The following is a 72,089-nucleotide window of genomic DNA, read 5'->3' on the forward strand; positions in this document are numbered from 1 at the left end:
TTTAACATGGCTTTGCTCAGAAGTATTTGGAAGAAATTAGAAAGACAAATACAGTTCTAAATAGTTTATGTACTATACCTGGCAGATCCAAAGACATTTTTAGTGCAGGACAGGAAACTTGATAAAGGGTTAAGCAATCCTCAAGAGTAGTTCTTACTGAAAGCATATGCATTTGAAAAGAGGGAACTCAAAAATTGCATAAACTGGCATATAATCTGAATATTATGGAATGGTACAATAAAGAAAGGGCAACATTCTCCCCTCAGATATGCAACTTTGATTAAACTCAACAGGCATTGCAGAGTCATGAAAGAACAAAATTTTAGCATTATGTAAAATGCAAAACCTGGAAAACATAACAAAGAGGAAAGATTAATGATTCTAAGGAAATTCTACCCTTCTGCTGAATTTTTTATTTAATTATTTTGTGACAGGCTTTTTTTAACCAACTGTACTTGGTACTTTTGCATTGTTTCAAACTGAAAACTTATTTTTTATTGTGTAGCCTGCAGAGTATCTCTATTTCTTCCCCATTTTAATTAAAAACATTTATAATGAAAAGGTTGAACCAGTTAATATTTCTATTGTATTCTTTGTCACAAGAATGTTGTATTAATATCTGATTTCTAAATGCCCTTAAGAATTCTAGCAGCATGATATATTATTTATACATTACCCATATTTTTCCCTTTGCACCTAGCTTTTAGCTTTGACAGTGTAGGTAATCTGCTTAGGAGTGTAAGATATTTATCCAGATAAAATAAAGAATACTGAAATGGGGCTTCATCCTAAAAACCCTTGCTCAAATGGTCAGACATTAGTCAAAGAATAGTACCACTGAACTCAACAGTAATACTTGCATAAATAAAGTCTGCAGAATTGAGGCTATGGGATATATTAAGAAACACCATCCTTCCAGTTCTCCTAGGGAAATGTGCATCATCTGTGTTATACTGCACTGTTGAAAAAAAGGATTAGCCAAAACCAGATTATTATGAACCATCCCTTTAGGGTCAGATCAAATCAGTGTATCTCCATTCAGAAAAGCTATGCTGATTTGCCACAGTTGAGGATCTGATTTTATGATAAGAACTTCATTTTATTTCTGAGTAAAACTGTATTAAATATCAATTATGGAAACACAAGGAAGCATTAAACAAACAGTTTTGTACATTATTGCAGAGATCCAAAAAGCTCAACGATAGGTTGCATATAATACCAAAGCATGATATTATAGATTGTGAACACCTACAAAGTGAGAACAATTAGGACTTGCACAAGCTAGTCTAGAGTAAAGTTTTCTTTAAGATGAAATTATTTGTATTGTATTACAAAATATAAATATAGACAGAAAGAAAAATGAGACAAGATACTTAATATATTAAACAAAAGAGCTGCAAAATATAATGTAAATAAAAAAAACTTCTGGTTTTTTCTTTGCAGAAGAACAAAAATATTTTCTTTCATGTTCGTTTTGTTTTGCTTTATTTTATGAAACTTCTAAAAACAACCCTATTACAAATGGCTTTCAGTAATACGTGAATACATTTGTGATAACAAATGACAAAGTCATGGATCTCCCAGAGTGGAATAGCCTTTTTGGAGGGAAATTGGGGAAGCAGTGAGAACAAAAATAAAAAAAGAGATTCTAATGGCTGAGATCTAATCTCTGCAAGGAGGAGGAGGAGGAGATAAAACCAGGACAAAAAGAGCATAGGTTAGTTGGGGTTCTTGGAACTGACACATCAGATCAAAAAAGCAAACTAAATACTGAACCTTTGTGTTCAAAATCATTTTAGGCAGCAGACTTTGTGCGCATTTTACCTTTCTAATTCAGAAAGAAAAACTAAAAAAAAAAAACCCAACACCCTTTTAATGGAAAGTAAATGGCATACTTTAGAGCCTCACTAAATCAAAATTCTTTTGTTGTTTGATTAGGAATGCATTTGAAAGTCTGAACACTTTCTTTCAAATATGTTTGCTTTTTGTCCCTCCTCTCCACATTGTCTGTCTCTGGTGCCCAGATTTTGGAGCACTCTTTTTACTCCTTAAACTGCTGCTGTCAAGGACTACAATAAAAGGCAGAACTATAATAGGCAGAGTATTCTACCGAGTCTCTTTCCCTATATACATAACCATTATAGCTCCTGACAGCTCCTTATGATTAATATTGTCATTTTAAGTCAATGAAATTGATCCTGTCATCACCACTGAAAAAGGAAGACAACCAGAAAAAAAAATAGTTCAATTCTAGGGTTTACAAAGGAGATGTAGACATTTAACAATGGGTCAAACGTGGATGTCAGGCAAAAAGTAAATTCATTCTTGGTATGTGTTTACTACAGACCTCTGCCAACTATGCCTAATTACATAACAAAACACCTTGCACTTTATCACAGTCTAAATCTAGAGCTCCTAACACACATTGGTCAGTAACATTCTTCAGCAATAGGGAGAGTATTTGCACACAGTTTGCAATGAACCATATGTTGTTAGTAATTTGTCTTCCTAGTTTAAAGCCTCCAATTCTTCTGCTCCTATGCAGACATAGTGGAACTGTCAAGCTAAGTAAAACCTGTCAGGGAACAACACAAATCAGTCTTGCAAACTGGTAATGGAACAATTTCATTAAACAAGAATATATTTGCAATTAAAAGTAATAAGAAACCACACACTGCACCTTTCCTAAATTATTCTTTCCTTCCTCTGTCAGCATATTTTTCTCCTTCTCACAGTCCATAAATGTCCAGGGGAACTATATCTTCTTTGGGTTGGGTGTTCCTTTCAGTAACAGCATACCGCTTCTTTCCTTTTTCTTTTGCTGCCTGAGTGAAAAATTCCTTTGCAAAATTGCATTTTTGACTGAATTGATAGCCCAAGCATTTAATTCTAATGTTTCAATACATGGGCTCCCAGAGATTATATATGTGTATTGTGTTTCATAGACTTTTGGTTGTGATAATTTAGGTTTAGATTGCTGATAATGTTAAAGCATTAGACAATATATAGTCTGACAGCAGTCATAAAACAGGCATTTGTTATAGCATTGTTTCATGTTGGTTAATGGTGTGTCCACAAATGTTTGCAAAACATAAAAAATGCCAATATTTTAATGATGCAATAAGATTGAATCAAATAAAAAGCCCATATCACTGTGACAAGAAAATTTACTCCAGAACAATGGCTGCAGAATTTAAATGAAAAGTTTTATGGAAAAGAATAGTGTTCTTCTCTCCTCTCTCTATATATACATTATATATTTATATAGATATATAGACAAGCACACGATTTTTTCCTATATATACAAACAAACCTCCGACTATATATATATATATATATATATATAGGTGTTCTACATTGATTGTATATAGTACATGGCATCATTATTATTACATAGTATTTTGATCATTTCCAGATGGCTTATGCTTTTATTTTGAGTTTGCAATTATAAATGTTATTTGAGTAGGTCTTATTCGGGAGGAGAGGTAGCGGGGGGAATGATTTCCCAAGTAATAGAAATATACACTAAAGTAGTGGAGATTTGGCACCATATAGATGAGATACAAAACCAAAGTCCTGACCACTTAACAGTTATTAAAAATTCTATGATATCACAAAAGTAGGGGTGGTAATTTGAATCTAATCAGGTGCTTATATGAGTACCTGCTCACAATTGTTAATGTATCTTATCCCTTACAACATCTTTTTTGTGTTATCCCCAGTTTTTACAGATGGAAAACTGAGGCATAGGATAGATTAAGTTTCATAATTGCATATAATTGAAGGCTAGAAGGGACCATTAGATCATCTCATCTGACCTCCTGTATAGCACTGGCCATTACTTTTCACCCAGATGTCCTTATATTGAGCCCAATGACTTTAGTTAGACTAAAGTTTTTCAGTCCTCAGGAGACTAAACAGTGTGTCACAGGGAGAGAAGAGGAGGGACTGGGGTACCACCAATGCCTGAGATCCCTGTAATGGCAGGGAACTGATTAGCTGAGATATGCCCAGGTGATTATAGCAGGCAATCCACACCCCATGCTACCGAGGAGGGCAAAAACTTCAAGGTCCCTGCCAATCTGACCTGGGGGGAAATTCCTTCCTGACCCCAGATCTGACTATCAGTTTGACCCTGAGCATGGTCCATCAATAGGCATCTAGAAAGGGGATTCTCTATACCTCCTGAGAGCAATGGTCCACCTTATCTCATCTCCAGTTGTGGCCAATCTCTCATGGTTCAGATGAAAGCAAAACAACAATAAAACAAAACAACAACAACAAAAATATGTCTAACCAATTGTGTACTGGGGTGGTGGTGGTGGGGAGATTTCCTTCCTGACCTCTCCAGGTGACCAACTAAGGCCCTTGTCATAAATATAAAGGGAAGGGTAAACCCCTTTGAAATCCCTCCTGGCCAGGGGAAAGCTCCTCTCACCTGTAAAGGGTTAAGAAGCTAAAGGTAACCTTGCTGGCACCTGACCAAAATGACCAATGAGGAGACATGATACTTTCAAAAGCTGGGAGGAGGGAGAGAAACAAAGGGTCTGTGTCTGTCTGTAGTCGTCTTGGCTGGGGACAGAACAGGAATGGAGTCTTAGAACTTTTAGTAAGTAATCTAGCTAGGTATGTGTTAGATTATGATTTCTTTAAATGGCTGAGAAAAGAATTGTGCTGAATAGAATAACTATTTCTGTCTGTGTATCTTTTTTGTAACTTAAGGTTTTGCCTAGAGGGGTTCTCTATGTTTTTGAATCTAATTACCCTGTAAGATATCTACCATCCTGATTTTACAGGGGGGATTTCTTTATTTCTATTTACTTCTATTTTTTATTAAAAGTCTTCTTGTAAAACACTGAATGCTTTTTCATTGTTTTCAGATCCAAGGGTTTGGGTCTGTGGTCACCTATGCAAATTGGTGAGGCTTTTTACCAAACCTTGTCCAGGAAGTGGGGTGCAAGGTTTTGGGAAGTATTTTGGGGGGAAGGACGCGTCCAAACAGCTCTTCCCCAGTAACCAGTATTAGTTTGGTGGTGGTAGCGGCCAGTCCAAGGATAACGGGGGTAATATTTTGTACCTTGGGGAAGTTTTGACCTAAGCTGGTAAAGATAAGCTTAGGAGGTTTTTCATGCAGGTCCCCACATCTGTACCCTAGAGTTCAGAGTGGGGGAGGAACCGTGACATGGTGGCACAGTGGTGGGATTAACCTGAAATCATTTTGAGATCCAGTTGAGATTTTTTGAACTAGAAATACAGATTTTAAAAAGGAATTTTTAGGAAGTCAAGTAAGCAGCTTTGAAACTGAAAGCAGCTTGGTTTCTCTCTGCTTTGTGGCCAAGCAGAGACAAAAGGGGATTATCTTGTGAATTGCAGGTTTTCTTTGCCTGGAGGCAGGGTACTTAACTCCTGCAGGGAAATTCACAGTCTTCCAACCCAGAGGTTTTTTTTTTTCTTTTCTTCCTAAAAGTAAATAGGGGGTGTGTGCTCTACCCATTTGCCTGGGGACAAAAGTGGCAGGGTTTTTTTTTGGATTTTGATTTTTTTTTGTTTTACAAGGAGCACAGGTTTGAAAAGAAATTTTTTTTTCTTTGGGCTGGGTAAGCAGGTTTCCAAGTAGTTGGAGGTTTTTTGCTTTAATTTGGGCCCAGAGCAGAGACAAGGGAATTGTCTTTTTCTGTAGGCTGACAATCACTATCAGAGAATAGGTATTCTATTCCAGCACAGCAAAATTTTACAGCCAAGTTTTGTTTGTTTATTTCTAAACCTCGGGTGTAAAGTTAGTTAAAAACAGAGAGGTTAGAATGGCCAAATCCTCGGCTCGACTACAGCTGGAATTAGCCAAATTTCAGGCTGAGGAAAAACAAAGGGAACATGAAAGACAGATAGAACTCATGCGGCTGGAGAAGGAGGTACAGGAGGCTGCCCACAAGAGGGAAATGGAGGCAAGGAAGCATGTGGAGGAGATGGAGAGGATAAAGGCCCAGCAGAATATACCAACAAACCCTAGCAATCCTTCTCCAGGTACCACTTCCCATCCCAGAAAGTTCCCCACCTACAAGGCAGGTGATGATACTGAGGCCTTCTTAGAAAACTTCGAAAGGGCCTGCCTTGGGTACAACATCTCTACTGACCAATAATTGGTAGAGCTGAGGCCGCAGCTCAGTGGACCCTTAGCTGAGGTGGCAGCTGAAATGCCTAAAGAACATATGAACAAGTATGAACTGTTTAAATCCAAGGCGAGAGTCCGAATGGGGATAACACCCGAGCAGTCTCGTCGGAGGTTCCGAGCCCTAAGGTGGAAACCAGACATGTCATTTACCCGACATGCCTACCACATTGTGAAACATTGGGATGCCTGGATATCAGGAGCAAGTGTTGAATCTCCAGTAAATTTGCCCTTCCTAATGCAAATGGAACAATTCTTAGAGGGTGTTCCTGAGGAAATAGAAAGATACATCCTAGATGGGAAACCCAAAACTGTAATCGAGGCAGGAGAGATTGGAGCCAGATGGGTGGAGGTGGCAGAGAAGAAGAAAACTGGTCGCAGTTGGAGCGGAGACCAGAAGGGACCACCCCAGACCACACCCTATTACCGGGGGCCGCCCAAAGCCCCACCTACCTCCCAAAGAACCCTCCAGACCCCTTATCGTCCCACCACCCCGTTCTCCAGCAACCCACCTCACTCCGGTGACCCGTCAGCTGGACGATGTTTTAAATGTAACGAGCTGGGGCATGTAAAGGCCAACTGCCCCAAGAACCCCAACAGATTACAGTTCATTGCACCGGAATCACACCAGAGGTCCACAGGCCCAGATACCTCCCAGATACCCTTGGAGCGGAGGGAAACTGTGAGTGTGGGCGGGAAGAAGGTCACCGCGTGGAGGGACACCGGAGCACAAGTGTCAGCTATCCATGCTTCCTTAGTGGACCCCAATTTAATCAACCCAGAGATCCAAGTGATGATTCAACCCTTCAAGTCCAACTCTTTCAATTTGCCTACAGCCAAGTTGCCTGTCCAGTACAAGGGCTGGTCAGGAATGTGGACTTTTGCAGTCTATGATGATTATCCCATCCCCATGCTGTTGGGGGAAGACTTGGCCAATCACGTGAAGCAGGCCAAGAGGGTGGGAACGGTCACCCGCAGCCAGGCTAAACAAGCCGTGAGGCCTAGCTCTGTTCCGGAAACTTCTATCAGGGCCCGGTCAGAGGTGATGGACCCGGACCCCAGGCCAATGTCTGCAACAGCAGTAGTGGATCCAGTCCCAGAGACCCAGACGGAACCAGTCCCAGAACCGGAACCAGCCAAACAACCAACACCAGACCCCGTGCCAGCACTGAATCCAGTACTTGCAACCTCAACACCAGAGGGCCCCACCGAACCTGAACTGGCAGCAGCCGATAACCCTACACAAGAGGCTCAGCCGGAGCCTGAATCCCAACATAGTGCACCAGCGGAGAGCGGTTCACAGTCAACAGAAACAGCTCCATCCCCTATATCGCTTCCAGAGGGACCAAGCCTAGGTCCACAATCCCATGAGGAACTGATGTCTCCAGCATCAAGGGAACAGTTCCAGACCGAACAGGAAGCAGATGAAAGCCTCCAGAGAGCGTGGACGGCGGCACGGAGCAACCCACCGCCTCTCAGCTCTTCTAATCGATCCAGGTTTGTTGTAGAAAGAGGACTTTTATACAAGGAAACTCTTTCTGGTGGACACCAGGAAGACTGGCATCCTCAGAGACAGTTGGTAGTTCCAACTAAATACCGGGCCAAGCTCTTGAGCTTAGCCCATGATCACCCTAGTGGCCATGCTGGGGTGAACAGGACCAAAGACCGTTTGGGGGGGTCATTCCACTGGGAGGGAATGGGCAAGGATGTTTCTACCTATGTCCAGTCTTGTGAGGTGTGCCAAAGAGTGGGAAAACCCCAAGACCAGGTCAAAGCCCCTCTCCAGCCACTCCCCATCATTGAAGTTCCATTTCAGCGAGTAGCTGTGGATATTCTGGGTCCTTTTCCGAAAAAGACACCCAGAGGAAAGCAGTACATACTGACTTTCATGGATTTTGCCCCCCGATGGCCGGAAGCAGTAGCTCTAAGCAACACCAGGGCTAAAAGTGTGTGCCAGGCACTAGCAGACATTTTTGCCAGGGTAGGTTGGCCCTCCAACATCCTCACAGATGCAGGGACTAATTTCCTGGCAGGAACTATGAAAAACCTTTGGGAAGCTCATGGGGTAAATCACTTGGTTGCCACTCCTTACCATCATCAAACAAATGGCATGGTGGAGAAGTTTAATGGAACTTTGGGGGCCATGATACGTAAATTCGTAAATGAGCACTCCAATGATTGGGACCTAGTATTGCAGCAGTTGCTCTTTGCCTACAGAGCTGTACCACATCCCAGTTTAGGGTTTTCCCCATTTGAACTTGTATATGGCCGTGAGGTTAAGGGGCCATTGCAGTTGGTGAAGCAGCAATGGGAGGGATTTACACCTTCTCCAGGAACTAACATTCTGGACTTTGTAACCAACCTACAAAACACCCTCCGAACCTCTTTAGCCCTTGCTAGAGAAAACTTACAGGATGCTCAAAAAGAGCAAAAAGCCTGGTATGATAAACATGCCAGAGAGCGTTCCTTCAAAGTAGGAGACCAGGTCATGGTCTTAAAGGCGCTCCAGGCCCATAAAATGGAAGCATCGTGGGAAGGGCCATTCGTGGTCCAGGAGTGCCTGGGAGCTGTTAATTATCTCATAGCATTCCCCACCTCCAACCGAAAGCCTAAGGTGTATCATATTAATTCTCTAAAGCCCTTTTATTCCAGAGAATTAAAGGTTTGTCAGTTTACAGCCCAGGGAGGAGACGACGCTGAGTGGCCTGAAGGTGTTTATTACGAAGGGAAATGTGCTGGTGGTGTGGAAGAGGTGAACCTCTCCATGACCCTTGGGCGTATGCAGCGACAGCAGATCCAGGAGCTGTGCACTAGCTACGCGCCAACGTTCTCAGCCACCCCAGGACTGACTGAACGGGCATACCACTCCATTGACACAGGTAATGCTCACCCAATTAGGGTCCAACCTTACCGGGTGTCTCCTCAAGCTAAAACTGCTATAGAACGGGAGATCCAGGATATGTTACAGATGGGTGTAATCCGCCCCTCTGAAAGTGCATGGGCATCTCCAGTGGTTCTAGTTCCCAAACCAGATGGGGAAATACGTTTTTGCGTGGACTACCGTAAGCTAAATGCTGTAACTCGCCCAGACAACTATCCCATGCCACGCACAGATGAACTATTAGAGAAACTGGGACGGGCCCAGTTCATCTCTACCTTGGACTTAACCAAGGGGTACTGGCAGGTACCGCTAGATGAATCTGCCAAGGAAAGGTCAGCCTTCATCACACATCTCGGGCTGTATGAATTTAATGTACTCCCTTTCGGGCTGCGAAATGCACCCGCCACTTTCCAAAGACTTGTAGATGGTCTCCTAGCGGGATTAGGAGAATATGCAGTCGCCTACCTTGACGATGTGGCCATATTTTTGGATTCCTGGGCAGACCACCTGGAACATCTACAAAAAGTCCTTGAGTGCATAAGGGAGGCAGGACTAACTGTTAAGGCTAAGAAGTGTCAAATAGGCCTAAACAGAGTGACTTACCTTGGACACCAGGTGGGTCAAGGAACTATCAGCCCCCTACAGGCCAAAGTGGATGCTATCCAAAAGTGGCCTGTCCCAAAGTCAAAGAAACAGGTTCAATCCTTCTTAGGCTTGGCCGGTTATTACAGACGATTTGTACCGCACTACAGCCAAATCGCTGCCCCACTGACAGACCTAACCAAAAAGAAACAGCCAAATGCTGTTCAGTGGACCGGAAAGTGTCAGAAGGCCTTTAACAAGCTTAAAGCGACACTCATGTCTGACCCTGTACTAAGGGCCCCAGACTTTGACAAACCGTTCCTAGTAACCACAGATGCATCCGAGCGTGGTGTGGGAGCAGTTTTAATGCAGAAAGGACCTGATCAAGAATTCCACCCTGTAGTGTTTCTCAGCAAAAAACTGTCTGAGAGGGAAAGCAACTGGTCAGTCACTGAAAAAGAATGTTATGCCATTGTCTACGCTCTGGAAAAGCTACGCCCATATGTTTGGGGACGGCGGTTCCACCTGCAAACCGACCATGCTGCACTAAAGTGGCTTCACACCGTCAAAGAAACTAACAAAAAACTTCTTCGGTGGAGTTTAGCTCTCCAAGATTTTGATTTCGACATCCAACACATCTCAGGAGCTTCTAACAAAGTGGCTGATGCACTCTCCCGTGAAAGTTTCCTGAATCAACTGGTTAAAATCGTCCTTGAGATGTGGAAAATATTGTTAGTCTTTATGTACTTGGTAGTATATTTAGAGATGCATGTGTCTTATTAACTCTGTTTTCCTAGAGCTCCAGGAAGAAATCCCAGCCAGTGTTTCACCCTAGCTGAGATTTGGGGGGCGTGTCATAAATATAAAGGGAAGGGTAAACCCCTTTGAAATCCCTCCTGGCCGGGGGAAAGCTCCTCTCACCTGTAAAGGGTTAAGAAGCTAAAGGTAACCTCGCTGGCACCTGACCAAAATGACCAATGAGGAGACAAGATACTTTCAAAAGCTGGGAGGAGGGAGAGAAACAAAGGGTCTGTGTCTGTCTGTAGTCGTCTTGGCCGGGGACAGAACAGGAATGGAGTCTTAGAACTTTTAGTAAGTAATCTAGCTAGGTATGTGTTAGATTATGATTTCTTTAAATGGCTGAGAAAAGAATTGTGCTAAATAGAATAACTATTTCTGTCTGTGTATCTTTTTTGTGACTTAAGGTTTTGCCTAGAGGGGTTCTCTATGTTTTTGAATCTAATTACCCTGTAAGATATCTACCATCCTGATTTTACAGGGGGGATTTCTTTATTTCTATTTACTTCTATTTTTTATTAAAAGTCTTCTTGTAAAACACTGAATGCTTTTTCATTGTTTTCAGATCCAAGGGTTTGGGTCTGTGGTCACCTATGCAAATTGGTGAGGCTTTTTACCAAACTTTGTCCAGGAAGTGGGGTGCAAGGTTTTGGGAAGTATTTTGGGGGGAAGGACGCGTCCAAACAGCTCTTCCCCAGTAACCAGTATTAGTTTGGTGGTGGTAGCGGCCAGTCCAAGGATAACGGGGGTAATATTTTGTACCTTGGGGAAGTTTTGACCTAAGCTGGTAAAGATAAGCTTAGGAGGTTTTTCATGCAGGTCCCCACATCTGTACCCTAGAGTTCAGAGTGGGGGAGGAACCGTGACAGCCCTGAAGCATGAGATTACATTATAATCATTGTCTTAATTCAGAGCTGTAAGTGTTATGAACATGTTGGGGGCAATGCAGGCAATCTTGTGTTCCCTATGGTCTACAAAAGAAGGGAATGAGCAGGGAGATTCATAAATTCATAGATCCCAAGACCAGAAGAAACCATTACAACCATCCAGCCCAACTGCCCATGTACACAGGCCATAGAACTTCTCCCAGAAGCTGGATTGAAGCATCTCTTTATATATCTAATCTCATTTTAAAGACTCCAAGCAATAGTGAATCCACCACCAGCCCTGGTAAAAATTGTTCCAATATTTAATTACCCTCTCTGCTAGGAAACTCCATCTTATTTCAAGGCTGAATTTATCTAACTTCAACTTTCAGCCATTGGATCTTGTTATCCCTGTGTCAGCACGACTGAAAAGCCCCTCACTTTTGGATATCTTTTACATGTGTAAATTCCTATACACCACAATCAAGTCACCTCACAATATTTGGTTAAATAAACTGAATAAGATGAGCTCCTTAATTCTCACATTTTATTAAGGTATGTTTTCCAGCCGATGGATCATTTTGTGCCCCTCTTTTGAACTCATTCTGGTATTCCCACAACCTTCTTGAAGTGTGGACAACAGAAATGGACATAGCATTCTAGTAGTAGTCTTAACCAATGCTACGTACAAAGGCAAGATCACTTCCCTACTTCTACACGATATGCCCTTCTTAGACATCCAAAGATGGCACTAGCCCTTTTTGCCACAACATTGCACTGAGAGCGCATGTTGACAATTATCTACAATGACCCCTAAGTCTTTCTCTGAGTTATTGCTTTCCAAGATAGCATCTCCCATCCTGTAGGTATAACTTGCATTCTTGGTTCCCAGAGGTATTACCTTGTATTTGATCGTATTAAAATGCATTTTGTTGGACTGTGACCATTTAACCAGGTGATTCAGATCACTCTATAACAGTAAATTATCCTCCTAATTATTTACTACCCCATCAATCTTTGTGTCTTCAGCCAACTTTATCAACCAAAATATTTTATCATCAACTAGAGGGTCGATAAAAATATTAAATAGACCAAGAACCAGTTTTTGATGGACACTGATAGAAACAGCCCCTTCACTGATATGTCCATATTAACAACTACATTTTGACATCTATCAGCAAGCCATCTAATGTATGCCCTGTTAATCCCATAGAATGCAAGTTTTTTAATCAAAATGTCATGTGGTACAAGCCAACTGCCTTGGAGAAACCCAAGTATGCTATATCAGCACAGTTGTCTGTATCAACTAGATCTGTAATCCGGTCCAACAGCCCCTCTCCCTCCCCCACCAGGTTTGTTTGACAAGTTTTACCTTTCATGACACCATGCTGAATGTCATTAATTATAATTTTAGCTTCTAATTCTTTTGTTGATAGAGTCCTGAATTAACCATTCCATTATTTTACCCAGAATCAGCATCAGGCTTACCTGCTAAAAGGTCTCTGGGTTATCCTTTTTATGCTTTTAAAATATTGGAACAACATTGGCGGCCCTCTAATCATTTGGAATTTTCCCAGATTTCCAACATTTGTTAAAAATTAATGTAAGTGGTTCAAAGAGTTCCCCTGCTAGTCCCTTTTTTACTTTTGGAGGTAAGATATCTGTACCTGTTGATATGAAAATATTTAATTTTAGCAGATTCTGCCTCATATCCTCCTTTGTTTCAGATGGTGAAGTTTCAACCGCATAATTATATGGGATATAATACAGTTCCCAATGCAGAACAGAAATGTCTATTGAACATCTCTGCCTTTTCTACATCAATATGTCCAACTTTACCATCTGTATTAAGCAATGAACCTATATCTGACCTAGGTTATTTGTTTTGTTGTTCCTAGTATATTTTTAAAATGCCTTCTTGTTCTCTTTAACCCTATTGGCCATTGATAGTTCATTGATTGCTTTATCTTCCCTTATCAGTGTCCTACATTTTTAACTTGTAACTTATTACCATTTATTTCCCATTTATTCCACCCTTTCTTTGTTTGCTTGTTTTATCATTGCCTTTTAACCAAGATGGTGTCTTGGCCAGAGTAGCTTTTTCTATTTGTGTGCAATCATGACTTTTTGGCATCCAGTAGGATTTCCTTGAACACTTCCCATTTTAAGTTCATGTTCATAGTCAGTTATGCTAGCAATTGCCCAAGCAACCTGCCCTAGGTCAGGAAATCTGGTAGTTATATTCTGCCTACATAAAATTTTCTTTACAATTGAAGTGGAATATGGTATGCTTTACTTCCTGTCCTCAACTGATGTACAAGATTTCAAGAAACAATTAAATAACTGATGAGTTTTCAGGGGTATTTGCAAATTCTGTGATGGGTAACGTTAATCCAATATCTATTTGAGTTTTTCTATGTAAGCCCTGAGACCTGAAGCCCTAGAAAGGAAGGAGCTTGATTTTGATACCGTTGGTGAACAGGGAGAAGAGCACCCAGAATTGTTTCAGAACTCCACATGGACAAAGGCTCCACAGGGGCGGGAGCTCTCTGCCAGCATCTGTTGATGAGCAAAGGGAGATGACTGAATGGCCCAATGCTCATTTGCATTTTTGTTTGGGAGTAATAGAATGTTGTTCTCTCTGTTGGATAACGAAAGGGCAAGAGAACTGTACCACATATATCTGGGGTGAAGGATTATCCTGCCCAAAGCCTCAGTTTCTACTGCTGGATTGTGGAGCTGGGGGGAAAGGGGCTGGGCTTCTGCTCGGAGTGCATCCCAGGTGGTAAGGACTCTGCTTAGGGTCCTGTACACCACAGATCCCTCTTGGAGGACTTCATAGAGTGTGGCAGCACGTAGGCAGAAGCATCACTGAGGAACTCCAGTAAGGGTCCCTCTAACAAACAATCAATAAAACTGTAGTGAGCTGTTACTACAGCTGGGTTAGATGGCACAGCTCCTAGGGCAGACCCAGCAGCACTTGCCCTTGTCTTAGGAGCTTAAGACAGACCTGCCCAACTCTGGAATCTGCCTACCCCAGACAAACAGTGAATGAGGGTGCTGCGGAGGTGGGAAGTGATTATTGCAGGAACACCTTATCTTAATGGACATTCAGACCACCAGTGGAGGACTAAGTTTAAGACCATTGCCAAGGGGCTGGGTGCCTTATTGCCATACTTCATTAATTAATTAAACTTGGCTTTCCCAAGTTTATTCTGTGTTCCCTTTTCTCCCCAATAAAGTTTTTTTGTTTGGCTTTATTTTGTACAACAGAATCACTTTTGAGAGGAGAAGTATTGCTTATCCAGGCCACCCAGAAAAGATATTTAGTTTTTCTCAGGTTTCTGACTAGGGGCTCAAGCTGATGTTATTTGTTCAGAAGGAACTCCTAGACATTTGAACCTGGCCCTCATTACTGTCAAAAAACCCTTGCAGAATCATAGAATTGTAGGACTGGAAGGGACTTTGAGAGGTCATCTAGTCCAGTCCCCTGAAATCAAGGCAGGACTAAGTATTATCTAGACCAGTGGTTCCGTCGCTTGTTCAGGGAAAGCCCCTGGCAGCCCGGGACAGTTTGTTTACCTGCCGCGTCCGCAGGTTCAGCCAATCGCGGCTCCCACTGGCCGCAGTTCACCGCTCCAGGCCAATGGGGGCTGCAGGAAGGGCGGCCAGCACATCCCTCGGCCTGTGCCGCTTCCCGCAGCCCCCACTGGCCTGGCACAGCGAACCGCGGCCAGTGGGAGTTGCGATCAGCTGAACCTGCAGATTTGTCAGGTAAACAAACTGGCCCAGCCCACCAGGGGCTTTCCTTGAACAAGTGGTGGCCCTAGTTTGAGAACCACTGATCTAGACCATCCTTGACATGTGACTGTCTAACCCGTTCTTAAAAACCTCCAATGATGGAGCTTCCACAACCTTCCTAAGCAATTTATTCCATGCTGTCAGTTATGAAGTTTTTCCTAATGTCCAGCCTAAACCGCCCTTGCTGCAATTTAAACCCATTGCTTCTTGTCCAATTCTCAGAGGTTATAGAGAACAAATTTTCTCTGTCTTCCTTTTAACAATCTTTTATGTACTTGAAGACTGTTGTCATGTCCCCTCTCAGTCTTCTCTTCTCCAGACTAGTGGGGTTCTGACACTGGTGCAAATTTGAAAAAAAGACAACTATTATTCAAGAAGCCATTTATATGGCCATTGGCTAAACATCATCCTTATTCCCTTTCTGGTTATTATTCTTTTTTTTTCTTTCTTTTTTAAAATTGAATAAGGGTTTTGACAACCCATCTACTCTTTTTGCTGGATCCTGCAATAAAGTTATACAGTTTGGACCGGTGAGCATTCAGATCACAGCTCTGCCAATGACTTTAAAAAGAGTGTCTTGTGTGGGGACTTCCAGGACCATGCCTGCTCTCTTCAGTCAGTGACAGGAGCCTGTTGTTGCAGAAATTGATGTGACATCACAAATAAAGCATCAGTGCTCTACTGAAGAATCAAGTAGGGGGCTGCAGAAGGAAAAGCAATTAACAAAACAGTGTACGATACAATGTCATGAGAGACAGGGCTACTTATGTTATACCATCTCACAGCCTTCTGCTGCTTTCCCTAATGCAGCCTTACCACTTTGCCGCTTTGCTGTAGCTACACCCATTTGTTCTCACCTACACATGTGTTACTTACAAGGGCATTCAAATCACCTGTAAATTTGGCCTCATAGTCCATAAATAATCCAGAGTATCACAGCAAGGACTCCCTCAGTGCTTGTCATGACTATCTTTTCAAATCAGTTTGTTTCATTATCCCCTAAGCTGCTCCTCAGAGATTCTTAATTGCACATGATATTTAAATAGTATCTTGGGAATTTTTGCTTCTGTGAGGAACAGCACATTTCTGACTTGCACATTAAAGAGAGTAACATATAAATGTGTGCACTACTTCCCAAGAGTGGGAATCTCTCTGTTGGACTTTTTTTTAAAGCTTTGCCAGATGGCCAGTTGCCATTTGCTAGTTTATCTTTTGTTCAGCTTGCAAAACTGACCTTTTAAAAATTACTTATTTTGCAGCACATTTCCCCCTGATAAAATTCTGCCAATTGCTATGTGTCATACTTCTCACAAAGGTAAGCAGGCGCGTGTAGAGATTTTTGGTTAATGTGTGAGTCATTTATGCTTCATTGCACACACCTAGATCGTTAGCACTTAACTCATCAATATTTTACTGACTCAGAAAAAATATGTTGCATGTGATTGCCAGACTGGTACCTCTGATGTATAGTACTCATCCCCGTAAAGATTCAAAATGACACTGCTTCATACAGGCAGCTAAGACTGACTGCACATTTGAGGTTATATTTCAAAAAAGGCAAATAGCATTTGCCTGTTCCTGGGTACAGAGGGTGTAGAGTAAGTCATAATAACATTTAGCATCTTCAAAATACTTTACAATGTTAATTATGCGCAAATGTTAAACTTAGCTTACAACACCTTGGTGGTGTAGGTAGGCATTATCACCCCTATTTTTACAGAGGGAGGAAAAGACAGAGAGAAAAAGTGACTTATCCAAGGCCAACAAATAAGGTAGTGTCAGAGCAGGAATAAAAGGGCACATTCTCATCTGGTACATCTGCCCCCAAGAACTCAAGTTCCTGTCTCCAAATCATGTGCTTGCATAACTCGATGACATCTCTGCCACTTAATACAAAGGACCAAATTCTGGACTGACTTATTCTAATTGGGCTCACAGAAGATGTAAGTCAGAGCAGAATTGACTTCAAATGCTACATTTTATACTATATTTATTAAGAGCCTGATATTGCCATATTAAAATCAGTGGGCAGGGGCCGCGAGTTGTATGGGCCCATGGTGCCCGGGCTCCAGCAATATTCAGGGCCCGGGGGCCCAGCACCATCAACGTTTGGGGCCAGGTCTCTCCCCCGGTCCTGCCTGCTACCCCCCGCACCTCCCCCGAGTGTCCCCCGGCTCCCACTTGCTGCCCCCGCACGCCTCCCTGGGTCCCGGTGTCCCTGCCTCTCCCCTGAAGCTCTGGGCTGCCACCACTCTGCTGGCTCCCAGAATCAACTGGTCGCAGGGTCCTACTGCCCCTCATCCACTAGTGCCAGGGCAGTTTGACCCTGCCCTTGCCCTTCCGCCTCAGACCCTTCCCTTTTCAAGCGGGACTCTCCACCAGCACAAGGCCCCCTCCTGTCCACAGTCACCACTCCTGCCCCACGCTGGGCAAGGCGCAGCCCCACCCCCCACCCCCAATGAGGCTACAGTGAGGGGCAGTAGCAGGGGAGGAGGCGCACATGTGATGGCAGCCCCTCGCCCCCGACACCCACTGCAGGGGAGGCAAGGGGGCTTCCTGGACCTGAGAGGGGCCCTAGGAGCATGTGCAGTGACAGTGGTGCAAGGTGAGTGTGCTGCCGGGGGGGAGAGGGGGACCCCTTCCTGGGAGCTCACTGCTGCTAGCAGGAAGAGGGCTGGGGGGAGTCCTCCTCTCTGGCCCCACCCCTGGGGCAGCCTGCCTGCACCCCAAACTCCTCATCCTCAGCCCCACCCCACCCAGAGCCCACACCCCCAGCCAGAGCCCTCACCTCCCTGAACCCCAACCCTCTGCCCAAGCCCTGAGCTCCTCCCACACCTCAATCCCTTCAGCCCCAGCCAGAGCCCTCATCCCCCTACACCCTAACCCTCTACCCCAGCCCTGAGCCCCCTCCTGCATTGTGAGCCCCTCATCCCAGGCCCCACCCCACATCCCTCACTCCACACTCCAACCCTCTGCCCTAGCCCTGAGCCCCCTCCTACACCCCAAACCCCTCATCCCCAGCCTTGAGATTCAAGTTTATATAGGAACAGTCTGCCCACAAATAGGACCCTTTGGGCTTAAACCCAACAGAAAGGATAAAGGTACAGACCTTAAAGTAAGTGACAACAGTAGTTTTACTAATATGATTATACAGAATCTGTCAGCTATACGTCTACTTCTATAAAACTGCATCCACACAAGTTGGCTCTCAAACCCAGAACACCACTTGAGCATTCCCCCAGAACAAAACAAAAGGTGTGTATGTGCTTCCAAAATTTACAATACGAGCAGCTTTATGTTCTTCTCCACTCACATAGCAACATTATTTCTCTCTCCAGTTTGAGGAGCCAGCTGGGTGTTAATCGGCATGTTGTGTAGAAATAAGCATTTTGATCAGTAGGAAATGTGTTTGAAGTCGGACTGCTCTTAGGCCAGCAGAATATACCAACTTTTGCATGCTTGGAAGGGGGGACCTGTGGCATGACTGACTAACAGGTACTATCTAGCGTGAAATTTGTTCTGAGTCTGATTGTGTTTGGCATCTCTAAGACAGAAAGAAAGCCTTAAGCATCAAAATCATATTATAAATGTTATTTTTGTTTTCAAAAGGCTCCCCAAAGACTGAAAATAGATAGCACAGGGAAATGGGTCAAGCTATAAAATATCCACAAATCTAACTGTGAGCCAGATTACCTGAACCTTTGATATTTTCAATTATTTAAGGTCAGTCATTCCCAAAATACCACTTTTCAAAGGTTTGTTTTTCCCCCTTTTATTTTAATTAAGCTTGCAGGTGAACTTTTGTGCCAGAACGTACCTTCTGTAGTCAAAAAAGAACAGGAGAAAGTGCCAGCGATCTGTGTTGAGAGAATAGATTTCTATGTGCTACATAAAACCTCCACTAAGGACCACATCCAATAGGCTACTCCCACATTTAAACAACCTCCTTAATTTAGGCTTGAATAAAGACTGGGAGTGGATGGGTCATTACACAAAGTAAAACAATTTTCCCATGTTTATTCCCCCTCCCTCCCCCCCCCCGCTGTTCCTCAGACGTTCTTGTCAACTGCTGGAAATGGCCCACCTTGATTTTCTCTACAGAAGGTTTCCCCCCGCCCCCCTGCTGGTAATAGCTCACCTTAAGTGATCACTCTCATTACAGTGTGTATGGTAACACCCATTGTTTCATGTTCTCTATGTATATAAATCTCCGCACTGTATTTTCCACTGCATGCATCCGATGAAGTGAGCTGTAGCTCACAAAAGCTTATGCTCAAATAAATTGGTTAGTCTCTAAGGTGCCACAAATCCTCCTGTTCTTTTTGCGTTTACAGACTAACATGGCTGCTACTCTGAAACCTCCTTAAAGTATCCCAAAGGTTACAATTTTGTTCAACCTTCAGTTGAAAGCCAGCTCTTCTAAGCAACCCATTTTTAATGGACCTTTGGGTGGTAGCCTAAGACAAGTTTCAATATATACATTAGAAAAACAAGCACAATTGCAGGGTTTTCCTACCTCTAATGAAAAATTAGAGGCTTGTAAATGCCTAAGCTTCATCTAGTGTCTTTTTCATACTGAGAAATTAAACCACATTTAAAGTGCTATAGTCTGATGGTTTGAACTTTGGCTAAGATTTAGGAAATAGACTGTTCCAATTATGGTCAACGGCAAAACTCCCTCTGACTTCACTGACAGCAAGATCAGACCCCATAGTGTTGTAATTGCAGATTCTTTTTGCATTTTGTAGCTTTAAATGTTTGTTTGAAATAGTCAACTGGGCAGCAAAAGCTCTTTTTTTCCAGCTTTTCTATTTTAATTCTGGAAGAGGACTGAGAACTATGTACACAATAGAACAACTTAATGGCACAAAGGTGACATACACAATATCAGTAGCACTCCAGCATGCTAGTTTTAAGAGCCATCAGTAGCCAAATACTGAAAATATTACAACTATTCTAAATGAAGACATCAAAACTTCTTTAAGAAAGGAAAATGCACCTGCAAAAAGGTAGCTGGGGAAGCTAAGATTGTTTCAAAAACACCAACAGTGCCACAATCACAGCTAGATAAATATCAGATGGCAAAGAGGGATAGCAAACACACTACCTTAGTCTCAGAAAGATCTGAGTTTACAAAGATTAATGGAAGAAAACACTGGGAAATGCAGCTAAAGAAAGAGCCTAAAAGATTATTCTACTTCACATCAGTTGTGGAAAAATCAATAGAAAGCTACAAATGAATGAGTTCTTTGTGAAGAAATCCTTAAAAAAATAACCTGGAGCAAATGCAAGCAAGTTTGAAAATCAGCCCCATGTTGTTGGTTGTCATTAAAATGCTACCAGCAGTGGATTTAAGTCCTGAGCTCAGCTGACTTTCAGAGGCATTCTCTAGACTGCGGGCTGGAATAGAACATGTCCGTTTCTATTAACTGGTGAGAAAATGCAAGGCACACATGAATTGCTCAGGTTAACCCAAGTGATCATATCTCACATGACAGAAAATGACATCACCTCCTGGACCTCATTTCAGTATAAATGGAAAAAATAAAAATACTGATGCTTTTGTTGAATCTTTCTGTTTTAGGTGTTTAGGAGTCTCACCAGGAGTCTCCCCTTGAGTTGGGATTAATACTATACCTTGGCTTCTACCCAAATCAGAAACAGTGCAAACCCATAAAGGACCATTATATTTTTCTATTAATTACCTCATCTGCTATGTTTTTAAATATTTTTATAATATTGCGCTCATACATATTGGGCAAATCTCACTGAAATATGCTCACTTGTGGCTGAATACGACTAGCACAGTTTTGTTAATAGTAATTCAAATGATTGTAAGATCTTTGAGCCAGGGACCACATTCACTACATATTTGTACAGTGCCTAGCACATTGGGGGCCCCTGAGCTAGTTGGCCTCCTAACACTACTGCAATATTAGTAATAAATAATATTACTGATAAATAAATTTGTAACCCTTCTGCCCGTCAGAGTTGGCAGCAACAAGGGCCGGGTTCAATATCTAGGGGATCCATTCGAATAACACAATGCAAACCGGCTCGAGCCCCCACCCAGTGACCTGGGACAAATATATACTACCCCCGCTGGGCGCCTCCAAGAGGCAATACTTCCCCTCTCGCAAGCACATAGTCTGAGTGTAACAAAAGCCTTTTAATAACAGAGAGAAACAATGTGGCATTATGTTGGGGAAACACCACCAACAGGATTCATAACACAACCCATGAGCAAAAAAAAAACCCACCCCAAGCAAATTGGGGCATGCCCTTTTCCCTTTGGTTCTTGAGTCCAGCAACCCCAAATCACCCAAAGTCCCAAAAGTCCAATGCCCCAAAAGTCTCTGTCCCTGGTCAGGGCAGCCCCAGAGTTCGAAAGTTTATCTGCGGAGCTTTACCTCCCAACCTGGGTGGAAATGGGACGGGGGTAAGAGGCACCTTACATGATCTGAAGCTGACCGCTCCATAGCAGCGCTCCACTCCGCCAGCCGCCCCACGAGCTCCTTCGCTCAGCTGTGCTCCGCTCTGCCAGCTGCCCCACGAACTCCTTCGCTCAGCTGCTCTCCGCTCTGCCAGCCGCCCCACGAACTCCTTCGCTCAGCTGCTCTCCGCTCTGCCAGCCGCCCCACGAACTCCTTCGCTCAGCTGCTCTCCGCTCTGCCAGCCGCCCCACGAACTCCTTCACTCAGCTCCACAGCCCACAAGCAGCTCCTGCCATCCACAAACTGCTCCGCGTCGAACTGCTTCACCAGCCAGTCCGCAAGGCACTCCAGCCGTCCCACAAACTGCTCCACAATATATCTTCAGGCTCCCCCACTACTTAACACAACACTCAGTGATTTCAGCTCTTAGGTGAATTCAGCTCATAGTAGGGGAGCCCCAGTGCTGGTGCACTGTCAGCCCAAAATGAGCTCAGCAGCCTATAACTAGACTTCTAATGAAATCAAAATTAGCTCTGATATTCCACAGTGGAGAGAGGAGGAAGTGCAATTAGCATGTAAGGCCCTCACCAAGGGGCCCATGCTACCAAGTATTAATACTTGTCCCCAGCCTCTCTCTATTCACACAGTTTTGGAACCCATGACCCTTGCCTAGCGAGTGCTACTTAGTTGATGGTGAATCCCTCCATCATAACAAAAGGCCACATACAGTTCCAAGCACAGTTCCCATAATCAGGGTAATAACAATTTATTCTTTCTGCCCCAATAACAGAGACACTGGGGATCCCACAGCAGCCAAAGTGACCATTTGGGCAGCTATGGTCTCATTCTAGGCGTGGTGGGTGGGCCTATGCAAATGAGATCGGCCCCTGAAGTTCTTTTCCACAACTTGCCACACCTCACCACCAGATGTCAGGGTGGAGCTCATCCTGACACTGCTTACAAATTCTTCAAACTTTATTCACTTTAAATCCTCATTCATGTCAAAGAAATTTTGCCTGAGTAAACACTTCAGGATTTGACTCATAGCCTATCCTTCTGAGTGTATTTTTTAAGAATAGTGTGACAGGGTCAGGCCAGATGGCTACAGGAGAGTGATCCTATTGGGATCCGGGAAGTGGGCGGGCAAACCCATTGCTAAAGGATACCCCCCCACCCCCACCCCCCCGGGGTCTAAGAGGGGGATCCACAGGACCTGGAAACCAAATGAGTACAGGGAACAACTAATGAAATAACAGGGACAGGAGTGTGGTCAAAGGGTCAAACGAAGGGAACCAGAGAGGGACACCGAGCAGAGAACCCCGGACAGCGCCCACTGCTCCTCAAAGGCGTCAAGGGAGTCAGTGGACGCCGCCCAGAGGAACTCTGCCCGGATACGTGAATGGACGGAGGATTGGAAATAGGCGGTCTCACAGGAGACTCCATCGGCCAACCTCCCCACCCTGGTTTTATAAATGGCCATTTTAGCCAGGGCCAGGAGGAGGTTGATCAGGAGGTCCCGCGACTTTGTGGGGCCACAGATAGGGAGTGCATGAATAAGAAGGTGAGGGGAAAAGTGCAACCAAAACGTTAACAAAATGTCTAAGAGGAGACGGAATAGGGGCTGCGGCCTGGCACACTCTAAGTAAATGTGTGCCAGGGTTTCCCTCACACCGCAAAAGGGGCAGGTGTCCAGGATAGGGTGAACCATGCCAAATACACACCTGTGCTCACTGCCCCCTGGAGGAGCCACCAACTGGTATCCCCAGCAGGCCTCGGGACCAGGGTAGAGTATAGGCTGGCCCACCAGGGCTCCTCACCCTCTAGAGGTGGCAGCCGGCTCACAGTGAAGGTGCGGGGGGGTCAGGTGGGTCCACGGGGCAGAGGCCTGATGAAAAGGTCCAGAGGGCCTGGGGTGGAGAGTGGGTGGGGCATGCCCTTGTGCAGGACCCGGTTGAGGTAAACCTGAGCAGCGGGCGGCAAAGCGCCCCTCACCTTCTGAAGTAAGTGCCGGGGAGTACGAGGCCTGGAGAGCCCCATGTGCTGAGTGAGTGTCAGGGGATCCAGCTAGTCTCCCTGGTCATAGTCCAGGAGGTCTCCAACTCTTGTGACTTCTGCCAGGACCAACCTCTGCCACACCAAGGGGGACTCCACCACCTGCACACAGAGCTGGGGGTTGTGTAGCAGGGGCTCTGCGAGGAGATCTGCCCCCACAGTGGCCGCCACAGACCTGGTCGCTGAGAACAGTTTCCAGGTCCGTAGGAGGTCCTGGTAGAAGACCGGCAGCCTGAGAGGTCTTGCGGAAGACCTCTTGGATGGAGATAAAGGAGCTTCCCGTCATATAGGAGCCCTCAGAAGCAGCGCAGGAAGGCGTTCATCAGTATGCTTCACGCCGGACTACCTGCACCATAAAGGAGCCTCTGCAGGGCCTGGAGGCGGAAGACATGGACCTGAGTGTGTAGACACTTCAAACCCTGCCCTCCATCCTCCAGGGGTAGATGGAGAACCCCCGCAGAGACCCAGTGCAGTCCTGATCAGAAGAACTCCAGAATCGATGTCCGGAGGTTGGCCAGGAAACCCAGGGCTGGGACCAGGGTGTTGAGCTGGTACCAGAGCATGGACAGGACTAGTTGATTAAGCACCAGCGCTCTCCCTTGAAGGGAGAGACACCGGAGTAGTCCTGTCCATTTCCGGAGCTGCTCTATCACCCTGCCCTCTAAATCGTGCCAGTTCTCTGGCGGAGATGGATGCATGGCAGAAAGGTAAATGCTGAGATAGAGCAGCGGACCCGCGCTCCACTGGATGGCCTGAAGCGCAGGTGGGAGGGAGCTCGTCTGCCACTCGTCCCCGACCACCAGGCCAGAACTCTTGACACAGTTGACCCGGGCAGAGGAGGCTGCCAAATAGATGGCCTGGCAAGCCTCCACCCATGCCAAGTCGCCCGGGTCCTGGACCACAAGGAGCATGTCGTTGGCGTACGCTGACAGGACCAGCTGCAGCTCCGGCTCCCGCAGCACCAACCCCGTCAACCTCCTATGGAGGAGACAGAGGAAAGGCTCGATCGCCAGAGCATACAGCTGGCCCGAGAGGGAGTACCCCCGCCGTACTCCTCACCCGAAGCTGACCGGTTCGGTCAGGGTCCAGTTGAGCCTGACCAGACACTCTGCAGAGTCATACAGTGCCCGGAGAAAACCCACAAACTGGGGTCCGAAGCCAAATGCTTGCAGAGTGTTCAGGAGATACCTATGGTCCACCCTGTCAAACACCTTCTCCTGATCCAAAGACAGGAGGGCGAGAGACAGACCATCGCTACACCAAAGTTCCAAGAGGTCCCGGACCAGATAAAAGGTTGTCAAGGATGCTGCAGCCTGGGATGGTGTAGGTCTGGTCTGGGTGGATCACGTCCACCAGCATGGACCCTAGCTGAAGCAAGATGGCTTTCGCTATGACTTTGTAGTCCGTGCTGAGGAGCGAGACGGGACACCAATTTCATAAATCGCGGAGGTCTCCCTTCTTCGGCAATAAGGCGAGCATAGCTCGCCTGCACAAAAGAGGGAGGACCCCACCCTGAAAAGACTCAGCCCAGATGGTGACTAGATCTGGGCCAAGGATGTCCCAGAACACGCGGTAGAACTCCACGGTCAGCCCATCCATGCCCAGAGATTTATTGGTGGGCATGCTGCGGAGGGCTTCTGAGAACTTGACCAGAGTGAGAGGCAGCTCTAGCTGGTCTCAGTCGCCTGTGCTGACCATTGGGAGTTCGTCCCAGAGCACTCAGCAGGTGTTAGGATCGGTCGGATCCAGGGAGAAAAGGTTTGCTTAGAAAGTCCTGGTCCTCCCGCATATCTCCACCGGATCCGTGAGGGGGATGCCGTCCTCTGCCAGAAGGCAGGTGATGTGCTTCTTGGCCCCCCTTCTTTTCTCCAGGGCATAGAAGAAGCGGGAGATACGATCCATCTCCCAAAGGAGACAGATGCGGGATCAAACAAAGGTGCCCTGGGCCCGATGGTCTTCAAGGGCCCGGAGCTCCTCCTGCTTCTCCCAGCACGCTCTGCAGAGGGGTGGATCCTCGGGGCTGGCGGCCAGATGCCTCTCCAGCTCTAAGACCTCCCATACCAACTGCTTTATCGCCACATCCCTCCAGCAGCTGGCGCCCCGGGTGTACTCACAGCAGAAGAACCGGGTGCGTGCCTTCCCCAGGTCCCACCAACGCTGTGCTGAGGGAAAGACAGGCCGCTGCCCTCGCCAGGCCAGCCAGTACTCCCAGAAGGATGCCACGAAGTTCACATCCTCCAACAAGCTGTTGTTGAAATGCCAATAGGCCGGCCCCAGCCTCTCCGCACAGAGAGAGGCCGTCACAGTGGCTAGATGATGATCAGAGAACGGGGCCAGCCGGATGCTGGAGGAGTGGGCCCGTGAAAGGTGGAAGCATGATAAATAGATGCGATCCAACCGGGAGTGGTGTGACCAATGGGCCTCCACCCGGACAAAGGTGAACGTCGAGATGTCGTCTGGGTGGTGGTCGCACCAGACGTCCACTAGGGAGTGATGTTCGACTATCTCTCAGAGGACGTCAGCGGCGGCCAGGCACTGCTCGGTCCCCGAGCGGTCCCACTCCTCGAGGGTGGTGTTAAAGTCCCTGCCCAGGACCAGGCACTCGTGAAGATCCAAGGTGCCAAGGAACGTGGATGCCTGTTGATAGAGATGCAGCTGCTCCGGCCCTGATGTTGGGGCATAGACATTAACAAGGTTGACCACAAGCCCCTCCATACGGATCCGGAGGTGCAGCAGGCGGCCCAGCACAGCCTCGGCGACCCTCAGCACCTCGGGCCGTAGGTTGGAGAACAGGTTCGCCACTCCAGCCGTACGAACTGTGAGATGACTAAAGTAGACCCTGTCCCCCCATTCCAGCTGCCAGGTGTCTTCGGCGGCCGGATCCGTATGGGTCTCCTGCAGGAAAAAAACAGAGTACCCCCCTCCTGAAGGAAGGAGAGCACCTGGGACCTGCGGAGACCCATCCTACAGCTCCGGGTGTTCAATGTTGTGATGAAGATAGGTGCCACGAGAAGGGCTGGGGGGGAGCCTCACTGGCAGGGTTGCTCACGGTCCCCTTCAGGCCATGCAACAAACCGTGACCTACCCCATAGGCGAGTAAGGAATCACGGAAGAGGCGGACCCGCTGGTAGGCTGTGGCGCCCTGCTTCCCGGTCCTTTTACCCTCCCCCATGAGGGTCCTCGTGGCCCAGAGGATTTGATGAAAATTCCCCCATCACTGGAGAGCGAGCTGCACCTTATGATGGGAGCCGCAGACATCTTCAAGGAATTCCCGCAGCTCTTCTCACAGTGTATGGGGAGCCATGGTTACTGGCCCCCGGCTATCCTCTGGAGGGGCCTCTGACACAGCCCCGTGGCCCACTGAGACGGGCAGACAAGGGGCGGACCCCCAACGTGGCCCCCGATGGGCCAGCGCCACGTGGCACGCCTCAAACCCCAGCTCAGTTGGGGGCAGTGGAGGGAAGATAGCAGTGGTGGGTCGGTACAGAGAAATACAGAGGCCGCTCCCTGGGGGTTATCCTCTGGGAACGAGGAGGTGACGGCCCTAAGGGGCGTCAATGGCATCACGGGAGGTGGACAGGATAAGGACGAAGTTGGCATCAGGGGCAGGGCAGGGATCAAGAGTAGAGGCAGGGCAGGGGTCAGGAGTAGGGGTAGGGAGAGGGACAAAGGCAGGATCCTGGGTCCCAGTAGCTGGGCCACTGGGAGGCTGCCCCTCTTGGTCACGCTCAGGGATCTTGGAAGAGGGGGAAGGAGACCCCCAATGTTGCCGGGCTCTGGCTCCATGGATGGTGTGGAGCCACAGCATCGGAAGGTGGACGGTCTGCAGTGGGGTCCCCGCCTGCGAAGAAGGTCGGTTGCCCCACACCTACGAGGGATACCCCATGGGACTCGGGTCCCAGCCACATGGCACCGGCCATCACCTCAATAGGCTCAGCAGCCTTCAGCAGTGTGCCACCTGTGGCCGGGCAGATGGAGGAGCCCAGGGGACCCTCGGAGGCGGGAGCAGAAGCAGCGGTCAAGGGGAGGGAGCATGAGGAAAGGGGGACCGGGATGAGGTCGCTTAGGTTGAGGCCTGCTGGCAGAGCATTGTCCTCCACCTGGGTGACCGGGGTCAGACCCAGGGCCTCGATCTCCTAGTAAATGGAGGGGAGATTGCCTTCTATCAGCCCGGGGTTCTCCCAACAGGCACCCAAAGCGACGGTCACCTCAGGGCTCACAGGGGCTTCACATGGTAACGGGGAAGGAGGGGCTCTATCAGGGGCCTCGAAGGGAAGGGACTCCCATGGAGGGGCAATACTACACTCAGGTGCTGCCATGTCTTCCCCAGCTGGTGCTGGTGGATGGAACGCACCTGTGAGCAAGGCAGAAGTGCCCCCCTTCTTGGTCTTCTGGGGGGCCTCTACATTGGATGGAAAGAGCAGAGCTTGAGCCTTCCCACTTCCCCTGTACTAGGGCCCAGCCCTCCATGGCATCATCTGGGGGCTCGTTAGCAGAGGTCAGGTCGGTGGGCAGGGGCAATGGCTCAGGGACACGGGGAGGTAATGGTGGGCCAATGCAAGGGAGGGAAGATTCCCCCTGGGGTGGGCCCTCTCCTATGCCCAACGGTATCCCTGCCGCACCCTCCTCCACAGGCTCCTCCAGATTGCATGCAGCGGAGGCAGGGCTCTCCCGCTTGTCTGGGCTTAGTGGGGGAGGTGCCCTTTGGGCCTGAGCAGGAGCAGCGGTGGGTTGGGAAGGAGGAGGGGGTGGCTTCAGGCGGCAGGCAGCCAGGGGCACCGGCGATGACAGGGTCGGTACCCTGCCAGGGCTTGGGGGTCCCGGATGCCCCTCCTTGCCAGGCCAAGAGGCAGACCCTCTGGATGTGCGCCATCGCACGGCAGAGGTAGCACCAGCCTCCCCCATAGAATAATGCACCTGGTAATGGGCCCCCTGGTAGGGGACCAGGAATGACCCCTTGAGCACCTCTCCATCGCGCGCTGCCGGCGGCAGTTGAAGCTGCACCTGTCGGGGGAATGAGAGGACGTGATGGAGGGCGGGGTCTTTGCTGCCCAGTGGGAGAGGGCTAACAACAGAAATGGGTTTCCCCAGGGTAGAGAGGATGGGTAACAGGGCAAAATTGGGAAGAAAGGGAGGGACAGAGGTCAGGACTAGTCGGACGCCCAGGTCGTCTAGCAGCTTTAGGATGAACACCCCCCACCACCACCAGGCCCTTCTCCACCGCCTCCTGGGTGGTGGCCTCCGATGCTAAAAAGAAGACAACCTTTCCATACATTTTGGAGGCTGCCACAATGGCCATGGTCCCCACCACCCTCGCCAATGCCTGCATGTAGGTCTCCACGTGGGGCGAGGTGGGCACCAAGATGCAACGGACACCGTGCTTCCTGGTCAAGGTGGGGAAGGGGTCCCGGCTGCTACAGATGGTAGCAGAGGTGGTGGGAGGGAGAGATGATGTAGTGGCAGGCGGGGGGGGCTGCCGCCACCTGGGCGTATGCCCTGGGGGTCAGGGGAGGGGCCCCCGCAGAGCTGGTGAAGGGAACAGCTGGTGGAGGGTCTGTTTCAATATACAGTTCTTCCTTTTGGACTGCATGGGGCACCTGCCACCTTCCAGCATCTTATGGACAAGCTCCTATGGCCCCATACCAGTTATGCAGTGGCATATCTGGATGATGTGATTATTCACACCCCCGACTGGGAAATCCACTTAGAAAAGGTGGAAGTGGTTCTAGACATGCTAAGTCGGGCTGGCCTCACAGCCAACCCAGCCAAGTGTGCTATAGGGCTAGCCGAGGCTAAATACCTTGGCTACATTGTAGGAAGGGGCATGGTCAAGCCCCAGCTAAACAAACTAGAGGCTATCCAAAATTGGCCCCGGCCAAATTGGAAAAAGCAAGTCCGGGCATTCCTGGGTGTGGTGGGGTACTACCGACGATCTATTCCCCATTTTGTTACCAGAGCGAGTCCCCTGACAGGCCTGATAAAAGCCTGGGGTCCAGATATGGTGAAGTGGACAGATGCCACAGAGAAAGCATTCATGGATCTATGGACAGCCCTCTGCAGTAACCCCAGGCTTATAGCCACAGACTTCAACAAAGAATTCATTTTACAAACAGATGCATCTGAAGTAGGATTGGGAGCTGTCCTATCGCAGATGGTTGGAGATGAAGAACACCCAATCCTCTACCTCAGCAGGAAACTCCTCCCAAGAGAGTAGAAGTATGCCATGATTGAAAGAGTGCCTAGCTGTGAAATGGGCCATGGAAACACTAAGTTATTACCTTCTGGGATGATGGTTTACCCTTGTGACAGACCATGCACCCCTCCAGTGGATGCAGCGAAATAAAGAGAAGAACACAAGGGTGACCAGATGGTTCCTGTCCCTACAACCTTTATAATTCACCATACAACACCGGGCTGGAAGCCACCATGGCAATGCAGATGGCTTGTCACGAGTACACTGCCTGACGTCCCAAGTTGCCCAACCCCATGGTGTTGAGCAGAGGGCGGGGGGATATATGACAGAGGGTCGGGCCAGATGGCTACAGGAGAGTGATAGAAGGCAGATATATTAGCCCCAGGTTGAGTAGGTCCCTTTTCCCTGGGTAAGGCTACAGGGAAGGTTCCAGAACAATCAGGAACTTTCTGGAAAGAATTAAGACAGACAGGCTGATTAGAACACCTGCTGCCAATCAAGAAGCTGCTAGAATCAATTAAGGCTGGCTAATCAGGGCACCTGAATTTAAAAAGGACCTCACTTCAGTTTGTGGCATGTGTGTGAGGAGCTGAGAGTGAGAATGCTTACTGTTGGAGGTCTGAGTAGTACAAGCATTATCAGACAACAGGAGGAAGGTCCTATGGTGAGGATAAAGAAGGTGTTGGGAGGAGGCCATGGGGAAGCAGCCCAGGGAGTTGTAGCTGTCGCACAGCTGTTCCAGGAGGCATTCTAGACAGCTGCATTCCACAGGGCCCTGGGCTGGAACCCGGAGTAGAGGGCAGGCCCGGGTTCCCTCCAAACCTCCCAACTCCTGGTCAGACACAGGAGGAGCTGATCTGGACTGTGGGTTCACGAAAACGGCCAGACTGAGGGCTGCCGTGAAGCTCCAAGGTGAGCAAATCCGCCAATAAGCGCAAGACCCACCAAAGTAGAGGAGGAACTTTGTCACAATATTTATAACCAAAATAATTCCAAATAAGTGATCACATCTTACAATACCATTACTGGATGAAGAAGATCCAGGGATAAGCCATTCTTCAGACCACAATACAACTTGACCTTATATTGTTTAGGATAGGGATGGGAAAACTCCACTTCGTAAGAAGATTTATTCATTGCAAGCCTTTTTCCATTGGCTAGCAACTATGATTTTGTATCACATGATCTCATGCTTCCTAGCAATAGTTCAAGCTAGTTCTTTGCATGGCTTGCAAAGAACATAAGTATGAACATGGATGGCAGTCTGATAGACCTGAAAGACTCTTCTCCAATTTCTTCAAGAGCAATGTGCTTTTCAGTCAACCTCAGGAGATTTTTGCTTTTCAACATGAACTCCATCAATATTAATGTTTCTTTGCAAATATTAATAATGTCAGAGTTCTGATTTTTCAAAAAGTGAGGACTGCAACTACATGCGCAAAAATGCCTGGGCATTTTGTGACTAATTTGTGCTCAATCACTACAACCATAAATTCTCGTTTATGGGCATGCGAATGGCCTTAAAAAAATTAGGCATGCATATGTGTATGCAAATACGGACCTTCTGAAAAAATTCAGACTTTAAACATGTGTGGTAATTTGAGGTCTTCCAAAAGTGCAATCACATACAAAACCTAGGGTGGAGTTATGTGTGAGAATTATTAGTCTTGCAGCAGGGTTGATGGGGCAGCAACAGGACAACAAAAATGTTGTTGCTTGGGGGGGAATTTAGACTAAAACATAGCCAACTATTGATGATGCCTTTCAGTCATGTTATGCTAATCTGATTGACCCAGCACAAATGAAAAACAACCTTTTTGCTAGCCAAGACAGGGTTGAAAACTTTTATATGCAAAAACAATCATAAATAGCCATGTTAGTATTCTGTTTACTCTGTAAGTTATTTGTTGATGTAAGCTACATTAAAAGTGACTCAGTCATCACTGAAATACTCTAGTTAGTAACACTGTCATAGTGAGAAAGATGTCAGAGGAGTGATCACTCAGCATTTGGGGGGTGGGGTATGTCATTCAACTTTTTTTATCCTGTTGATGCCCCTCATAACATGCCTCCAAGTCATATGCATTCACACATCTTATTCCCCTAATGTTTGATGTATGATTCCACCTTTGGAACAGTTTAAGATATTGTAGGATTGATGGGAGCTAGGTTCTACTCCTGGATCTGATGCAAACTTCCTGTGAAATCCTGGGCAAGACATTTAGTCCCCAGTCCTGCAAACACAAGCTTAACTTTATGCATGCAAGTTGCACCACTGAAGTGAATACTACTCCTATGCATAAAATTAAGTGCATTTCCAAGTGTTTGCAGGATCAGGGGCTCAGTATCTGTGCCCAGCTGTGCCTTTCTGTTAAAGCACTGCTGTAAGGATGCATTTATTAATGTTTGTGAGGCACAGAGACACTACAGTCAGGTGCACCATACACAATCTGATTCCTCCCCTCACCACCAGTGAAAACAGCCCAGAGACATTGGGCCTTATCATTAAACACCACACGCTGAAGAAAGAGCCATTGTTCTCTGTTGCCCTGGACCCAAGGATTGTTGTACGTCTTCTGGCCCTCTAGGGATTTCTCCAGGGTCTCTTTCACAGTTCTTTAGATGAGGACCAGGGGCGTCCACAGGCGGGGCTGGGTGGGCCGTGGCCCACTCACTTAGCATCCAGGTCCACCCAAATCTGAGGAGGGGTGCAGTGCTACCACAGCAGCCCAGAGTGTCACTTGGGCACCTAAAATCCAGGACAGAGCTATGCGCCCACCCTTCAGAAAGCTACGCTCCGGCTGCTCTGCCTTGCCATTTTCTGAGCCGCCCCAGGCACATGCCCAGCTCAGCAGGTGAAGCCCTGTGTCTGGAGGCACCAGGGCTGGAAAGCGGGCGTGGCGTCGGGGGGAGAAGCTCAGCTAGCACAGTCTGTCCACCCGAAAGTTGGGGCCCACTCGTAGCTATGCCACTGTTGAGGACTAACCTGCAACCTATCCTCATCCCCTTAAAAACACTGAAAAGAGGATAGGCGTGAAGGGGACAGCAGGAGAGAGAAATGAAGATGAAAGTCACTGACTATTTGGTGGAAAAAATTATAGAGAGTCATGTATGAGCTACTGGGCCACCAGCAGCCCCTTCATCCCACCAAGAATTAAAAATACGGTTGAGATGGGGAAAAGACAACAGCAAAGACATTTGGACTGCATTAAATGTTCAGTGGGAGGGAATTTTAAAACAAAATGTTTCTTGCCAAAGACTGCATGTTTGGCTGCTTTTAAAAAACCCATGGTTGTCATAAAGCTTAATGTTATGATGTTTTCAATTAGTTTAAAAGCTTTTTTTATTGTTCATTTTTATTATAATTTAGTTATTTTGTAACTTTTATTTGGAATAAGTCTAGTTTTATTTAAAGGGTTTTGAAAAAATACTCTACACACAGTTTTTTTTCAAGTAATATAAATAGTGTATGGAATTGGTTTGATGTATATAGTTTAAGTTTGGAAAATCTGTTTATAATTTGGTATTATAAAAATTCATCTACATTCATTATTCAGATAGGACCTGATCTTGCAAAATGTTGAGTAGTAATTGACTTCAGTGGGAATTGAGGGCATTCAGCACCTGCAGGATTTGATCAGTTGATTTCTGTCTGAGATTCAACAAATTCAACAAATTTCAGAGAAGCTTTATGCAGTGTATTTCAAACTTGGATGGTTGGGTTTTATAATGTGAATGGATTTCTGTACTTTTCATTATTAAATTAAAAAAAAATTTGATCCTGTAGAAAGAAAGAAAGAAAGAAAGAAAGAAAGAAAGAAAGAAAGAAAGAAAGAAAGAAAGAAACATGAGTTTCTGTATATATACACAAACATGAGTGTTGGAGAAGTGGGAAGGAAGATAGGAGTAGGGAAGTGGATAAAAGGAACAGAGTGGAAGAGGTGGCTGAGGATGCAGCTGAGGATGGAAGAAGTGGGGACAGAGTGTCCATATTTGGGGATAATTTACCTGGCAGGATGAATGAGGATTGTCACATTAATTTATAAGAATTATGCTCAGGGAACTGAAATATGCCACTTGTCCTAGGTGTCCAACCAAAACCAATCAGCCCATCTCAAATTCTAAATGCTGAATGGCAGATACTCACACTGAACATTTTGTAAATGATCTACCGCCCAAGGATTATTTATACCAATTATGCACCAGATAGTACATTCAAGAAAATTATAAGCTTCCTGTGGACAATTCCCAAGTGGAAAAAGAAGCAAAACTGAATGAAAACTACTTGCATAATTCTACAATTGTTCTGTTTCATGAAAAAATAAAGTGGGAGGATAAATTGGTTTTGTTTTAGATTCAAGGGCATAAGAAGATAGGGAATTTCACACTTCCACCGCTGCACAAACATATTCCTCTTTCCCTGTCCCACAAATAATATTTAGTCTGCTTTTAGTAATATAGGGAATTTAAAAAAACCCACGTCTTTAACTGACCAAGATTACATACATAAAAACACTCTGAAACCAGCACCTCACCATAGCAAAGCTACATTCCAGGGTTTACAGCAGAACAGCCTCAATGTTGGAAAAATACAGTAATAAATCCAGGGATGAGGAAACAAAAGATTCAGAGTTTGGTTTATCTAAAGCATCCAAAAATGTTGATGCCTATCAAGCTCATGGCCCTCCATCTCCAAACATTCCCCCCTCCACAAAAGCCATTGTGAAAGATTTTGCCCCCCCAACATCCCTCAGTTCTCCCCTACCTGGTGTTGTCTTCTTGATCCTATCCCTGTCCAGAATATGTGGCACTCTGTCATCTTTTGAGGGCATATTCCCCTTTCCACATAGGCTTGAAATAACAAGACTATAAATGGTTTTTGCTGGCCCTTCTGAACACATGGAGTGGGCTCAAGTAATCAGGAAACTGGAAGAAATATGACTTTGACCGTGAGATGAAACCCAACCATCCAAGTTTGAAACACACTGCACAAAGCTTCTCTGAAAATTTTGCTGACATCCAGAAATGGTGGTGGTGCAGTTTTCAGAAAGGAAGGGGAAAACGTTGCATCCATCTTTTGACATTTTAGGTAACATGAAAAATTTGGCATGAATCACAGCTTTTTGATGGAAGATCTGCAAACTCAACAGGGACATATTTGAAGTGTGTTTATATTTTTGAAATATATTTCCCACAACTCTACTAGCTTTGCATATAACCAAGAAAGAAGTGGGAATATTACTAAAAGTGAAGGGGTGGGATTAGTTTAAGAATTCAAGTTTGCTAAAACAGAAAGAAAGATTTCAGCAGCACTGTGAGTTTGAAGCAAGGAAACTAAGCTTTTAACTTCAGAGAGTCCTCATTTCTGATTGAATTCTTTAGCACTCCGATTTCCTTTCCCAGAATATGAAATCAGATCATAGAAGGAAAAAAAAAAAGATCCCAGAGAGAGGGAGAGAGAGAGAGACCATTACTGACGGAAGCCATGTGTCATTAATTCAGTTATAAATTATTAGCTGAAAGCAGCCTCTCAGCATTTGTATTTGATGAACAAAAATTGATTGCTTCAAGGGCATTTCAATCCTTTTGATGTTACCATCTTTTAGTCCACCACGAATCTGAATCCTTAACAGAATGATTATAGCATTATAGTAATCCTAAGAGCCAATACTAAAGGATTTGGAAGAGCACCAGAGATCAATAGTTTGAAAAAAGAATGTCTTTTCGAGTTGACAGAGCTGTCTAGTCTGATAGTGAACCTGAAAAAAATAAGTGGGAACTAAGTACACAAGCAATCATGCAGGCTGAGCTAAGCTGAGATGATGAGCCATTTTTCTGAACTGTTGAATACACCATGGAGCGCTGAATATTTCCAAAGGATTTAAACAAAACTAATGGCAACCAAAAGGATATTTTGCCAACAATAAAAAAAAAGTTTTAGAAATATGTTGGGAGTGTTTTCAAAGCGTTGTGGGTTATTCTGGAGGTTGGGATGTTCTGCCGGGTCGACATTTGTGTTTTGCATAGACTTTGAGATTATTTGAACTGGGATTTGAGGGAACATTGTCTTCCTTTTAGCTGCTTTGAAATCCAGAATCTGGGCCATATTCCAACATAGAGATGAAAGTTCAGTTCTCTCAACAATTGGATCGTGAGATCGTGGACAGAAGAACCATACATCCTTATTCTGTAATGTTTATCAAATTCAAAGAAGTGTTTAAACCATGCAAGCAATAGGTAATGTCTATACGATATCCAAGTTGTAAGTAACTAAGTTTTTTCTTAGTTGTTGTGCTAGCAAACCAATTGAAAGCTAATGCCCTCCTCAGCAGCTCAAGGATTAGCATAAAATTATACTTTGAAGGAGGAAAAGTACAGCAATGCAACAGTGGGGTATTGTTAAAGATCATCATTGAAATGGAGAGAAGAAAGAGCACCAAAAAAAGAAAAAGCTTCACAACAGATCACTGCAGACCCATATGATGTTTAGTAGATATTCAGCAATTCTTTTGGTGAGCTAAACAACAGATTAACTTGATAGCACTCAAGTGAAAAATTCAGAGAACTTCATACGCCACACATCTGGAGAGCATCCCATGGCAAATCGTGAATGGCTAAGTAATATATTTCAATAGAAAGACATGTAGTGATAATTTATTGTTTGTAACAAGGGCTGTGAACCAGCCATTAATTTAATGTGAAAACTTCTAAAAATATTATTTGAAGGATAAATACAGGATTCCCTGAAATCACACTTCTATGGTGAGACATATACCAAAGACACATACCCTATCAGTAAAATACACAGTTATAAACACTGTTTTAAAAAGGTTTTTAAAAATTCTACGTGATACTGCAAAAGAGGACTAAGGGGAAAAAATGCACAGTGTACCTTTTAAGCTACTGCAGATGATTCCCTTTATGGGCCATAGCTTTATAACTTGGCTCGTGTTTTCACATTTCTTACATCTGAAAGAGTGGCACAAATTAAATGCACATTAAAAACACAATTTCTAAACATTGGGTTGGAACAGACATAACCCATTTATCCTGAAGCTGTGCTTGATAACATGTGATCTTTATGCTTAACCCTTACCTCAAGCTGTTTAAAATGTTTTGTAGCTGTTCTTGTCTAAATGAATAAAAAGGAGGATAAGCAGGGACTGGCATAAATAATAGCTGCCTTAGAGCAGGCAGAGAAATTGATAGAACTACAAATGGTAACCACCTGTATCAGGAAACTAAAAGAAAAAGTATTCATTGGAGAAGAATGACAGGAAAGCTGACAGAAAGAACAGAAATGGCAATGGGAGGTATCTTCAAAAAAGCTTTTCTTTAATCATCAAGTGCCACCTTAGAACTACGAATGAAAGCTTTATAATACAAATAGTGGGCCACATGCTGCACCCAGCCCTGGTATACCTGACTTCAGTGGGTTTGCAAGGTGTAATTGAGGGCAGAATTTGGCCCAATGCATAAGTTATATCTGTCATACCTGATTTTTCAGTATGTGTTTCTTTGCACCACAAAGCTGTGGTCCACCTCAGACATGTAACTTACATTTGAATAAAAGGAGTACTTGTGGCACCTTAGAGACTAACCAATTTATTTGAGCATAAGCTTTCGTGAGCTACAGCTCGCTTCATTGGATGAAGTGAGCTGTAGCTCATGAAAGCTTATGCTCAAATAAATTGGTTAGTCTCTAAGGTGCCACAAGTCCTCCTTTTCTTTTTGCGAATACAGACTAACATGGCTGCTACTCTGAAACCTTACATTTGAATAGGAGTTATGAGCAGAGCCTGAGATCATTGCAACAGTTCTCGGGGCATCCAGGACTGAGAGTCACCTATTACCCATGCCTCCAGAAAGAGGGAATCTTTCCTGTGGTAATTGCGTGTTAACTCCCTAACACCACCAGCCTTTCAAGCACTTTCCTCTGGGCTACGCCAGCCCTAATTTAGCCTTGCAGGGTAACAGTAGGTGCGCCACAATCCCTGAGCCCCTTTGAATAGTCCCCCTCTGATATCCGGTCCACTAAACTGGCTACTCACAAGTATTCCAGCTCCTCTGCACCCAAATACCTCAACTAACCTTAAACCACCACTCCTGTACACCACACAGCACTTATAATAAAACAAAAGTAGATACATTTAAAAAAGAATAAAAATTTAACTAGAAGTGAGAGAAAGTGATGGGAACAACTGGTTTCAGAGTAGCAGCCGTTATGCATCTGATGAAGTGAGCTATAGCTCACAAAAGCTTATGCTCAAATAAATTGGTTAGTCTCAAGGTGCCACAAGTACTCCTTTTCTTTTTGGGAACAACTGGTTACAGTTCAGAACAAAATCATAAAATGCAAACCTGGGTCTATACTTACCAATAGTGATCTTTCCTATATAATAAATGGGCTTTGCCGCCAAAGTCTAGTTGGTTTCAGAGCTGGCTGGTCACAAGAACCAGGATCCAAACATTCCTGAAAGAAGCCCCCTGCTGCTAAAGGGGTTTCCCTCAGTGAATGGATATAAAGTGTTTCTCCCGCTTCAAGCTTTTGTTTCTGTTTACAGACAGTGTGAACCTTTGTCTGTTGTAATGTTCCTTTTTCAGCTCCAAGTGGTTTCTATTGTTTGTAATTGCCTCAGATGGTTTTCCATTGATAGTCTTGGGAGGGAGCAAGGCTAGATAATCGAACCTCGCAGTATCTCACTGGCTAAACAAGGCAGGGTAACAAATACCCCCTCCCATCCAAATGGGCCATCATTGTGACACACTACCTCTGGTGCCTAATTTTTACTCCAAGTCCATAAAGCATACTTGCACTATAAATATGCTATTCCATAAATATTACTTCTATATACATCTCATAATGATTATGCGTCTTTCTGTAAATACCTTACATGTTACTCTTTATGGATAAATATCCTGTAAGACATGGGTTTGGTGAGCTTGTCCAGTCCAAGGTGAGAGATGTTTGCAAAGAACATGAGCCCCTTGCCAAGGACTAATGTGTCACAAAGACTACACCCACACATCCTTGAGGAGGGCTTATGGAGGACCAGCATGCATCGTGAACCTCCAAAGAGGTAGTGAGAGTTCAGCTGACTGTAGATAATGGGGAAAGCATAGGTTGATTGGGCAAAGAGGAGTATGCTGAATTACCAAGTCCTGGGGAGGGAAGGCGAGGATGTTGATGCTGAATGCAAAGACAGGAAGCCATGCTATACACTGATAGGGTGATGGGGCACAGGAATACGGTACTGTGAATAGCTGCAATGGAACTGGCCCTTCTAATGCTGTGGGAGGGCGTGGGTAAGAGGGCAAGCCATATGTTATCCTGTGTTAGGGCTACTGAGACTTACAGTTGTAGCACAGCAGCATCTACTGTAAGGTCACATAGTAGTCAACAAGTCCCCTCTCCTCCTAGCCCCCTGCTCTCTCTCGCTTGCTCTCTCTCTCTCTCACATACACACACACACAAAGTGAACCAGAATGCACTCTATACTGTTCCTCAACAAAAGCAGCGCTCTAGATGGCGTGAATTGATAGGCGACCTTCTCCTCTCCAGTTATAAGGTATCAAATCGTGTAGCCCAGACTCAGAGCCAAGCAAAACTCTCACTGCCATCGAAAGGTGCTTACCCTAATTTGGCCTATGTAGTTTTCCTCCCTTCCATGAATGGTTCCTGTAGTATTTTGCCATATGTTACTCATAGCAGCAGCTGCTGCAACTACTACATACTCCTTGGCGTATATAGTTCTCACCTTGCTCCCTTCCCAACTTGTCCTTCCATTCAAACAGACAGAAAATGCTACTCCTTAGCAAAAGCAGCATGGCACCAGACCATGAGAGATGCACAGAAACTTCCCTCCACACATTTTCTGCAAATTAACACCTTTCTGTCGCACGGTCTGGCACTACACCATTTTGCCTTTACCTGACCCCTACAGTATAATGAGTAGCTCTTAGTAAAATTCTGCAGAATGCTGCTGGGCGGGTCTACAGCCCCATATGATTTTATTATGAGTCCCTTTGAACCCTCTTTTAATACTGTGACTGATATAATACAGATATAATACATATTTTTAAATAGTCTTTTATGTGTACATAAGCTAGGTTTGCATTCTGGCCAGGACAGTTTCTCTTCCAAAAAATCTATACCATGTCCACTGTATCTGTTTAAACTGTTCCTCATGGACAGTCATATATTCCAGAATTTACTTATACTGCCTGCAGTGGGAGCTTATGTAATTTGTTTTATAAATGAAGGAAGAGCAAGGAAAATAAAACAGCTATAAAATAAGAAAAATGGATTACTGGCAACTTAACTTATCCCAAGACATTGATGCAATATTATTTTAATAATTCCTATAATTAAAGACACTCCATGCCCCAAGGAACTTACCATTTTAATATTTGAGGGTTTTTTAAAGATTACTTCCCTAATATGTCTTAAAATAGCCATTCTGCAGGACAGTTTAGTTATACAATATTTATTCCTGAAAAAATGGTAATACTCATGTTATATGTAAATCTATGTATTTGGTTATCACTGATTCTTGGAAAGGAAACATTAGAAACTTGTAAATGTAACCCTCTGCCAGGTGGAGTCAGCAACCACCAGGGCTGGGTTCAATATCTAGGGGTTCCTTTTCATCGATACAACACAGAACCGGCTCGAGCCCTGACCCAGTAACCTGGTAAATTTACACGCCACCCCAAGGTACCTCTCAAAGGCACCTTCCCCACTCGCAAGCACAAAGTCTGAGTGTAGAAAAGAAACTTTTAATAAAAGGAGGGAAGTAATTTGGCATTAATTTGGGAAAATACCACAAACAGGGTTCATAAATATAAACCATGAGAAAAAGACCCACCCTCAAGTAGGTTGTGCAGTGTCCTTTTCCCCTCAGGTTCTTAAATTCAGCAACCCAAAAGGCCCTTTCACGTGCCTGACCCTTCTCTGCAGCCCGCTCACAGTTGCTGTCCTTGGTCAATGCAGACCCAGAGTTCAGAAGTGCATCTGCAGAGTTCACCTCCTCCCCCTCCCCCGCACCCCCCAGGTGGGGTAAAGAGGCACCTTACTCACTCCGCTGCTCGGGCACTCACTCACTGGCTGCCTCACCATGCCTCTCCACCAGCCACCCTGCTGGCCACTCATTGCGCCTCTCAACCTCACCAGCCGCTCATTCACCAGCTGTCAGTCACCTTCTGTTACCACCTGCCTCTCTGGTGTGACCTTTGCACATCAGTCTCTTCGTGTTTTAGCTCTGTGCAGGCTGGGAAGAAACACAGTCCTGCGACAAGTGATTTCAAGCTCTGGGCAGACAAGGCAGAAACACAATCCTACCACAACCAGTTTCAGTGCTGATTGAGCAATTAAAATAACAAAGAGGCTCATAATGAAGCCTATTTAGCTCTATTCTTTTAATATGGGGAGGAACAGGTTAAACCAGTCTAGAAAAGACCTTTACTGAGCTGTGCAGCCTCCTGGCTAGGATATCTGTCCCTACACCTCTTACTTTCACAGGGCTCTTACATTCGAGCCCCTGGCTTAATGAGGTTCTTTCCACTGAGGGTGGCCCCCCTCATTTGGGACAGGTTAAGCACAATCCTGCTTTCCTGTATTCTAACAATAATTACAACATTGGTAACCATATGTCACTATCCCTGCATTCAGTACTAAGGTTATTTTCCCCAACACCAGCCAAAGTTGATCACTTTGACACCGCTGTATCTGCTGAATATGTAAGCAGAGCAGGAGCAAACTGTATTTACATAAACACACCCAAAGTCTCTCCCCATCCCAGCTAGCTGTCAGCGAAGCATTAATTCACACCCTGCTTACATAAAGGAAATGCAGAACTTATTTAGGATCCCAGCCTTATGTGTGCATAACGCCTGTGAAAGTAAATCATGCGTGCAGACAACCACAGTAGGATCAGTCCCATGCTAGGTATGCATTAAAACGTACTCCTCCAGCAATGTCTTTGAAGAATGAACCCAGCAAGATTTCTTCACCACTTTGAGTTTGTACCATCACCCACTGTGTCATACACAGACAACCATTAAAAGTCAACATTAACGCGCAAATAGCACACAGTGGTATCTCAGATACATCAGTTATTCCTTATAGTATGCATACTTTTCGTTAACTCATGGTCACTAGATCAGGGTTGTACTTTAATATTTACCTACTTCTCCGAGATGCTGTGTGTGTCATAATATTTAGACTTTACTTTGAGATTTCCAGCTGAAAGGAGTTATGTTTTATATGCAAAAAGTATTATTAAACACTAATGTACACCATACAATCCAACGCAACATAAGATGCAGAAAATGTTTTCCCAAAGGACAGCCACTCATCTTCAGAAATATGTATCAAGTGCTTTTGAACCAACATTTCCTGAGAGCTTCACATAGGTTTTTGTTGGTGGGAATTAGGAGAGTCACAAGTATTTATTTTGCTGAAAAAGGATGTTTCTTCCTCCAATTTTTGTTCACTAGGAGTTAAAGAACATTAAGCTATGTTCAATAAAGTCTTAGTGGTTGATCCACCAACAAGAAAAAAACAAAAACTGTCTGCAAGATGGAAAAAGCTTTAAAGTCTGGAAGGGATATAAAATCATAATAATGAAAAATAAAGTGTTTCAGCTGTGAGATATTGACTTGGTGCCAGCTCTGATTAACTCAATAAGGCTCCACAGGGAGGAAAATCAGAGTTTCTGAATCAGGGGTTAAAAATAAAATAGAATTTTCATGTACCACATTCTTTTTAGGTACTGCCAGGTTTTTGAAGTGAGGGTCAATTAAAGGATTTTGGAGAATCTACTCTGGTACTGTTTTATTTGGAATAAAGGGGAAATTCTGCACATAATATATACTTCAGTCAGATCAAGTGTAGCATATTTCTTTCTACCAATATTACATTGGGCCCTTGTATCCATTATTTAAGAAAAAGTGCAGCTAGTCTCTCTCTCTCTCTGTGTATTTATATAGATATATAGATACACACATATAAAGAACATACATTAAAGTTGCAAAGTCAAGCACTGAAATGTTAGGATATGCCAGAATTATGGCTGCCTGTGCAACCTTAATTCAGCCCCCTTATATATCTGCATTATAATACCGTCTTTAATTAAATGATTTCATACTATTATTTCCATAAAATCCCTCCCATTGAGTGTACAGGCGGGACAATGTTCACTGAATGGGTAGCCATACAATATTTATTTTTATCCCCATCATTCAATGTGCAGCCCCTATGCCCTAACAACTGCACACAAGCAAAATTCTGCTCAGAACTTATTTATTCATTAACTTCTGTGCTTTTGTATGGTGTTCATCACATTAGTTATGAGTGCTTTCCAAACATGTAATTTATCTTTACAACATCCCTGGGAAGTGTGGGAGGGGGTGGTATTATTGCCATTTTACAGATGGGAAACCGAGATATAGAAAGAACATGGCCAAAATTGTCCAAAGTATTCACTAGTTTTGGGTGCCGAATTTGAGATGCCTATGTCCTGATTTTTCAGAGTACTTGGTATTTTTATAGGATTTTATATGTTGAAAGCACAGCTCCAATTGACTTCAGTTGCAGTTTTGACTGCTCTGCACTTCGCCAAGGCAAGCTTTCAGTGTCTCAAGTTTAGCAGAAAATGAGGAACACACAATTGGTGACCACCTGAAGAAACATTAATTTAATTTACCTGACTACAGGAATTCGGTAGCAGAGACAGGGATAGAATCCAGTTCTCCAATTTGACATGCAATTATCATAACCACCAGACCATCTTTTCTCTTCCAGCAGTCCTCTGCCTCCTTCACTCCCCACCTTCCAAATTTCTGCCACACATAAGGCAGGGGATATAACAGACAACCGCATCATTCACGACACAATCTCGATTCATTCCCTGTGTACTGTCTGTCCACTGAACTGAATGAGGTGAGGGTCCTCTAGCAAATGTAGCATGTGATCATGTAATTAAAGATGATTTCATTATGTGTATGCACAAGGTGGCTGAATTAATGCTGCACAGGCAACCTTATGGCATTTCCTAATTTTTGAATAGTTAACTTTGCAACCTATTGTTCCTTTCATGTATTTTTTGTACGTAATTTCTTCTGATTTTTTTAAAAAGCAAACTAAAAAAACGAAACAGAAATTCCATTCTATGGAACAATATTGACATCCAGCGAGGTCATCAGTAGGGCTGGAACATTTAGATGTGCCACACAGACCTCTGCCACTTGAGCTAATGAAGTAACTAATAGCACCAGTAGATTGTCATCCTCTCTATTTACCAGCACTAGAGGGAGATGACCCACACACTTGGTCAGTAGGTTTCACAAGTATTTGCTATTCAGAAGAGGAATACTGGGACTCAGGAATCTTGGATTCTGTTCCAGGTTCTGGAGGGGAATGTGTCCTAGTGGTCTCTCTTTCTGTCTCTGGCCCCCTAGCATGCCCCCTTCTGTCCCTGTCTCTTAGCATGCCCCTTCCACTTTACTCTTTTTGTCCCTGATCCCCATGCTCCTATTTCACCTCTGCTGTGTCACCCCCAGTGTACAACCCTCAGTCTTCTTTATCCCTCTTTGCTCCTCACCTTCTGCATTCCACTGCTATCCCTTCACCTCCACACTGCTTGGGTCCCAGCAAGGGGACAATTGAGAGACGAGGAGGGACAATCTCCCCGCTCTCAGTTTCAGTGCCCAGCCCCACAACAGTGGTGGAGGAGTGAAGCAATTGCACAGAAAGTCCTGCTCAGTCCCAGCGGCCTGAGTTAGAGCATGCCCGGTGCAGAGAGAATAGCAGGAGATTTTACTGTCAGCCTCTACCACCACCTACTAAGTATGTGTGAAAGGGGATTTTTCAGAGGCTTTTTTGCTTAGTCAAAGTTGCAAGTATTTTCACCAGGACAGCAAAAAGCAAATCTTTGACATCAGGGCAACACCCCTGCCAACTTCCACGTCTTTTCTCCAAAACATAGGGGCACTAAGGCGCCAACAAAACAGCTGTAAGAATTATTTCTAACATGGGTAAAACAATATATTTTTCCTTAATCTCATTCTCTAAAACGGCTGAACTATTTTTGCTGGACTTTAAAAAATATTCAGTCTGAGGCAGATGGAAAATAAAAACAGAGTCTTATAATGCAAAGTATCCAGGAACCTTAGATGTAGGCATTTCTACCCTGCATCACTGCCACGGCAATGCCTAGAGTACAGGATCAGGCTTTATAGTCTAGACACATCCCAAAAGCCCTGCCTCTCCCAGAGCCTTTCCTCTACCTGTTTTGGCTGGGAGGAGCCTGCCTTTAGCTGTGTCTGAGCTCCTGCTGCTGCAGAAACTAAAGAGCTGAAATCTCCTAATCTGAAGTGCTCAGAAGACACTCTTGGATGTCTGTCTGTGGCTGGGGTGCTCTCATTGGGATCTCTATGGTTAGAGTCCATGCAGCGAGACCCAGCTAGGAGCATTCTAGTCAGACAGACAGAAAGTCCATAGAGCAAAGTCCTCCAACCCACTTGCCCATAAACTTGGACCTATGGCTAGAGCAATACCAGACAGCATCCAGAGCAACCCCCAGCACGAGGGTAACAGGCAGGAGCACCCAGCTCTGGGCTAGCAGCTCAGCCAGATCATCTGCCAGCTGATGGCAAAAAGCAGCCAGATGCCCATCCCGTCCCAAAGCATGCAGCAGGCAGTGCCAGAGGCTAGACACGCAGCCACAACCCTACACCAGGGGATAGCTTTAAGGAGCCACCAGAATTACCTGGACAGCCACCTAGGAGAATGCCACTAGTAGCATACAAATCCCTGTGTTCGTAACCCTTGCAGCAGCCTTATCAGTTTTACATTCGATTAATCAGGATATTTGCTGTCATTTACATACATAAGATGATGCATGTTCATCAAATATGCAAATTAGAACATTAAGCTATTTGCATAAAAATCCAGATTTCTGAACCTTCAGTCTTAATAGGCGTGCTACACATAGGGCCCTACCAAATTCATGGCCATGAAAAACATGTCACGGAGCATGAAATCTGGTCTCCCCCTGTGAAATCTGGTCTTTTGGCTGCTTTTACCCTATACTATACAGATTTCACAGGGGAGACCAGCGTTTCTCAAACTGGGCGTCCTGACCCAAAAGGGTTGCAGGGGGGGCTGTGAGGTTTTTTTAGGGGGGTTGCGGTATTGCCACCCTTACTTCTGCGTTGCTGCCTTCAGAGCTGGGCAGCTGGAGAGTGGTGGCTGTTGGCTGGGCGCCCAGCTCTGAAGGCGACGCCCCGCTAGAAGCAGTGCAAAAGTCAGGGTGGCAACACCATCCCATGTCATCCTTCCTTCTGCACGGCTGCCTTCAGAGCTGGGCAGCCAGAGAGTGGCGGCTGCTGACTGAGGGCCCAGGTCTGCAGGCAGCAGCGCAGAAGTCAGGGTGGCAATACCATACCATGTCATCCTTATTTCTGTGCGGTTGCTGGCAGCGGCTCTGCCTTCAGAGCTGGGCTCCCAGCCAGCAGCCGCTCCTCTCCAGACACCCAGCAGTGCAGAAGTAAGGATAGCCGTACCGCACCCCTCCTAAAATAACTTTGCGATCCCCCCCACACACACATACAATTCCTTTTGGGGTCATGATGACTACAATTACAACACCATGGAAATTCAGATTTAAATATCTGAAATCATGACATTTACAATTTTTAAAATCTTATAACCGTGAAATTGACCAAAATGGACCATGAATTTGGTAGGACCCTAGCTATACACGCTGATCTATGTAAGGAAACCATACAATGTCAACAGAGGCATCGGGATATGGACTGAGGGCAGAGTATGCCTTTCTAGATTGTCTAAGCTGCTCTGAGCTTCAATTGCTTTTATAGCTGTAAGGCACATGACCGCTTGTCATCAATTTTACATTCTGAGTCATAATCTCAGCTGGTATAAATTGGAGTAGGCCCCCCGTTGTCTATGGAGATGCATCAATTTACTGTTGCTGAGAATCCCAGAATGTTAAATTAGTGGAAAGGAGTCCTGCACCTAATACATTTTTTAAAAGATTTGTCTAGGTCCTGAGTAACAGCATTGGATTGATTTGGGGCAGGGCAGCACTTGTGAGGTACAATGTTCTGGAGGAAATTACTCCATCTAGAAAGAAACCCCTAGAATGTTAATTTCAATTAACTGAAAGTTAAGTATATATGTTGAAGAGTGGCAATAAAGGGACAGAGTTGCTATCATCTTAGCAGATCATGAACTGTGCCACAGATATTGAAATAGTATTTTTCATTTTCCATTTTTAACCTTCTAACCATGCAAATGGAACCAGTTAATTTGCATTAGAATTCAGCATTGCACCCTGTGAAATATATTTCCAATGGGTAAAAGTGGTGACATGAATCCTTTGTTACAAATGAGGGAATAGAATCAGATGTAATATAGTCACCTGGTCTTTATCCAGTGAACATCAGTTTATTCACTTGTCCAAGGTCTACTCTGATTTTTACAAAGTTGTAAGTGATGCCAGAATTTGTTACAGGCCAGATTTTGTTCATAGCTAAGCAGTAAAATCTGCAAATTTCCACTCACAGTGTTTGCAACAAATCATTCTAGCAATGTAAGGGACAAACTGCGTGACCAAGCATTGCCACAGGAACATGAGAACTACATGGAACCTATGGAAACACCGCCCTGCGTTAGCAGTTGTGGGCCATACACCAGCAGATTGAATACTCAGACACTGAGATACCTAGCTGTACAGATAGCATAAGGACAGGCAGCAGAGACCACATCAGTTGCTGAAGCTAGTAAAGCAGAAACATGAAAGTGCAGAGACCTGAGGAAGCTACTGAAGCCGTTACTACTTTGAATGCTAATTAGCAATGCAGTTCTTAATGATTTGCTAAGGGAGATGCTTGCATACAGCAGCTTTCTCCCAGCTTCACCATCTTGCAGTTCAGCCCCACCTTTAAAATCTCCTCTTTGGGGCATGATCACATTTCAGTGCCACTTCCCTCCCTCTGAAAGGCCATTTTACTGGGGTGCATTCTCATTTCTTCTCTTCTGTGCCAAAAATTAGAGGGAACGATGTATGGTCCTTCATGCTTCCCCGCTTGACAATATGTATCAACAAGAAGCAGACATGCCAATGATATATAGGAACACCAAACCAAGACCCAAACCATAAGCTTACTCAGCTTTTATATTATCTGATGGTTGTTATCTTCTTCCTAGGATTAGAAGAGTTACCATTTTTTTGCAACTAACTATTACCATTTCCCCCTATGCTTTGGGGGATTGGCTCCAAATATCAAATTTAATCTGTTGTTATTCTCTAGTTACCATTGAAAAACATGATCTTCCTCAGGCAGTTTTTTTTGGTATGTTTGCCATCTGTCATTAAAAAGAATAATATTATGATGTTATCAATTTTATTTTGCATAAATCTTTTGACCTCATGGGTCTGATTCTCATTTACACTTCAAGAACTTATTATGCTGCCAAAGCAGTATGAAGTAGCCTTAATATAAATAAGAATCAGGTCCAGTAAATTCATCAATCCCATTTAACACTTCCTGTTTTGATATGGTGTGTCACATTGGAAAATCTAGGTTAGTACTATCATTGTAAGAAAGAGATATTTTTTTCTGGGATCGTCTTATGTTTTGGTGATAAATCATCAATGATCTCTGGGCAAAATGATTGAATCAAATATAATAATTTGTAAATACATATTGTACAATAATGTTTAATATTACACTTTTTGTACTCAAATTGCCTCACTCTTCTTTCTGAAGTAATTACAACACAAAAAGTTGCATTAATATGGAGTTAAGGCTGCTAATGTCTGTTCCTAACCAATACAAACACTACCAATACAAAAAGAATTTTGAGTTAAGCTTCATTCATAAACTAGAAAGCACTCATTTTTTCATTAGTAATGTCTCAAACAATACAATCCTGGAAACAGGAATAAGTATTCAACATTCAGAATCCAGAGCTTTCAAACAGAAACTTGAATTTTTGGGGGTGTAACTCAAAGAGGGAAGTTGGCAAAGCATGCCATGGAATTCCTAACTTCTCTTGGAGAACCACAAGAAATGGACAGCATTTTTGATTTGATGTCTCAGCTAAAGAGCGAAATAGAAACTTCAGCAGTAGTCATTGAACATCCGTCTTTTGCAAAACAAATATGACATCCTTTTGTTTATAGTACCATTCCCACAACAGATGCAATGTAATCAATAGACATTAATATCCTGCTTAATAATTATGCCGTGTTACGGAAGACATTAAGGAAAAAAGGTGAACTGGTGCAGTGCAAATGATTAAACAGCATGTTAAGCACTTTCATTTTAAGGGCTTTTCTCATTATTCATTGGGGAAATTGGGTTAAATATCATTCATCTGCAACAGTCAGATTGGTTGGCAAAGAGTGAGGCAAATATTTGAGTGCTGTGTACATTGAGGACTCAGTGATGGGATTGTTCCACACCATGCTGTGATTTTGTGCAATCCATTAGCATGAACAGTGGGCCTGGCCAAATATTATTAATCTGTGAGCACATTTTTGGAAAATGTTATTATTCATCAAATAAATGAGCTAAATATTTTTTCTAGTATTCAGCCTGATCCAGCCAAACAGTTTCCCCTTTAACATCACTGAATAAAGGAACAGTCTTGAAGCAACTGAGCATTCAGAATACATTCAGTGCTCGTAGTACCCCATTCAAGCAAACAGGCCATAATAAAACAGACAAGCCATCTATTTATTCATTTACAGATGTATTTGGTGCCCATCATCATAGGGATGGGTTCTTCATAAATCAATTGTTCAGTTAGAATCAAGTGCATAACATACCCTATGAGTTCCTCCAATATTTGTGTACCTCTGAATTTTGGGGTGCATACTGTCATCCCATGATGCTACTGGGTGGGGTACCCTACTAATAGATGTTATTACATAAATTGTCCTCATCTCTTTAGCAGTCAATGGAAGGAGTTATTTTCATTACTAAGACTTAATGAGTTTGTTAAGGAACCATATTTTAATAAACTTGTCTGTTATTGATTTCTAGATTTTTCCATTTAAAATTGCTTATACGGCCAGAAAAGTGACTGTGCAAAAATATCATTATACTTAACAGATAAATGCCCTGTATGTATTTGTTCTGAAACCAATTTGCTTACTTTTTGATAAAACACTTAAGTTACCTCTACAATGCCAATAAAGCCAAAAGAAAGGGAGCTGGATTCTATTCTTGTTTGAATGTCTTCAAAATAATTCTTAACTAATTGTAGAATCTTTATTACTGGTGATGATATGAGATACAGAAACAACACAACTTGGTTTTCAGATCTTGGGTGAATTTTAAACATAGTGAATTTGATATAGAATCACTGAGGCACAATAAACATGAAACCCCACTTTAAATTGCAGCCAGCTTCTATTAGATTGCTTGCATTGTTTATGTAAGGTTGACCAGTATATACACCATGAAAAGTTATATATTGAAAAAAGAGCTATTCCTTTTTACTATCTAACAGACTTTTAATAGATCTGCTGCAGGAAGGGAACTAGTAATTTTCATTAGTTTATCTACAAAGAGGAAAAATGTTTCTTTAAAGTTACCTTTGCATTTGTTTCACAGATCTGCACAGAAGCTACCTTATGTCTTCAGATGAAGTCCTTTGAAGCAGACCTAACGCTACATGTGCCTTTCTGGACAACAGAAAAATTTAGTCCATTTGCTTGGATTTAGTATAAGGGCAGTGAGACTAGATCTGACTGAGTCTGTAACTAGGGCTGGGAGAACCTGAAAATCATCTAAAATTTAAAAAAATTTAAATAAACCCACAAATACAGTTAGGGTAATTAGCCACTGGAACATCTTACCCAAGGAATGTAGTAGATTCCCTATCCCTTGGAGTCTTTAAATCAGTACTGGATATTTTTCAGAAAATATACTTTACTTCAACCACAAGTTACTGAGCCCAGTGGAGAAATTAGTAAGTGAAGTTCTATGGCCTGTTTATGGAGGAGATCAGGTTAGATTATTATAATAATCCCTTCTGGCCTTAATATTCTATGGAAAACATTTAGATCCTTATCCAAACTGAATTCTTTTATTTTCTATCTTGCTGTCTCACTAGTCCCATTCACACATGGCAATGTTTAATGCTTGCTTCCAAAACTCACCCATGCTCTGCTTCTCATACCGATGATCCCTGTGAAAATATACCATATCTTCAGGAGTAAGAGAAAAATTCTAACTAGCTGGAAGAGAAAGAGATGCACCCTAAAGCACTCAGATGGCAGATACACTACTACTGCTTGTCGACAGAAAACACGATGAGAAAGGCTCCTATTAGAGAGTGAACTCTTAAGCCTAGTGGTGGGAAACTATTCAGAGATAAAGTAGCTCCTAGTAAAGGGACTAAGTTCCCGCCATTCTGAGGCCCAATGATCTGTGTAAAAAGCATCCTGGAGCATGGCAAGCCTGAGCTACACAAGTCCTTTTGTTTTACTTGGATATTGTTTTTAATCTAGTTGCCTTTTGAATTTATGCTGCTTCCTATGCTTACAGTTAACCACCATCTTCCACTGTTAGGGGGCTTATTCCTTCACCCACTTACTTCCCTGGTCCTTCTCGCATGAACAGAGAGCAACAATACCCAAAGTCCAAAGGTGCAAACAATTCGATGTTTATTGGGGTAAACTTCCAGCAAGCATGATTCCAGTTTCCTTCCTTAGTATCCTCCTTCCCAGCTCTGACACTACAGAGCCTTACACCTGTGTCCCTGTTCCCATTCCTGCCCTTAGCCAAACATTATTCCAATTTCCTTACCCCCATTCCCTGTTCCATCTCCCCCACCCACACACCCACCCCCTCCCACCCACACCCACTCACTTCCTCATTGACTACAGATTATATAGTAAAACTTGAGTTCTGCTTAGCTATACCTTAACCAATCATTTTCCTGAAATTTAACTAACCAATCCTAACATATTGTAACGTGATTATGTAACCAATTATATCCCACCACCTTAATTAGTTTACACCCAGCAAAATTAATTATACAGCAGACAGGAACAATCACAGAACCAGACAGAGATTACACAGACAAACAATAGCAAAGTGGGAACTATAATGACAAGACAATACAGAAGTGAGGATTTCACATCCCAGCTATTGATAAGTGAGTTCTTGCCAGACAGGATGCTATCAAACTAAGTTTCCTTTTACATTTTCTAGGCACTTCCCTTTCTCTGGAGGTGATAGGAATACAATCCTGTCCTGATAGTGCCTAACAGCCCAATAGCACCTTATTTCAATGTGACTAGTGTGGAATGTGAGGATGTGACTGTTCGCTTCCTAGCTTATGGCTGGCTGCCTCTGTTGCTTAGCCAAAGGCCTTAATCTAAGAACAGGGCCTCAAACTGTCACAGTAAGAGAAGGCTCTTACACCGGCAGACAGTTATTTTGATTCTTTCTTTTATACCTCTAGAACTAGCCAAGTGATAAGAATACACCTAAATTCTTAAAGTACAGGCCTTTACAGACAGGCCTGAATATCTATATCCTAACATCCACGTCTTCATATCTGTTCTTTGATCAGTCACTCTGCTTTCCCTAACCTAGAAGTGCTTCCCCAGAATAGACAACAGCCTGATGACCTTATGTGGTCTCCCAGCTAGTTACTGTGACAGACCTAACTCGCTAGTGTCCTCTCATCAGTCCCATATTGCCCTGGAGAGTCCCCAAACAAAGACCATGTGTTTCAGGGCACATTCATACTAGAAACACTATAACAGAACAGGTGCAACACTGCAGCTCCACTGCTCTAGCACAGACATTCACTACAGTGAGAGAAGGGGCTCTTCATCGCTGTAGTAAATCCACCTGTCCAAGAAGCAGTAGCTAGGTGGACAGAAGCATCTGTCCATCAACCTAGCGCTATCTGCACTGGAGCTTAGGTCAGCGTAACTATGTCTTTCAGGGGTGTGCGCTAGATCAGTCTAAGTTTTGATTGTAGACTAGGCCTCAGATTCCTCCCCTGGGAAACAATGTTTTTGTGCCAATGGGTCCCTTGTCTCTCTCAAGGGGCAATCAGAAGACACAATACTTTCTGTGGTGGTTACTTGAACCTTGTTGGGAGAGGTGAAACTAACTAATCAGCTTTTGATTCTTTTTCAGTTGACAACCAATGAAATCCCCACTTTTTAGTGACATTGGACTTCTGGGTGGGGAGAATCAGAGTGGGGAGTATGAATGCTGTTGTTGCCAAAAGTCTATGGTACAGATGAAGAGATTTATTTTTGAATATGGTCATTGTCTTCCATCTTCAGCTGGAACAGATTACTTCCAACATTTCTGAAAGGTCATTTGGTGTGTATTTGTGTCAGCATTGTCAAGGAGTTATGGACAGCAAGAAAAGGTCAATAATGCACACAAAATGGCTTGCCAAAATGAGTTGTGGTCCACTAGTGGGTTGTTGTTCTACAGAGCTCCACCGAACTGTTCATAACATACAGAAAACTCACTTATTAAATTGTTACTACACTGGGCCAAAGAGTGTTTTCCCACTAAAATATAACATAGCAAAACAAGATTAAAATGTAAATGGCAAATACATTAAAGTATATTATCCCCATGATGCAAATTTGTTTCACATGACCCACCCATGTTAAAGTATGGGATTCAGCTAATTTTCTAGATTTCTGTAGATATATATATTAGTATAAAACATTAGCATATAAGTATACTTGATGTGACAGGGCAATGTCCAGCTCCTGTCTTCTGCTCTGCCAACACAGACTCGGGGACCTTCACATGTTAAACACCCCAGTGCAGTTTAATTTACATTTGCTTTTCCCACCACCTTACTGATTCATATACCATATTATTTACAGTTTCTCCTAAGTCCTCCACTAAGACGAAGAGAGGGAAGGGATCTCTCTACCCAGAGAGTCTTCCTGTTTCTGGCTCTGCTAGCATCTCTCTCTCTTACACTTCCTTCCTGTGCCTTCTCATACCTCCTCTGTCAATGGACCAGTTGGTTCATGAATATCCCCCCAGTCCATTCTTATCCACTCTTTCGGCCCCATCAGGTTCACTCTGTGGGGAATTAATTGGTGTTTAAGTGACCCAAATGTTGGCTCATGCGTTGTTACACTTCACCATGAGATTTCTTGTAGCCCTCTCATAAAATATTGCAGTTTATCATAAGATCAGTCTCATGTTACAATAGAAATTTGGGGACAGAACCTAAACAACATGGAAGTCAGTGGAGCTCTGACAATTTACCAATAAGAGGATCTGCCTCTTAGGGTCTGCTTCTGCTGTTACTCACACTGTTGTTACATTGCTGTAGTGCCATAATTCACCCACAGTAATCAAGAGCAGAATCAGGGCCTTACTTTTTAGGGTCAACCATTCTTGGTTCTCAATTTGCCTTCTTCATGTCTTGTGTAACCATCCCAAAGAAACAAAAGAAAAACAAGCATAAGTAACTGGAGCCCTATGATTCTATTTGCATGTGTTTTTCAAATATTACTTGTACTATTTTTACAGTGTTTATTATTTCTTGATAAACCCGAATAAAGAAATGCATATTATGGAGATGTATGCACTTCATAATGATTCTTCAGTGCCTCATCTAAATGTTAAGCAACTCTTGGAGGTTCAGTTTGGTCCAGGTAACCATCAAAGTTATGCTATGAAATTAATGCAAAAATTATTTAGAAGTTGGAGAATGTTTTCCAGTTGCTGGTATTTCCTGATTCTGTGTGGTTAATACTGAAAAAACAGCCCTTCTTGTGGTATTTTGATATTTCTTCTGGCCAATAGAAGTAGGAAGCAGGAAGAAGAAAGGCACCTATACAAAGAGAAAAAGAAATAACTATTTTGAACCTCAAAAAGACTCACTTCAAGTTTTGGAAAAAGTTAGGTTTTGTTCTTATTTTACCCAAATGGATTTTCCTAGTCCTAGTTCAAATGTATCTGTTTTAATTAAGGCTCTGAGTCCACAAAGTACTTAGACATGTGCTTAACATTGACTTTATTGGGGCTTAAGTGTATTGGGCATACTTATGTGTTTAAATGCCTGTAGCAGACCATTGATCAAGGCCCTCAACAAGCTGGCCAAAAAGACTGACCTAGGAAATAGTTTATTTTGATTTAGACAAGGATGTCCATGCTCACTAAGGATTTAACACCCAAGGCCTGTTTCTGAAACCTCTATTCTTACTGAATAGTACCTTACTGCAAGAGTAGTGGGATTACTTATAGAGTAAAGTGCTATCCAAAATGAGTAAGAGGATCAGAGTCTGGCCCATAAGTTAAAAAGCTCTCTCGCCCCCTTTCTTATAATAGCTTTGTAGAAGGTCTTATCCAGTCTGGCTTCAGACCTTGTTGCTGTTCTTCCTCAAGGAAAGGAACTTCATATTGTTGGCATTTTCTCAATATCTCTCCCCTTTTCTGAAATCTGGTTCATTCATATCAAGTTCAAAACCCCACCAAAAACTTCAGCCCAACCTTTCTAGCTGGCTCACAACCCCTAGTCCTGTCCCTACTCAAGCTTTCCTCCAGCAGTCACATCCCTTTGTATAAAACAACTCACATAGCCCTGACTCAAGTCTCTACCTGAACTCTCTCTCATAGCTCTCAAGCTGCCCTTTATATCTCCCAGAAGACCTGGTTCTGAATCACATGCTCCCATCATGTAGACTTACTGCTTTCACCTGGGCTAAGCCTGACACAGGTGCAGCTGAGCCTCAACCCCCTTTAAAGGGCCAGCTCCCCCTCCTCATGACAACCTTATTTATAGATTCTCTGTCTGCTACATTATTAATGCAATCCCTGGTTCACTGTCTGTCTTTCTCACGTGCTCTCTTGTGGAATATAAGTAATTAAATAACCAGTTGTAAGAGAAAATGTTTGGAAGATATTATTAATATACATCTGTGTTTCCCTTTTAGAGATTGGTATAAGAACTGAGAGAATTATTCCTTTCTATTATTATAAAGGAGCACTACACATCTTATGGAGAATATGTGAACTGACCTTTTTGGAGTTTTTTTGTTTGTTTGTTTCACCTTTGAGCCAGAAAGCTCTGCATAGCCAGGCAAGGCAGGAAGAAGTCATGTTTCCACTTTCAGAACTGAAGACAGAATGCTTTGTACATTTCTAAGAAAAGCCATCAGTCTAACTTGGCCACAATACTTGCCTCAGATCTACCCGTGACAGCTTAAAAATTAGTAAGGATAATTTGATCAATTAAAACCAGCTGTGGTTTGATTTACAATGACTGCACAACATCTCAAAATTAGTGTGCACAGTGGGTGTTGTTGTCAAAGGCTGGTTTTACAGTCCTTGTGCAAGCATTACACACATTGGATCTGAGTTACTTTTTTCTTACGAGCTTAAATCAGGAGTAATTCAATTAAAGTCAATGGAGTTACACTGGAATAAAACCAGTCTCAGAGGTGAATCAGTTCATAAGTGTACCTAGGAGGATGAATTCTGAAATCAGTGGAGCTAGTCCAGATTTACATTAGTGTAACTGAGATCAAATGAAGTCTCATTTCCTCTGTCATCTGATAAGGAATGGCATTGTTTTAAATCATCTCTGCTGATTGCTGTCAGCTCAGTGCTATGTCCCTTAGCCCTCCAAATATTAACATTGATCAGTGAGGAGATGCTAACAGCAGCTGGAGCTAAGAAAAAAAGTGAGGCTATAATTTGAGTCTTCAAAGACACATTTGTGGAGAGCAAAAGCAAAGACACAATTGGTTCGACTCAGAAATGTCATCAAGTTATTGTGTAAGAAAAATAAGGCATTTTGGTGGTTGACTCAGACAGCCAGTTTAGAACATATTGCAGCCAGGCACTATTTCTACAGCCTTTGTTCAATTTTGTGGAGTCTGTAGTAGAGTGTAGCACCAGTTTGTCCAGTTTAGAATTGGGGTGGCAGTATTAGACAGAATCTGCAAGATCAGTTGTATTGATGGTCCCCTCTTCTTCTTGAAGTCGGGTGGGAAGTTCCAGTAGGGCCACCTTCCCTCAGCCACAAAGCGATCCAGATTACAGTACATAAACTGAAGTCTCCGGCAGCACGTGGGATATATAACATCATCCCTGAGTTGCTGAAGACAGGTAAGAGTATTTTTGTACCATGCCTACATAGGTTCATCCAGACCATCTGGTACACTAATACCCTCCCCAGTGACTGGGAAAGGGTGTTATTTTGCCTCTGTTCAAAAAAGGTTATTAACAGATTCATAGATTCTAAGGCCAGAAGGGACCATTGTGATCATCTGGTCTGATCTCCTGTACAACACCAGCCAAAATGATTACTAGAGCAAATCTTTTAGAAAAACATCGAATCTTGATTTTAAAATGGTCATTGATGGAGAATATACCACTAACCTTAGTAAAGTGTCCCATTGTTTTTTTTTTTTACTCTAACTGCTAAAAATGTATGCTTTATTTGTTTAACTTCAACTTCCATCCATTCGATCATATTATACTTTTCTCTGTTAAATTTGAGAGCCCACTATTAAATATTTTCCCCATATACATACATTTAGACTGTAAAAGCTGAATGTAGCAACTTTAGAAGTATCACGCTGTTGCTGGTCCTAGAGAAAATCTTTGCTTCTGCGTTAATGTCTTGAATCAGGGATGCACTTCATAGCAAAAGGCTGGGATATGCAATGTAGTCCTGGTTGTTCTACTACTGACCAGATCTTTACCTTGGGACAGCTTTTTGAGAAGGTGACTGAAAATGTAAAAAGCTGTGTGCAACACTTTTATAGACTTCCTTCAGGCCTTTGCATCTAACAAGCTGATGTGACCTGATGAGGCAACTTGGCAATCCTGGAAAGATAATGTCACTGATAGAAGAGTTCTGTAATGAAACAAAAAGTTGTGTATGAGTCAATGGCAGATACATTGCAGGATTTCCTATTTCCACAGGAGTTCAACAAGGTTGCATGCTGCCACCATCATTGTTCAATATTGGCATTGATTGGTTGATGGATAAACTTGAGGAGGCAGCCATCGATGGCATTCAGTCGAACACCATTTTGCTTTGAGATCTCAAATATGCCAATGACACTGCTTTGTTGGCTCAGTTTGGTGAATCGCTCCAGCTGATGGTTGGGCAAGAAGGGCTGGTTGATCTGGTTGGGCAAGAAGGAGCGCACATTGGTTTCATTACCAATCTGGTTAAAACTAAGTTCTTGGCCATTACCATCAAGCAGCCTCCAACACTAGATAACAAACAGCTCAGAAATAACCTGTCTACATGGGATTTTGAAAAGGTGACAACTGTCAAAGACTTGGGAAGTGTCACAGACAGCACTGGAGGATGTTCTAAAGATGTGATGTTCACAGAGCAGCAGTTGCTCCATGTTCTGGGCCCTTCAGTGGCTTCTGTGGAGATGCTGGGACATCAAGCTTTCTGAAAAGCTATAGTGCTATAGAACCACAGTTATATCAACTGTGATGCTTGTTATCATCAGCTGCTCGTCAGCTTGTCCTGTTAAGTGGCAGGACAAGATCAGCAATGAGGATATTCATGGTTAAACTCAGCAACTACCTCCATCAGCACTGGTTTACTTCTTGCAGCTTTCTTGATGCTGACATGTTATTAGGATGGAAGACCAATGAATGACAAAGCTTGTTTACCAAGGGATGCTGCTACATGGGCGGTGATCATATGGTCACCAAAAGCTTCAGTCATGTGAGAAGATCACCAATGATGGACATAGACTGACTACCCAGCCAGACCGTCTTAAGAACCTACCTAGAGATCGATCCAGGTGGCGCTCAGTCTACAAGCTGGCTATGTCCCTTTTCCTTGATGATGATGATGATGATGAACTGAGCACTGAAGACAGTGAAACTGGGCTTTAACCATGCACTGGGCACACAGACAAGTTTAGCAGCATTTGCCATTTCTGCCTTGACTGCTCACTTTGCTCTATGGTAATCATAAGGCCATCATTTAAAAAATATTTGACAATAATGTCATCACCTATCACATGAGAAAGGTTACAAAAATATAAAGAATTTGAAGGGCACCCTTCTTTCTAGATCATTTGGGAGTAAACCTGTCTTACTGAAACCTAAATGAAATGCTTAACCACCTCTGACAGAACCTGTGAGATACATTATGACTGAAACAGGAATTATTTAATATTTTCTTAGCCCGTCAGACTTGGCTGTATAGTGCCTTTATGTTGAGAGAAAGGCCATTTCGTTCCATGTGGCACATTTTCTTTTCTCTTCATTAAGGGCTTGATCCAGTACTCCTTACTCAGGCAAAACTCCTGCTGGAGTTAATGGAGGTTTTATGAGTAAGGATTGTGGAACTGTGCAGGTTTATTATAATATCGTAAATGAATCAGTAGCTTGGAGTATAATGATTCAACCAAAATCAAACAAACAAAAAATCCTGTCTTGGTCCTGCCCTTGAACATTTCTTTTTAAAATCTGAAAAAGTTTAAAGGCCTAACTTCCTTCCCAGCTTCCTTTTTTGTCCCTCCCTCCACTTGTCTCAAAGTTGTATCAGTCAATCTCCAATAAATACAATTATTCTCTGCTTCCCCTTACCTCTATATATTCCTTTCCAACATCCAAATGACTACTGGCTTAGTCAATATACTTTTATCTCCCTATTAAGCACTCTATATTCTAGAAGTATCTACTGGACCAACGCCAACTTGTATGCAAATTTGTGCAGTTTGTGGCTTCTTCGTGTCAGAGCTGAGAAATTCATCCTAGGGGTCTCTTGATTTGAGGAAGCCCTAAAGATTGCAAGGTTAGAATATAGGAGCAAAGTCAGATAAGCAAAATACTGCCAGATCTGCTGAGAACCTGATAATTCATGACAGGAATATCAGCAAGGAAAGTAAACCTCTTGGAAACTGAGAAGAAACAATCAGGATCTAGGGACCAGGCAAGCAGAAGAAAAAAAAAAAAACACGTTAGGAAAGAATTACAAAAGTTGTCAAATACAGTTGCGCTATGAGAAAGAGCTGAATGTGAGAAAGTGTTTGGGATTAGGTTGGGGAAGAAAGAATAAGTGAAGAATTGAACTGGAGTGGAAGGACAGAGAGGGGATAATGTTGGGAGCAGAGAAGAAGCATAAGGAAAAGATGAGAGACAGCAAAGGATGGAGAAGGTTGAAGATCTTAAAGAACTCAGATATATTCATGCAATCTCCCCCAAAATGGAGGGTGGGATTTTCAGATGTGCTCAACATTTGTCTAATTCTGCTCCCATTGAATTCAACAATAAAACTCCCATTGACTTCAGTGGGAGCAGGAGTATCATTGAGCACTTTTGAAAATCCCACCCCTAAAATTTATCTCAACCAAAATGAATCTGTTGGGGTCAGTTCATAACCAGTTTTGGAGACTGCCTTTTATATCATTTCACTTGAGTCAGATATCAGTAAATTCCTGTTTCCTCTAGTGTATGCAATACACCATAATTTATAGTGTCATGCAGATGCTAAATTATTTGAATCTCCATTCTGTTGCACATAATTTACATTGTCTGTAACAAATAAAAAGATAAGTGCAATCCATATTGCAAATGCATTATACCATGATGAATTTGCAGCCTCTTTTCCTGATTCTGTTTCACCTCATGGAATTTATATTGCCATTGTAATAATGTCTGGTATATACAATGAATATCTTCTTGCTAATTACAATTGGATTTTAAATTGGTCTGCTTCTGGAGACAGTATTATGGCATTCTTGATTATACCCCTAAATAAATCCTTAAATATACAGCTTCCTTACAATTAGTGAAAATCAACTAAAGGATTACAGTAAAATAAGGCCATTGCAACAAAACACACATAAAATCTTCTCCTATTTAGCTCGTATCAAGCAACACATCCTAAGTCATGTAACAATAAATTTTTAAAAAATCAATTGAACTGAAATGCAATAATCCACAAACAAATGTGTCTTAAACCTAGCCTCAAACAAAATCACAAATCCAATAAAGGGAAGCTTAGGATCAGTGGCTACCAATACTTAGCAGTCTGAGACCCAATGGAGTTGGGCTAGATTCTGATCTTAATTTCACTGGTATACATCCAGCATAACTCCTCTGAAATTGGTTTCACATTCAATACTGATGTAAATAGTGATGTAAAATGTACATTGTGTCAGATTCTCAGTTTTGCTCCTGCTATTTTGCAGATTCTGGTACTTCAAATGGTTCACGAAGTCAGTTTGACCAATTAGCTGAGAATCCCCCCCAGCATGGAAGACTAACAGCCTCAGCAAGGCTCAGCCACATAAAATGATCTGCCATCCTGCTTTAGGCTTCGATAAAACAGGTATCACCAAGATAGCTTCAGATATTTAGGACCAGATCTTCAGATGATGTCAGCTGGCATATCTTCATTTATATCAATGGCATTATGCCAACTAACAATAATTAAAAACAGACACAGGAAACCCCACAACACACTGTGAAGCCCTAGACTGGTCAAATTGTACCAAGGGTTCTTTCTCTTTTTACACTTCCTTGTCAGACTAATAAGCTATTACTGAATTTGAATGAGTTCCTGATACCTTCATAAAGTAAAAAGGAAGGAGTACTTGTGGCACCTGAGAGACTAACAAATTTATTTGAGCATAAGCTTTCGTGAGCTACAGCTCACTTCATTGGATGCATTCAGTGGAAATTTTGTCATGTCACGGTTCCTTCCCCACTCTGAACTCTAGGGTACAGATGTGGGGACCTGCATGAAAACCCCCTAAGCTTATTTTTACAGGCTTAGGTTAAAACTTCCCCAAGGTACAAACTATTTTCCTTTTTCCTTTGGACTTTATTGCTGCCACCACCAAGCGTCTAACAGATATATAACCGGGAAAGAGCCTGCATGGAAACGTCTTTCCCCCCAAAATCCTCCCCAAACCCTACACCCCATTTCCTGGGGAAGGCTTGATAAAAATCCTCACCAATTTGCACAGGTGAACACAGACCTAAACCCTTGGATCTTAAGAACAATGAAAAAAGCAATCAGATTCTTAAAAGAAGAATTTTAATTGAAGAAAAAAAATAAAAGAATCACCTCTGTAAAATCAGGATGGTGAATACCTTACAGGGTAATCAGATTCAAAACATAGAGAATCCCTCTAGGCAAAACCTTAAGTTACAAAAAGACACAAAAACAGGAATCTACATTCCATTCAGCACAACTTATTTTATCAGCCATTTAAACAAAACAGAATCTAACGCATATCTAGCTAGGTTACTTACTAAGTTCTAAAAAGAAAAGGAGTACTTGTGGCACCTTAGAGACTAACCAATTTATTAGAGCATAAGCTTTCGTGAGCTACAGCTCACTTCATCAGTTCTAAGACTCCATTCCTGTTCTGTTCCTGGCAAAATTCAGTTTTCTACTGAATGCATCTGATGAAGTGAGCTGTAGCTCACGAAAGCTTATGCTCAAATAAATGTGTTTGTCTCTAAGGTGCCACTAGTACTCCTTTTCTTTTTGCGAATACAGACTAATACAGCTGCTACTCTGAAACCCTTCATAAAGCAAGTAAATTTAAAATGAATGTCATGAATAGTGCCAAAAATGTAATCACTGTGAAAATAGTTGGTGTTAAGGGTCTCAAAGTACCATGAATTCATTTTGGACTAAACAGGAAACTAATTATCTCCTTCCCACCTGCCCGCCCTTGACTTCTGAAATAGTTTTAAAACATCGAGTTGTTGGATGTCAGTACAGAAACACTGATGGCATTCTTTAAAAATTAAAGCTCATGTTATTTTTTTTCTATACACTGCTCAATCTTAATCATGATAATTAAATTAACTATCAACTGCTATTTAAAGAAATTTCAAATTATGTGAGAGCAACTGTATTTTACCACTCCCCAGGAAGCTGTTACCAAACGCAATGCTACATTATACAAAAAGAAATCATTCCTTGTGCCTGGAAGTAAATTGGAAACATTAACTGAGGTCTGTCCAAAAGATAAATTACAACTTCTTAAAACAGACACTCCCAAGTGAAGGAATATGTTCTAAGAAAAGCAGCTGGAATATGTAGCAGGATCCAAGCCCTTTATAGTGTTCTCCAGAAAAATAATCTCTTCAGTTCATTTTGTGCAGTATATTAATTAAACTTTATTCATTAAGGGCTAAAGCCTGTGAGGTGCTGAGGGGCTCTGCAGTTCACAGCATTATATACCCTTAAACTACAGAAGGCTTTTTAAGCCTACCCATCCCCCTCTGTATAATCTCAGGTAGAATTGTTAAATGTATGCTCAGCCATCAAATACAACAAGTCACTTAAGCAAACAGTGAAGCACCTTGGTGAAGGCAATTGCATGGTCTGAATACCATCAACTGACACTTCTGTTCAGTGACCCTTTCAGGTCTTAGAAATGGTCTTTTCAAATTCCAGGTCTTGCTGTATTGATTTTAATCAGCAGCTTTTTCCTTAGAGCCTCATTTCAAAAATAGCCCTGTCAGAATTTGGATAGCTACTGTCTATCCAAAGTTTTATCACGGGCTTTTTATTCATATTTGAAACCATTCAGCTAAATGACATGGGGGGGGGAGTAGGGTTGGATATGTGTTTATTTCTTCTTCCACACATTTTTTTTAATTCTGTTTGTTTGGAGCCTGAGTAGATCTCTCGCCATTTATTCAGACTTTGGTTTGTTCTGTTCTATTTTGGAGTACACTGTCTCAGGAGACTACTTCCCAAAACTTTACTCGTCGTGTGTGAAAGCCTGGCTCCACTGAAGCCCAGGTAAGTTTTGCCATTGACTTTAGTAAGGCCAGGATTTCACCCCGACCTTTAAAGGCAGAGGGGTACACTAAAGTGGACTTTCAAACCAAGCAAAATTCTGTAAACTCTTTAACTGGTCCAATTAACTAAACATTAGTGAAGCTATAGCACTCCTTTGGCAGCATTCCCTTAATGAGCACATTAGAGGCCATACTGTGCCCAGCTCTGTGTGGGTGCTCAAGAGAAGGGTAAAGATCGGGATTAAGAAGCCACACCCACCAAACACATTCATGTCTCTAAAACACACTGGGCTAGACTTTCTGCTACACCCTTCAGAAATTACAGCACAGAAAGTGCAGCTTGGCAGCAAAGGTAGCTTAAACCACCTGCACACTTCTTGGGGTCTACAGCCCTTGACATGAGTTAGAGCTTTCTTTTTACATTCCTAAGTGAACCCTATAAAAAAGTTTTAAGTGGTGTTTTGTTTGCAGGTTGCTTTAATAACTAAATTAAAGAAAGTTACCAGAGAATCCTCACTGGAAACAGAATGGTTTCCTGATGCCTGGATGGATTTTGCTAAGAACCATTTTAAGGTTTCCTTTCAATAAGATCAAATCAGGTTGCCAGATGGAATTACTCCATGTAGAAAGTCTGACCTACAGCAAAAACTGAACAAAGCTCAGATTATTTACTATGCTCCTAAACCATTGGCTGTTTTGCATCTCTCCCACATGAGATCTAATTCTATCAGTAAATACCACACATATTAAGTTCTAAAGCACAGTTATAAAAAGGCCAAGGCCAAGGTTGGCTATTTTGATGACACACAAAACAAAGCAAAACCGTCGTGCCATATTTGTGCTCAGGCAGTCTCAAAACTTGCTGGCACCTGCAGTTTAGCATATTTACTGCTGCGACCAGGAAGATTGATCACAGGAAGCCAAAGCTTCAGTTCAGCTAGAAAAATAAGAATCAGCTGTTTTCTATGAGCAGTTTGTCTGATAACCAACTTGACTAAACTGCGGGCATTTTCTCTTGAGTGAAGGACATTTTCATATTGGGGAGGATACAGTAATCACTCTAATACTTTTCAATTGTATTGGCAGATTAGACAGAAAGGGGTACACTGAAAAATACCTCTGATTTTGTGGGTAAAAATGACAGAAATCAGACAGCTAAATACATGATTATGCCCTTAACTCAGGTAGTTGTATGCATTAATACTCTTTTTCACCCACATCTGATGACATTGAAGGTAAAAGCTCCATGGAGAAAGAACACTTTAAAAATTTGTGTTAAACATCTGCTACTAAAAACAATTGCAGTTATCCCAGCTAGACTCATCACCATAGTGTCAAGGTGCTAGATTATTTTTGTAAAATAATTGACAACATATCTAGTATCTGGAAATGGGATTAGGATATTTTCCTTTGGTATGGGTGCAATACTTGTTATATTTATATTAATTAATTAAATCTAGTTAGGGATTGATTGTGGCTTCAAAGCACTGCCCCACAGGGAGCATGCACCCTTTACTACACCCGTCAAGAGGGTGCAGTGTGCACTACCTGCTTCAATCAGTCTGTTCTGCTGGCCAATGTTGGAGGTGAAGGGAGTATGGATTCATACTCTTCCTGCTCCTGCCCACCCTTTTTTGGGTAGTGAGGCTAATAGGTTTAAAGATGCATGAATGCAATGTAAATTGTTCTGTCCTTACAAACAGACAATATTTAAATTAAAAAGTCACATTATTATTTTTAAAAAATAAGGGCTGGATCCTGACCTTTATTTCATCCCCTTTGCACTACTTTAAGCCTCCCATTCTTGGCCTCCCTGCAGTCAGAGGGGACATACTAGGGCAAGAAAAGGCATGCCTGGAACACATGGCATTTCACTGACACAGAACCAGCTGAATAGGGTGACCAGATGTCCTGATTTTATAGGGACAGTCCCAATTTTGGGGGCTTTTCCTTATATTGGCACCTATTACCCCCCCACCCTCCACCATCCCAATTTTTTACACTTACTATCTGGTAACCCTACAGCTGAAGGACACCTGAGGGGCCATTATAGCTAGTAAAATTAGAGCAGCCTCAAGGTTGCTCTAATTTGTGCCAGGGACAAACTGGTCCTTTGCTGCTGCCAGGATCAGAGAGAGGGAGAGGTGGCAGAAGGCTACCTCTGCCTGCCCCACTTGCAAGTGCATGTAGTGACCTGAGCCTCTAGCCCTAAATTTTGAGGGGCCATTTGAACTTATATACCTGATTTTAAAAGGAGCCTTAACCTAGCTTTCCCTTTTGCACCTACAATTTCACTATGGTCACAAATAAATGTGGATGCAAGTGTTGTCTACCTGTTTGGATCTGAAAATTGTTCCTGTTGCATCCACATTTTTTTCACTTCCTCTTTCGTACTTATTATTTGTATCAGCAAAATGATGAGTACAAAATGGGAAGGCTTTTCTAAAAAATAAGGCCCTAGAAATACTGAGCAGCAAGTGCTGACATCCTTCAAGCACTCAGCTGCCTACAGCATTCCCTCATTTGGGATCCAACCAATCAGCAGGTATATCTGCTAATAGGAGCCACCTTTTATTGCTGCCAGATTCCTAGAAACAGGTGACATGGTGCTTCTGGGAATTACATGAGAACACTGGATAATAGTGCTATGATATACTCATTCCCTGAGTTACAAGCCCTGGTTACCATAGAATAGCACCACTGTCTAATGGTAGGTGTCATGTAACTTACAGAAGTTCTATACCACCTTTCAGACCATCTAAAAATGATTAAGAAAGTAAAATGTGGCTCTTACCACAGATGCACCAACAAGCAGGCTGGATGCTGCAGAGTTGCCCCTGAGTGTTGTAATATTTCTAAAATACCTATAGTGGGATTTTTTTTCAGAAGCACTCAATGTTGACCTAACTCTGCTCTCATTGAAGCCACTGGGTTTTGTCTACACAGCATAGTAAGCCTGTATCTGTGTGACCCCCCTCCCGCCCCTGCAGAATCTGTGTTTCCAAGCCCAGGCGTGAGCTGCACTGGAAACCAAGGTTTAACAACCATGTGGGTGTGTCCATACTGCACTATGCAGCCCCAAGGCAGAACTTCAGCTTCTGTAGGCATATACCATCATATCTCAGAATTCCTAGAGCCCTTGCCGCCTCTAGCTGATTTAGGGCTTGGTTCATGGTGGGTTGTGTGAGACCTTGTCTGTCTATTCCTCAGGAGTCAACCGGAAGTGTTTCAAGTGGTTTTTAACTCACCGACACATCCAGCCAAGCCATTTTGTGTCCACACATTCCCAGCAGCTAGAGCCATCAACACAAATCCCTACCGGGTGGAAAAACTTCTCCATCTCATGGTGTCAGTCCTAGTTCTGGAATCAGTCAAAGCATCTGCAAGACACTGGTGGACATTTCAGTGGCTGGTTTTGACCTGCCACAGGAAACTTTCAGCGTGGAATGCTGCCTTGCCAACTGCGATCCAACTGCTCATGATTGTTATCTTAGCTGCATGTTCTCCCTACTAGATCTGTGCTTCTGGAGCAGGGCCACAAATAAAGACTGGTGGGCTCATGTAATCATGAGGAACTGTACTGACCAGCAGTTGGTCCAGAACTTTCGCATAAAGAAGCAGACATTCCTAGAGGTTTGTGGTCAACTTGCCCTAACCCACATGCCTCTAATGCCATGAAATCCACATGAGGGAGGCCATGCTGGGCCAGAAGCAAGTCAATATAGCTATCTGGCAGCTGACTACCTTAAACTGCTACAGGTCTGTAACTAACCAGTTTGGAGTTGGCAAATCAACTGTGGGGGGTTGTGCAGAGGTTTATGAGGCACTCAGGACTGTGATGTACCCAAATAGGGTTGCCAACTTTCTAATCACAAAGAAACTGAACACTCTTGCCCTGCCCCCACCCCTTCACCATGCCCCGCTCCATCACTGAGGCCCCGCCCCCATTCACTCCATGCCCCCCCCCCACTCTCACTCACTTTCACCAGGCTGGGGATGGGGGTACAGGCTCTGGGGTGGGGCTGGGGATGAGGGCTTTGTGTACGGGAGGGAACTGTGGCCTGAGGCAGGAGGTTGCGATGAGGGAGGGTGAGGACTCAGGCTGAGGGTGGGGCCGGGGATGAGGGGTTTGGGGTGCAGGAGGGGGCTCCGGGTTGGGCCAGGGAGTTGAGGTGCAGGGAGGTGAGGGCTCCAGCTGGGGGTGGGGCTGGGGATGAGAGGTTTGGGGCACAGGAGGGGGCTGCTAGCTGGGGCAGGAGGTTTTGGGGCGGGGGTGAGGGCTCTGGCTGGGGCTGTGGGCTCTAGGATGGGGAGGGTAGGATGAGAGGTTTGGGGTGCAGGAAGGGACTTTGGGCTGGGGTGCAGGAGGGGGTGTGGGGTCCCAGTGGTGCTTACTGAGGCTCTGAGGAAGTGGCCACCTGGGCCCTGCGGCCTCTAGGCACATAGGCAGCCAGCTCTGCACGGTATGGGCTGCCTTCGCACCTGCAGGCGCCACCCCCCACAGCTCCCATTGGTCATGGTTCCCAGCCAATGGGAGCTGCAGAGCTGGCTCTACGGGTGGGGGCAGGGTGTGGAGCCTCCCAGTCCTTGGCCACCCCAGGGCCTAGGAGCCGCAAGGACCTGGCAGCCGCTTCCGGGGGCAGTGCAGAGCCAGGACAGGTAGGGAGTCTGCCTTAGTCCTGAGCCCCCGCTGCACTGCTGACCGGACTTTTAACAGCCCAGTCAGCAGTGTTGACCGGAGCCATCAGGGTCCCTTTTTGACTGGGCATTCTGATTGAAAACCAGACACCTGGCCACCCTATACCCAAAGCTGGTGGGCATTACAAATGTTCCTGAAAGAATTTGCTGGTTTTGAGAAAATGGGCTTTCCAAACTGCTGGGGACAATGATGGGATTCATGTGCCTATTTTTTGCCCACCACCAGAAGTACATGAGTACATATACCTCAAAGGGTACTACTCCATCATTACGCAGACCCTGGTCATCCACAGGGGCAGATTCATGGACACTGGATGCACTAGCAGGATTCATGATGCCAGGATATTCTGGAGATTGGGACTTTACCTTTGTGGAGTAGCTGGAACATTCCCAGCAAATGGCGTTGTCATAAATAGGGGACTATACTCAACAGTGCAACCAAACAGTGTGCCTGTCATGACTGATGCCGGACTCACAAACACTATGGAAATCAGGGATGCTTTGTGCTCCCACATAGGGGGTTTGCATGCTCCTATGGATGAGGGGGAATAAAATGGTATTTGAAGTTGTGCTGTTTATGCGTTGGAGGTGGCTGTGGGATTTTTTAAAATATGTTGGTGCTACATATTATTAATTTTGTAAATACTGGCCATGTACTTCAACTCACACTTTATGAATTACTGTGATGACAATTATTACATTTTTATTATGAAATTTATTGAGCATAGGTAGGGGATGGCATTAAAGTTTGTGCCACCTTTAACATTTATTAACATTTAACATTACTTTAACATTTATTATTAATAAAACTAGCTATTGGAGTTTTGTTAGCAAATTCAATGCTTTATTTTACATTTGTATTTACATACCAGTCTGAGAATCAGAAAGGCTGACCAGCTGCAATCAAAATGTACAACACAATAACCAAACTCAGTGCCAAAACAATGAAAGGTGCATGTTGCCAAATGACATGGACAACTATTTTTCAGTGTCCTCAGTCTTTCTGTTCTCCTTGGAGTTTCTGGTACATTTTACAAGTGTGGGCCATGACTGAACTAGAGTGGATGAATGTTTAGGGTACATTTCTCCATTCTATGTGCTACTATTCATTGCCTCTGACACAATCCAGACAATCCCTGAATTGTCCAAAGACTGCATAGTCTGCAGGACACAAGAGTGTGGAAGGGACTCAGGGCATGGGGCAGGAGCTGAAGTTGGCTGTGGAGCCTGCAGTCTGGTAGCCATAAGCTCAAGTAATTGCTCAAATAGCTCCTTCTGCTGTACAATGTTGTCCTCCCTCAATCTGTAGTCATGCTCCATGAATCTCTCTGCCAACCTCTGCTTGCGCTAGGCAGCATCTCTCTCTCTTTCCACCCTTCTTGCATCTTTTGCCTTCTGATACTCAATCTGCTCCTTCTGCAACTCAATCTGCTGATTTGTTTTATCTACAATCTCTCCCATCAACTCATCTTGGACTCTTTCTCTCCTTGTCTGCACTAAGTGAGTCTGCTCCCCCAGACTCCTGGTGCTGTGTGTTTGCCCTGTGGAGGTGGAAAGGCCTTGAAAGGAAAATGAAGGAGCCCATTATTGTCTCACCTTGAGACAAAACTACATTTTCCACTCTATCAAAGGGGCTGGTTTAATTCACAGTCAAAATATGATATTTTTTATCCAAGGGCTTTATTTTATTCACACAAAAAAACATCAACCACTTCAGATGTCTTTTGGAGCAGCACTGAAAGCCATCACACACTGTGGTAAGATATACATACAAAATTCAATTGAAATGATTTCTCCTTCCCCTTTATTTATTTTTTTTCTGGAGTGGAGTGGAAGGGGAGCGGGGGGATGGACTTACAAAGGATTTAATCACTGACTATGGCTTTTTAATCCTTTCAGGCTGGGCAAGCTCTGGAGAACATTGACCTTCTGGATGTCCCCAAGTGGAATCATCAGAGAACCACTATCGGTCTATGCTAAGGAGATATTTAGGTAACTAGTGACTGACGACCAGCATATCGCAGAATGGAGGAGGCTCATGAGTTACAGAACTGGCCCTAATAAGTATTCCCTGCTCTTGGAGTTCCTACTTTGTGAGAAGTTTCTTTCATCACCAGGCAGCAAGGGTGAAAATTTATGGTAAAATCAAAAAGATACTGATTTAGCATGGAGACACAGTACAGCCTCCTTACTAGCACCCTGTGTTCAGGCATAGACCCAACTGACAATCTAGTGACTGCTAACACAGCCAGACAGCCAACTTCCACTGTAATTTGGACTCATATATTTAAGCCACCTAGGGACCAAATACACACTTCATTTTTGTTTGGACTCATAACCTGCAGATCTTGGGGACTGGTTTATTGGCTGCCTGGGACAGTGCAGGCATTGGTGATTTATAAAGTGTGCTGTATTAGATAGGAGGGGAATGCGAGGCTGTTAATTGAGGAGTTATACTTATTGAGGAGTTACACCACCTACTTATAACAAACAGCCATTAACTAGTAAAAAAATTCAGAACTGCTTGTTTAACTGTTTTCCTCATTTCACAGTGTCCATTTTAAATCCCATGGTGTCGGGTGGAACGTGAGGGAAATGGTGTGGGCTCCAGCCTGAATAGAAGCACACCAAACCCTATGGCTTGTGTTCATAACTTAATAGGGCCACAAGCTGGAAATCTCTCCCATCCACATATTAACAACAAACAGGGTGGCAGAAACTGATCAAGCTTCAGCTCTGACTCTGGTTCCAGTGCTTGCCCTGATGCCAGTTCAATGCAAGCGTTGACAGACACTCCAGACCGGATTCTGGTGACCCAGACTTGTGCTGCATCCACACTGCAAAAATGTCTGGACTTTGACCCACATCACTGTGGGACTCATACTCCAACCCACTCCCCTAACAGGATCCAGTGGACCAAGTCCAGAGGAGTTCCAGGCCCAAGTCAGACTGATTTCTGTGTGGAGGGAAGTGGGAGCTTGGGAGTCGAGTCACAGCCAGGGCTTAGTGTTCCATATAGACATACTTTGGGAGTTTTACCATGGACTTCAATGGGAGCAGAGTTTGGGCAATGATGAGCACGTCAGAAAACCCAACACTTACTGTTTAAAAAAAATGAACATCTACAAAGAGAACTAAGGGTTGTTTGTGGAAAGTTTACACTTAAGGTTGTTTCCTCTCTTTGCATGTAGAACCAGCTACATTTTTTTAGATTTCAGAGAGCCAAACTGTGGCAAATACCAGCTGGTCCAAGTAGCAGGTGGTACTGAGTCTCAATACCAAATGGTGAGTTGTATAAGGTCTGGTATAGTCTTTAGGATGGTGCCACTGTAGTTGGTCTATTCCATTGGCTGTTGTGCAGAGCCCCACTTCTCCACCTGCCTCTGCTCCCTTTGGGGTGCTCTTTGACCCCCATACCATGCTAACAAAGTAGTCCTTGTGCTCCACAAACCATAGGGACTGCAGTTGTGACAGATCTTTGCATGGGCCACACAAAAAGGTAGGGGCATTTGCAGGCTTGAGGGTGCTGCCAGTGATTGGAAAAGCCACATTAAAGGGACAAACCACAGAAAATTAGTTGCTCTCCTATTAAAATAAATCAATATTTAGGTTTTAACAGGACAGTTGTAACTGCTCGAGCCACTTTGCTGAGATGATTTTGCAGCTTTAAAGTACCCCCTCAATTCACAGCCAGAGGTAAGAATATGGCAGTAAAAGGTCACAGAGTTCTCACAACTTTTGTTATTTGACTGTCTCATAATGTAGTAACCTAAAAAAAAAGTGCCCAAAATAACTAATGGGGCTACAGGAACTA

The sequence above is a fragment of the Lepidochelys olivacea genome, assembly GCF_965140295.1.
Source record: "Lepidochelys olivacea isolate rLepOli2 genome assembly, chromosome: 3".
NCBI classification, from domain to species: domain Eukaryota; kingdom Metazoa; phylum Chordata; order Testudines; family Cheloniidae; genus Lepidochelys; species Lepidochelys olivacea.